Raw genomic sequence first — 72,089 nt, forward strand, 5'->3', positions numbered from 1 at the left:
TTGAGATTAAACCTTAGTCTTGAAATTTGAAAAAAAAATATGATAGTTAAAATGTTAATTGGCATGATGATTTACGAACTTGAATATAAAATTGAGTAAATTTTTGGTGCAAGGATAAACACATAATAAGGTGAGTGTTATTAGTTTTGAAATCTTATTGTGATTATTAATGTGAATAGAGTGCTTTGAGTTGGAAGTTCAACGAAAGGGAAAGACTCAAGTCCCAGAGTGAGTTCTGGATTGATTGAGGCAAGTGGATTTCTAAACCCTTGTTAAGCGTGTGAAATTCGTGTATTTCTTTGTGTGGAGTTGAGAATGACTTTGATACTTGTTGCTTATTTGTTGGTGTTGTAATCCTGGTTGTAAATCGTGCTTTGTTATCAAAATGGTTATCTCCTCATTTTCATTTGAGCATGTCAATTGCATTGTATCTGAGACATGATTGTAGTATAAGGATGTATCATTTCGAGAGTCGTATCGCGCGCCGCGATGGATATTATATTTCGAGGGACGTATCGCGCGCCGCGATGGTTACTATTATCAAGGGTCGTGTCGTGCGCCGCGACAGATGCATGGACAGATATGTCCCCCATGGGTCCCGGACTGAGAGACAGCGGGTGTGTATCGTTAAGAAAGACATGCATCACGATATTTGACATTGCATCTCATGGAATTGCACATTTTATTATTGATGAGCTTGAACATGTGTTTTGCTGATCTTCTGATTGTTTCTATGTGAATCTTGTGACTATTGAATATTGAGTTGTTATTGAAAATGTGTAAACTGATAGAGTGTGGTTATTGAGTGGTGTGTTTGGTAAACTGTTAGGCTGTAGCGTGGAGGTTTAGATAGGGCGTAAGGAGTACCCGTATTTTGTTCGCTTAACTTGTGTTTAGAGGTTTGCTTGTTGGGTACTGCGTGGTTTGGTACTCACCCTTTGATTCTACAAATTTTTTGTAGGTTACGAGCCTGGATTTTTGTGATACCTCCATTCTCTTCGTTTTCGAGGCATCTTGTGGAGGATTGTGAGCTAGCTGCTTGTCATCTCAGCGAACTTTCCTACTCCAGTTTATGACTTTGATTTACTTGAAAGACAACTTCATTTTAGACTTCTATTTTATTTCAATTCTAATATTTACATTAGAGGCTTGTGCACGTGACAACCTGATTTTGGGGATTGGATTAATATAACTTGGTTTCATAATAGGAATTGTTGTTGGATTGTCATTTACTTCCGCACTTTGTTAGATATTGGGTTTTAGGATGACTTGTCTTGGTGGGATAAGACGAGTGCCATCAAACCTATTCTTTTTTGTCGTGACAAAATGGTATCAGAGCCCCATGTTCATAGGTCTCACGTGTATACAAGCCGAGTCTACGTAGAGTCTCAAGGATCAGTACAGAGACGTCTTTACTTATCTCTGAGAGGCTACGAGGATTACTAGGAAACTTCTTTTTGTTCATTCTTTCCCATCGTGCGTAGTCACCTTCTTTAGTACTGAGTTGTTGTATACTATTTTGACAAATGACGAGGACTAGAACTAATGTAACTGGTGGTAGAGGAGAGGCACTTCCCGAGGCAGTTGTTGAGGCCCCAGCTAGAGGTAGAGGTAGATCTCGAGATAGAGGTCGTGCTAGTAGTACGACAGTAGCCAGAGGTCGTGGACGTGGAGCAGCACCAGTGAGAGGTTGTGCTAGAGAGGTCTCTACAGAATCTTAGATTGATGGAAGAGAGGACCAGGTTCCTCCAGATCCTGTAGTCACACCTTTGCTTCAGGATACACTATTGAGGGTGTTAAGTGTGCTAGATGGCTTTTCTCAGGGTGGTGGGGCGACTACCACACCACATGACTCTCATACTAGAGAGGGGTCTCAGACCCAAGAGCAGCAACAAGCTCCAGTTGTTCAGGATGCTGTGGGGCAACTACCAGTAGATCCCACGGTTCAGAATGATGTTGCACCAGCAGTTGGGGGTCAAGTTGCATCGATGGTTGTTCTGACAGAGGATGAGCAGCGTAGGTATGAGAGATTTTGAAAGATGGACCAACCTCAGTTTTACGAGTTGGTCAACGTGTGTGACTTCATGCACAATAAAGTGAGTGAATAACCTTTTTACGTTTAAAAAATATTAAATTAAAAAAGAAATAGTTTTTTAAAAACCAATTAATTAAAAAGTCTTTTCTCCTTCCCTACTACCCCTTCCTTTTTGGCCATTTTCATGCCTGACCCAAACTTTTTTATCTTCACCAAATTTTATTAACACTGAATACCAGCTCTCGCCAGACACCACTGACTGGTTCACCGGACACCACTGAATCGCACTGGTTTGAGAGAGATAAGCCGCGTTGGTGGTGTATGCCCCCACAATTTTGCATTAGAGTGTGAGAGATAAGCAACACTGGCTAGTGGAGAGGAGGATGAGGTGGATGAGGATGCAGTCATGGCGATGAAGAGTTTTTTCAGCCAAATCTGGTGGTGTAGTGGCTTAGGTTCTTGTTTTTGTGAAGTTTGAGGAGGAAAAAAATAGTGATGGTGTGCGGCGGAGATGAAGATGGATTAGGGAGAAAGTATATGTAATCTCACCGGCCAAAATTGCGACGACGATGATGGCTTTCTCCAGTCGAATTTGGTCGTGAAAATAGGGAGAATGGATGTATGGAATTTCACTATAAAAATGCCATAAATAAATTAAAATGTTATTATTTTACATTTTATTAAATAATTTTGGTTAATAATTATAAAAAGTACTTATGATAATTATGATATGACATTAATATATCTGGCGTGAATACAACATGTCACATACATATGGGGGAGTAAAATACACAAATGGTTGGACGCAGGGGCAGATCTAGGTAGACGAGAGGGGGTTCCTCTATTCAAAAATTATTGTAAAAATTGTTATATGTGTGTGTGTGTGTGTGTGTGTACACACTCTAAAATGAACCGCTTCTACATGATTTTGATGCGTAGCTCGGTGGTTAAGGGGGTTCAAAATGACTTCATGTATTTAGCTTCGATTATTGCCAAGTGCGTTTCAATTTAATTTTTTCTATCTTAAGTTTGTCTTTTACCAAAGCCCATCCCACAACTAAAGCATATAGGAAATTGAGTTGAAGTTTGATGAGAATTAACCAAAGTTCATATTCTCTCATTTTTAATTTATGTAACATTTTCTAAATTTTAAGATTCAAACAAATCTTTTTTTGCCTATAAAATTTTCATATATCTTTTAAATATTTTAAATTTTTATTTATTTTGACCTATTGTACTTTTTACGTAGACTATAAACATTTAAATTTCATTTTAAAATTTTGAAAATTCCATGCACATATTTTCAGTCAAACTAAAATTATTTCACTCTCAAGAAATGAAAGTTGTCACATAAATTTTTATAAAGGGAGTATTAATTAATATACAACATTTTATTTTTTTCATAAATAATGTTTATATAAATTATGAAAAAATTTATATGAAGGATATAATATAAAATAATAATAGACTACTAGTAATAAATATATTTAAATAAAAAACAAAATTAAATGCGAGATTGGCCGAATTTATAAAAATTGTTATTATGAGGAGTACTTTTTATCAGAAGTGTTTTCACAAAAAAATTATTTTGTAGATTAACATTATGTGTTTGGCTAATAGATTCAATTTTTTTCTTGTCAATATTAGAGATCAAATTTGTGTTTTGCCAAATTTTCCAAAAGTTGTTTTGCAGAAATTTATATTTCAGCTTTTGAAAAGAAGTTTTGCTAAAACTCAAAAATAACTACTGTATGTTTTTTTTTTCTAAAAGCACAATAGATTCTAAAATGTTCGATGAAGCAAGACATAAGTAGGAAGAAATATTAAATGGAACATGATAAAATGAGATAAAAATTAAGTGAGAAAAGTTACTCTTGTCTTTCTCCGATACGCTCCTTTTAGTCAACCTTTTCACATTTTTACTTCTTTATATTCGAACCCCTGAATAAAAATTCTGCGCCCACCACTGGTTGGAGGGGTTTAAAAGGCTCATTTTGATTGAGTTTAAGGGTCTAGATGACAAGGGGTAAGTAAAAAGGTATTTAAGAATACAAACTGATACAACTACAAGAGTTCACCAAACCATTTCGGCTAGTTTTTTTAGAGGTTTGATTTAAGTAAATTTTGATATGCGAGCCTTCTTGCTCATTAACATTGATTCAATATATTTTTCTTTCACTTTTAATGTTATGAGTTGTGCTTATTTTCAGAAAAATTATCATTAGAAGTATCAGTAATCTATCATGCCTCAATTTGCTCTTAAGTAACAATATGTTTAAAACAAATATTTTATATATCATTGAATTTAGATTAAATCTATTTTAATTTTTGAGAAAGGGTTTAAATTCTTACATATATGATCTTATTAACGAATTTATGTAATAAATAAGGATAAAGGAGAGCATAAATAGTATTTAACTCTTTCTCTATGCTGAAAGAGCAATGATGAAATTTTGAAGACCAGTAAATGTCGAAGCAACATAAAAAACAGTCCTAATTCAAGGATTGTTGTCGCTTGAAAAATAACATAGAAATTATATCCTAAACATATTTTTGTAGTGGACCAATTGTAATTTTGTATGTCACTAACAACAAGGCAGGGGATATTTTAAAGTTTACAGAAAGATCAGAAATTGTGATTGTTTTTTGTCAAAAAAAATAATTGTTGTGAAAACAGCAAGTGATGATTTATGCATGTATTTGACATATTATTAATGTTTAAATCATTTTTGAGTAAAAAATATTGGAACAAACCCTAATTCTCAATACAAATACATAAGCATCATAGTCATTGATTATCAAATTATAATAACACCTTGAATTACAAGGAAAAGTACTGATATATCAAGTAACTAGAGAAACAGATAAGAATGGGGATGAGAAGTTTAGATTCTAGAAAGAAATGTGAGGAAAAATGATATTTTCATAATACACATACCCTCCATAACTATAAACGAAAATAATTTAAACTCTACTCAACCTGGATCCCAATGAAATTTATTATTGGTCTGTTTAATTCTTGGGACTCTTTCTGGTTTATTCCCAGGCCCAACAACTTGTCAAGCCTATGATCTATTTACGTTCACAATAATATTCCCCCTGAATCGAGAATCTTTTCCTCAATGTTCAAGTAGAGAAAAACCAACGAGGGAAATATAACATTCTCATGAAACAATTTCTCAAAATAGTTCAACACCAAATTATATGTTTTGTGTAAGCTCCTGGCTATGTTATAAAGTAAAGAAGGCAGTGGTACCTGCAGGTTCACCACGATAATTTCCGGAGGCATGTTACAAATTAGTAGAACTGATGAACCTGGAATAACAAGCACTTCAGTATTGACTTGAATTGAATAATTGTTAAACAGAACCGATTGAGAGAAAGATCTAAAAGTTCTAAAACCAATCCTAGGAACAACCATTTGCTCAACCAAGCCAAGAACATAATCTTTATGTTTAATATCAAAACTTGTACAAAGGACCAATAGGTCTATATCTCCTGCAATATAAAGACTCTTGGATGCATTACATCTATAATAAACAAAGAACCCAATGGACAAATTTTCTCCACTTTTAATTGTGAAATAAGAACTCAAAGGTTCTGATAGTACCAACGTCAAGTCATACGTTGTTGGATGCAAGCAAAACCACAAATAGTATGCCTGCAGTAATATGTTTCTAATATCCACAACATCAATTTTAGTTTCAACAATTTTACTAACATAGAAGTTCCTAAGTAAACCTTTTCTCTTTTTTCTTTAATTTCTCCAAACAATTGATGTGCCTCTACGTTCTTATAGTTAATAGCATTGATGGTAACTCAACTATCAATTTTTTTCACAGAAAGTCACTCAACTGTCATTTTCAACTCTAAAGTCACTCATCTTTCAATAAAACTCAAAAGTCACTCAACTATGACTTCTTTACACAGAAAGTTACTCAACCTATATAATTTTTTTTATTAAAATTAGGGACAAGAAATCTTAATTATTTACAAAAATTTTAAGAATAAAATATATATCCATTTAAACCATTCGATTCTTAAAAATTTGGTTAATAATTAAAATTCTATGTCACTATATTTTAATGAAAAACATAATTAAATATGTTGAGTGACTTTCTGTGCAAAAAAGCCATAGTTGAGTGAATTTTGAGTTGAAAATAAAAGCTGAGTGACTTTCTGGTGCAAAGAAGAGATAATTGAGTGACTTTTGAGTTGAAAATGAAAGTTGAGTGGCTTTCTGTGAAAAAAATTAGTAGTTGAGTGAACATCAAAGTTATTAACTCTACGTTCTTATTAGAACTTGTTATAACCATGAACTAACTCCACGATCCCATACACCAATGTCTGATGAAATTCATGAACAGGGACGATGAAGGTAATCATGCCAAGATTGATTTGAAATTGAGTTAAGAGACGTTGATCAATGAAAGTATTAGCTATTTTACAAGTCGATGTCTTAAGGATTTCTTGAACTCATCCACAACTATGGTCGAATATCGCTTGCAAAGGCTATAGAATTTTATTTAAAAAGCAATATGTTACACTCACCACTAGATTACTTTCAGCATTTTATTCTTCTCCACAAATTTTATTATACTACACATGTGTCATCATTTCATGCGCAGGAATTTCACTTTCAAAGGTCTTAAGTTTATGAATTTTTGGTTCATTAGAGTAATAATCAATATCAATTGCATTAACTTATCTCTCTAACAGTTCTCCTTTGGATGTACATTGAACAATTCCACTGCGAGACTTGGAATACGTATAGATTCTTCAGTATCCCTTTCAATTGGAGTGTCTGTGGGGCAATTCTTGGTTAACCTTCCGTAAAACACCTTGTGAACATCACTTTTTATTTTGTGTTCATATTTATCTTCATAGTTTTTAAACAAAGGTGAATTGGTTATATTTTGATGTAACATGAGTTTACGGTACTTTTATTGCATTTCACTTAGAAGTTGTATGTGTCGAGGGCATGTTTGTGTTGGTTTTATGTGTTTTTTGATATGATTTAGGGATAGTGTGTGGGATTTGAGAAGACAACTAAAGGAAGGGCAGAAAAAGACATCTACAAAGGAAACCTACGAAACGTAGGTCGAATTATGTCCCATATATGGTCGTAGAAGGGCAGGCTAGGAATTGCTAAAGATAAGGAATTCTTGACTAAGTGTTGAACCACAATGATGACTTATGGACTGTAGAGTGATTTACCGACCATACTGCAGCTCCAAAGAAGTGATCTGAGAGGTGGTTGTAGAACTTGATGCTGAAACAATCTATGCGTGGAGAAACAGAATAGAGTTATGGGCCTTCATCTGACTTACGGTCCATACTGCTAGGCCATAGATGTCGACAAAGATCCAAAAGATTTTGAAGGTTGATAATTTCCTATGTCATGAGATACGGAAGGGACCTACGAATATTAGATTGACTTACCGACCATAGTTCAACCTCATAGAATGAACACGCGTCTGCAGTTTTATTTCCTTAGTTCGTTTCCTTTTTATTTCAAACATAGTTTTCTATAAATAAAGGATAAAAACCTCATTTTTGGGGTTAGACATTATTATTCTTATTTAGTTTATGCTTTGGGAGATTAACATGCAAACTTTTGGCAATTGTTTATTTCTAAAGTACGTTTTGACGATTTTGGCTTTGCAATTCAAGTTGATATTTTGGGTTTATTATTATTGTTACGTAAGTTCATGATATTTTTCTAAAACCTTGAATTGTGTTCTTGCTAATATGGGTAACTAAATCAATAACTACTATTATGGGAACCATGAGCGATCAATAAATTATCAATAGTAATTAAACAATTCATGAATAGTGTTATTGTATGCATTGACAATTTTTCTTGTTTAGAAGTCTTTTTAACGGTGGAAAACGTTAGAACTCTCCTTGTTGCTACTTTCCGGACTAAGGAGGAAGATAATAAGAAAAGAAATATCAGCAAATATTTAGTGTGATACTATCCAATAGTTTATTGTCGATTGGAGCGAGGGTGGAAAAAAAGTCATACATCGATGTGATGTCTAAAATAAGGTAAAAGAGACATTTAGTAGTTGGACAAAGGTGCAGGGTGAAATTATTTAGATGCTGGATCAAGGGCATAAAGATACCTAACTTATCACTTTGCATGCAATACACTAGAAAATGATTGTTATTACTAGGATTACTGCAGAATGAGGTTATGGGGAAAACTTATGCCCTAATTCTAATCTTATCTTGATAACAACTAAAGTTTGAATCATTATCACTAATTAATTACATAATTTTCCAAATTTGTTACACAAATCCTCCCCCTTTAATTACTAATTTCCAGAAATAAATTTGCTACACAAATATAATCATTAGTTAAGTTTAAGTCTAAACCATTTTCCTTGTGGGATTGACCCTAATCTACTAGTTAGTTTCTTTACTTGATAATGATTCCTTATGCTTCTTTGAGGAGGTGTAATTTGAGCGTATCAAATTTTGGCACCGCTGCCGGAGAAATTGGATTTTAGATTTAGTTTAATGACATTATTGAACTTTAGTCAACTATTTCCTAATTTTACTTTTTATTTTTATTTTTTACTCTCTCAGGTTCAAACTCTAATGTATTACAAAGACACGAAGTCAAGGATAACCACTCACTCCGTATGATCCAAAGCTCAAACGAGCACTCCGTAGAATGAATAATTATGGAGTACAAGTTAACTATTGGAGGAGAACTAGAAGATGGTGCTGGGATGCAACCTACGAGTGTGGTTAACAAAAATTATCAGGCTCCACTTGAAAATTTACTGGGAGATGCACTGAGGATGTAGGAGGCACGGGAACCACAACCCCAACATAATTAGAGGGTCAACTATAGCATTGTTGACTCTGATGGATCGCTTGTTTCACCCCCTCTACCACCGGGTCACACCTTTGTGGTAACTAGTATCTTGATGCAGATGCTCATAGAAAAAGGCTTATCTTTAGGGTTGGTGTCAGTTGACCCTCATGATCACATAGGGAAGCTTAGAGTCGTTTGAAAAAGTTGTGTAGGACGACCAGATTGGTACATGAATGTTATCGGGCTCCAACTATTCCCTCCATCGTTGACCACTGATGCAACAATTGGTTTAATTAGCTCCTTACAACACTATCTATACATTAGACCAATTGAGTGAAACATTCTTAACATACTTCTGTCAAGTTTAAGAAGCTGAACAAGAAGGATAAGTTTAATAACTTCTTGGCATTAACTGTAGAGTCTTTGAGTAGTTCTTGGGATCGGTTCACCGCTTTCATTAGAAGTGTTGTGAATCACCACATTGACGATGAGTCTCTGAAGGATTACTTCTACCGATATAAGGATGACAACAATAGGGTGGTTATTGACACTATGGTTAGGGATTCTTATGGATATTGCACGTTTAGGCAAATTATGGAAAAACTGGAGAAGATCTCTCAAAACATCAAAGCTTGGAGCACTAGAAAGTTTGATACTGGCTGAAACACTCGTCCAAGCCATATGCAACCAATCCGCATATGATATACGTGAGAAGATGGCATAGATGAGAACGAAATTGGGGTTGGTATTGAAGCATGTGAGTGGAGGTGATGAGAAGGTAAATGTTGTGAATTATTTGACTAGATTTCCACCACCGACTGAGGAGTTTATTATGAGGAATATGCGTATGCGATGAATAATCAGGCAGGTAGTTTCCAACAAAAATCCCAAGGTTCTAACATAGATAATTGAAATAAAGGTCAAGAAAATCAGGGGTTGAACTATGACAATTACAATCGAGAGGTTCAATATGTTCGAGATGGCAGCTACAATTGCAACAACAACTACAATCGGAACAACTATGGCAACAAAAATGATAGGGTTGGGCCAGATGTTCCTCTCCAAAATTGGGAATCTGGTCATAGAGAAGATGGAGGTAATATGTAATGTAATGAAGATACGATGCAGAAGATGATGTGAGTGCTTAATTCGACTAATGAGAATGTTAAGGAGATGCGAAATCACTTGTCTGGTTTGGTCAAAAAGTTGATGCCCATGTAGTGTCCATAAAGCATCTTGAATAGTAAATGACACTATTGTCAACCACAATTAACCCACGCCAACCTGACACTTTTCCAAGCAACACTATACATAATCTGAAGAACAATTGACATTGTAAAGTAGTAACTACTCACGAGGGGTAAGGAAACTATGGATCCACCAATCCCATCAAAGGTTGAAATTGATAGTAGTAGAGATTATGATGTGGTTGAGAAGTGGGAGATTCAGAGAATGCAATAGAACAAAGATTTTGTGGTAACAAGGAAACTATTTACCATACCTAGACCTCCACCTTATTTTTTACATAGTTTAGCAAAGAAGACCGATGAGGGAAAATACCGCTGGTTCATTAGTATGTTAAAGCAACTTTCCATCAATGTTCTGTTTATAGAAGCTTTAGTGTAAATGCCTAGGTATGCTAAGTTTATGAAAGACATGGTAAAAAAGAATAGATCTGTGAGTTTTTAAGATAATGATAAGTTGCAACATTGCAGCTCTATGGATACATGATAGCTTTAAAGAAGTTCCAATCCCTGACAATTATAATTTTGATTTGGCAGCTGAGAATCCTAATAGATCGTTCATAGAGACACAACGGAAAATATACTGAGATGCAAAAATGATGAATTATAAGGAGAAAATTGCCCAACCATTACAGAAGAGCACATAGTTCTTATACGGAGCCTACATACGGTGCCTGATATCCACCAGTTATTTCAATGACACAAATATGAGTGGATGTCTTATGATCCTCGTACATATAGAGAAGAGATTGTGCGGGAGTTTTATTCTTCATATTAGTATACTCTACGAGGGTGTATTAAGCAGAAGGCTAAGCCCACAACACATGAATCCCTCATCTCCAAAATGGTCCAAGGTGTTGTAGTGAACATCTCTCCTACCACCATTAGTCGATTCTTCTATGGACCTAACCCTCACATCACTAGGGCATGCAACCCGGCTTACTTTGATTATAGGTGGGATATTATGCAAACTGGGCCCTTTGCACGAAATGATGAACAATGGGATAATGTTATACTATGGCTGACAAGGCATATGGTCCTTGATGGCGAGATAGATCTATGGGTTGCCTCAATGCAAATGGACATCAGAAGGCTCCTCTCAGTTTGGTGTCCAAGTTTGTCTGGGTCTTGGTACGGAATAAAATGTCACTGACTAAGGACAATAAACTTGTAACCTGGGATAGAAGAGTCATGGTGGCTGCATTGGTAGAGATTGAGATAGATTTCACCACCTTACTATTGGCGGAGATATATGAAAGGGTGTTAAAGAACCCCCCACCACTTACCCATTCGCTTGTATGGCATTTCCAATTTCAAGGGATTCTGGAGCGCGTATCTAACACTGTGAATAATTGGTGCATGCTTTAAGAACACTGTATATATAAATATATATATATATAAGGCTGATACAGGATAAGGCTACTTTTGCAGCAACACATAAAGGACCTCGAGTCGATGTGCCTTTGGGCAATGATCTTTTTTTATGCGGTCAAGCAGATGAAAGGAGATGGGCATGCAGCCCATATTGAGGATGCACCGGCTTCCTCCTCACAGACATCTATCCTAGCTCTTAGCTCATCTAGAGACACTCATTCTTCCTGAACCACTATGTTACCACTGGGCCGACTCCAGAAATTAGAGTCCTAGATAACAACCCTATTGCACCACATCAAGCTCTAGATGCGGAAATTTATTGTCAAGTCTAAAAGAGAGTTGAGAAGAGGGTAAAGGGGCATAATATACCAAAAGGTCGAAGAGGTTCATAAGACATCCAAGCCTTTTGAGATGAGAGGTTTAGAGAGTCCGTCCCAACCATTGATATATCCTCTTTCCATGTCGAGCTAGCTAGTCTCCGGGTAGATGTTAATTTCATCATTGCTACGCAAAATGTTGAGCCACATAATACACCCTCTGCACTTGGCAATGATCCAGCGTTGGGGATCTATTTAGTGGAAATGATGTGAAGGATTAGACCGAAATCGTACATGCCCTAGGAAAGAGGCACCAATCTAGTCGAAACTCTAAATTCACTAAGGAGGATAGGGATACCAAAAAACAACACATACTACGAAAGAACACAAATAAGAACTCCATTATTGATAAGTAATTGAGGAAGTAGAGGGTTTGCAAGATGATAGTTGGGATATCGAGTTTTATGCCTTTTAATGAGGTTTTGTGTAAGAACACTAAAAGTGGATATGCTAAGTAATGCTTAATGTGTCTAGAATGCCAATGATTAGACCGGGTACACAAGGTATGATGCGCGTAGAACCATACCTCGAAACCCTTGCTACATCCAATCAAACTAACTTGGGGAGTTAGTTGATCTACAAAAGGTTATGTCCAACCATGTAGGGCTCTCGAATATAAAGATTTACTTGATGGAGTCTTTATCGGACTGAAAAAGGGAAAATCTTAGGTTTGGAGGGTCTAGGGGTAAAATGGTCTTTTTACAGGTTAAGGGTAGTATCATAATTATCCTAAATATATAATTAATTATTTAATTAATAAGGTGGAGGGGAATTTTAGGGAGAGAGGGCCGAAATTTGGCTCTTGAAGTGAAGTCTTGCTCCACCCGAGCACGAACCTAGTTTGAAGCAATGAATTACATTGTTTTTAATTTAAGTTGGTAAATTGATGTAATTAATTTATATTTATCATTCATTAGCTGATTGAAAATAAAAGTAACTCAGATTTTTAATAATTAAATAAAACCTTATTTGACTAAGTCCTAAACTAGACTCTTAATCCTAAGAAAACATATCTGTCCCACGCTTATCTCTCTCGCTCACGTCTCTATCACTCTCACACGCGTTTTTCTCTGCAAAATAACATATAAAAACAGTAGATAAACCAAAGTTCTTCACACTTACAACGAAAATTTTAAACAAACAACTAATCAAACCAATTAGGCAAATAGAGGGTTTTTCCGTCAAGTTGGTGTTGAAGCTCTTGGATTTGGGACGTGTGTTTGGAGGGGTTCTTTGGGAAGCAAGTCGAGCTTTGAATGTAAAAAAGGTATCAGTTCTCTTCTCTGTTTGTCCCTTTCCCAAGACACCATTTAAGGTTCAAAATATTCATTCCGAAAACTAGGATGGTTCCCTGTTGCATGTCCCTGTCACTAGCTCCCATTGAATCATAGGTTGGTTATGTTTGCTAGTAGAAAACAAGGGATGAATCATATTTTTGTGATAATTATGTGTTTATATGTATGTTCGGAATTATGTGACTTATGTTGATGTTTTTCTGAAATTATGTGTACGTGTGTGTGCAATGTGAACTGTATCTATGTGCGTCGGATTAAGGCTTTAAAAATGTGATGTTATGGTTTTATTTCATGTACAAATGATTATGCTATTTGTTATGTTCATATGAGTTAAAATGTGGATGATTTGAGTGACAATCTCTTGGATAAACGAATCCATGAAAAATGCACCTAATAACATATGAAATTATCTACAAATTACCATATGAAATTACGTATAAATGTTGAAGAAAGTAGGCTGCTAATGTGATTAAAATATCCAGCATGTTGATGGTTTAATTTCGGCTAATTAACACTATAAGAAAGATATGAATTAAAGAAAAAGAAATGTCAGGCATGGGAATCGAACCCACGACCTCTAGGAAGTGAAGGAGATTAAAGAAAAGGAAAGAAAAGAAATGTGAGGCGTGGGAATCGACCCCATGCCCTTTAGGCATTGAAAGAGAGTTAAGTGAAAGAAAAGAGATGTGAGGCGTGGGAATAAAACCCACGGTCTCGTAGTCAGATTCAAGCAGAATATAAAATTAAATTAAAGAGGGGTTGTGGGGGTTCAAAACGACAACCCCTCGTTCAAAGGAGAGAAATTAAAAGTAATGAAAATAAAAATTAAATGAGGTTGTGGGGGTTTGATCACACATCCTGTTTGTTCTATTAAGAGAAAAAATGAAGAGGGAAATTAAGGGAAAAATAAAATGAAGGTGTTGGGGCTCGAACTTGGATCCCCAAGCCGTATGGATCAAATAAAGTAAATGAAATAAATTGGAAATTTTATCCAAGGGATTTGAAACCGGGTTCCCTTTTTCCCAAATTCCCTATTGATATACAAGTCATACGTTAATTAAGTATTCAAGAATAATGTTGCCTACATAGATCGAATTTGAGATCTTGGCATACATACAAGATGCATAAGTCTTGTACCACATAATCTTAGGAAGATATGAATCACTTAAACTAACTATGATCGAAGCCTCATGGCTTGTATTTATAGACCCATAAGTCTAGCATACGTCTAAAAATAAGTGAATCTAAGATGTACGAAATAAAATGATTAAATTAACAAAAAAAAAGATGAAATGAACAATGAAATAATAAAATGAACAAAGAAATGATGAAATGAACAACGAAATGATGAAACCCTAGAAGGGTTAAGTATGAGTGTGAAACACACTAAATGGCCAAGTGCATTGGCATATGATGAAATGAACAATGAAATGATGAAATTAACAATGAAATAATGAAATGAACAATGAAATGATGAAATCTTACAAGGGTTAAGTAAAAGTGTAAAACACACTAAATGGCCAAGTGAAATGGCATATGATGAAATGAACATTTACGTAAAATGGGGTGAGTAATTATGAAGAGAAAATGTGTTAATTCTAATGAATGTGGTGAAAACATGATATGAGGATAATGTAAAAGATGAGAGCAATCTCAAATGAGTCTAACTAAATGTTACCAAAACGTACTCACCTATGAGAGTGTAATCTTAATAAAGAGATCAGTCTCTATGAACACTCTAATCAAAGTATTGAGATTAACACACTTAATACTAATGATAAGATGATAAATCATCTATTGAGCTATGATTTCCTAATACTACAAGCCAGCTTCCATGATGTATGAGTTGAATGTAATGGAACATTATACTGAGCACCGATAGGCTAGCTATGAGTAGTGATACATTCTTTCAGGAAGGGTTGAGGTTCACGTAGCTCTCATGGGCTGAGACAGTTCGGCATGCCGGGTATGGGTCTCCTTATATCTCCTTGTCTTCGAACCTATACTGTAAATATAGGGATCTAGCGAGGTTCAATTTCCCATGTACACTAGCGTGTTTTGGGTCACTTTGTCCGATGATTCCACCTCTTTTTGGTGTGGGGTTTCATGACCCTGGATTTCATGATGCTCACATGATCTATGTCGGTTAAATTTTATGTTCCCAATGACTGAATGAGGCCAACCTCAAATGATGCACATAATTAAATGAATTATACCAAACGTGTTAGGATAGTATAATCAACAGGTGAATTAGATTCAAGTAATGACATTAAGTCATTCTTTGTCATTTCACAATGAACCCGATTAAAGTCTTAAACTATATCATAGGTATAGCTGGTGTTTACACTGGACCATGAATGAAATAAAATGAAGTACGTATGAAAAATGTAGCAGACTCTGTGTTTGCTACACCAGACTCCCAAGTTAAGGTCCCATATGTTGATCCCTCATTATTGGGAAGTCTTAATGTCAATTCTATTATTCCAAGGTCTCATGGCATACGAATGAATGATATGAGCAACATTATATGTTATATGAATTATAATATGTGCTATGTGTACGATGTTATGTGTTGAGTGCAATATGATAAGTATGATGATGCATGTTACACTCATGGAAATACTTTCCTTGTCCAAATTTGGAAAGCTCACTGACTTTCGCAATCAAAATTTTGAAAGCTCACTCACTTTCTTAATCTCAATTTGGCTAGTCCACTGACTTGACCCTCTACAATCATGTTGTTAGAAAAAAGCAATTCTTACTCATGCATTTCCTTGGTATGTGCTTGCATATACCCATACTTAGTACAAGTGTGTACTATCCCTATAAAACTCTACAATTTAAGATGCAGGCACAAGTGGACACTAGAGCTACAGGTTGACACTGAAACTATCAGGAAGTGGAGCATTCATCCGTACTTGGTAGGCCCTCATGCTTTCGACGATGCCTGGCCATTATATTCTAGCTTATTTATAGGATTGATCTAGTCGAATAGGTGCCACTAGCATTTCTTTCCCGTTTTTATACAGACATGGTATTGGTTCCATTTTGGCAAGTACATCTTTATCGTTATAATAAATTGTTTCTTTCATTTGATGATCTTAATGTTAGATGGTTGATGGTGAACAATTACGTATGTATTGGAATGTTTAGTAAGCATGTTAAGAAAAAAAAATGTCAAAATTTCCGCTAAAACTAACCTACAAAGTAAGAATGACGTATATAGGCTTTTTTGCAGCCTCTGAGAGGTCAACGACGCTGGTCTCGGCTGGAGTCTAGACTACGGTCGTGATAAAGTTGGTATCAGAGCGCTAGGTTAAATTCAAAGGATAATAAGTTTACATCAACCACATCAAGTAGTTTCGAAGTCATGGTAGTGAAATGCACCACTATCCTGGATTAGAGACTGCATGATGCGTAGGAAAATTTACCTTCTTTTAATCATATCGTGTCTTCTTTAATGTCGGATTTCTTGGTGTTAAGAGCGTATCTAACATCAACTCGTGAAGTTTCCAAAAGATGAATACAAGGACAAAAGCAGGCGGGGATATTTGAGGAGCGGCTACTAGGGTAATTCAAGTTTCTCCCCAGGCTCCAGCTACAAGAATAGAGATGCTTGTTAACTCAGCTGGGTTGAAATATGGAGAAGTAAGGACGACTTTGGTATAGATGGACCAAGCTAGCACCTTACAAGATCAGGCTATTGGGTTTGATTAATGTGGAGAAGTCTGAGTTTGCATCCTAACAGCTAAAGGATGTAGCTGAATCCTGGTATAAGGTGTGGCAGGATAGCAGAGCCTTAAGAGAGAGTCCTATAACTTTGGATCTTTTCAAGATGGTTTTTCTAGGGTGGTTCTTTCCCAGATAAATGAAGGAGGCTAAGGTTGAGGAATTCATCAACCTTAAGCAGGGCTCGATGTCAGTCAAGGATTACTCTTGAGGTTCGTAAGACTTTACAGCTCAGGAGAGACCACCTTGTACGAAGTGTGGCATACTGCATGGGGGAGAATGTATGATGGACTCTAACTCTTGTTACAGTTGTGGCAAACCGAGTCACATGATAAAGGGTTGTATGACTAGGAGAAGTCAAGAACAAGGGAAGGAGAGAGTTCAACCTAATGGTCCAAGTGAAGAGGCTTCAAGGAGGCAATGATTCTTCACGCTCAAGTCTTGGGGTGCATGGGAAGGAACCTCTGGTGAAGTCTCGGGTGCGTATCCTTAATTAGTCTTTCACGTATTTGACTGTGTATGGTGTTTATGCACTAGTATAAAGTTAATATGTTTGAGTCATCATGTAGGTAGCTAATTTGTATGAATTACATATCTACTTAAGTTGTATGCTTCGATTTGGTCTTGACTGGAATCTAGACCCCAGCACAGACCGACGTCGTTGACCTCTCATAGGTCGCAAACAAGCCTACTTATGTCATTCTTACTTTACATAGGTTAAATTTAACGGATAATTTGATTTTTTTTCTTGATTCTTTAAACACACTTGCTAAACATTCTTAATATTTCGTAATCATTCATCATCAACCACCTAACATTTAAGAGATAAGCAAACTGAAACGAATAATTCATTAAATATTAACGGTATAACGGACAAAATAACACCAATACAAAGTCTGAACCAAAACAGGAAAGAAACTCTAGTGGAACATGATCCACCAGATCAACTCTAAAACTACGCTAGAATGTAAAATAGTAACATCCTCGAAGGAATGAGGACCTACTAAACTCTGAATGAATGTTGACGTCCGGATAGCAGCAATAACGAATCTGTAGCTTTACCTCCCAGTTGTGCCTGTACCTAAAAATAGATGTTTGTATGCAATTAGTACACACTTGTACTAAGTATGGGTATATGAAAGCACACGCTAGGGACATGCATGAGAAAGAATACCTATTTTCTAACGACATGATTTTTTGTAGTCAAGTCAGTAAACTTGCCAAATTGAGATTGGGAAAGTTATGCCATGAGAGTTACATACATCATTATAGTTATCGTATGGCACACAACACATAATATCTTCATATAGCACAAAACATATAACATATAGCTTCTTTGATATTATTCAGTCATATGCCATGAGACCTTGTTATAATGTACTTGACCTTAAGACATTCCAAAATGAGGGCTCAGCATATGGGACCTCAACTAAGGAGACGTCTCTAGCAAACACAGAGTCTGCTTCATTAATTCATACGTACCTCATTTAAGTTCATTCATAGGCCAGTGTGAACACTAGCTATACCTAGGATGTAGTTTGAAACTTTCATAGTGTTTTCTGTGCAATGATCAAGAATAACCTATTGTAATATTATTCTATCCTAACACCTTCAGTATTATTCATTTCTTTATATGATTCATTTGAGGCTGGCCTCATTTTTTAATTGGGAACTTTAACTTTAACCGACAAAGATCATGGGACGATCATGAAATCAAGTGTCTCCCCACACCAAAAAGAGGTGGAATAACCGGCCAAAGTGACTCAATAACATCCTAGTGTATATGGGAATTTAACCCGCCAGATCCCTATATTGGCAGTATAGGTTCGAAGACTAGGAGATGTATGGAGACTTATCCCCGCCAAGCCGGACAGTCTCATCTCATGAGAGTTATGTGAACCTTTGCCCTTCTCGAAAGAAGGCATCACCACTCATAACTAGCCTATCGGTGCTCAATATCAAGTTCCATTACATTCAACTCATACATCATGGAAGCTAGCTTCTAGTATGAGGACAACATAGCTCATTAGATGATTACTCATCTCATCACTAGTATTAAGTGTTTTAAACTCAATTTTTTTATCAAAGTGTTCTTAGAGATTGGTCTCTTTATTATCTTACACTTTCATTAGTGAGTACGTTTTGGTAACATTTACTTAGGATCATTTGAGATTGATCTCATTATATACATTAGCCTCGAATCATGATTGTCACCACATTCTTCATTATTAGCACCTTTGTTTTTCATAGTTAGTCACCTCTTATTACGTGAATGTTCATTTCTTCATTTCATAGTTTATCCCATAATATGTCAATGCACTTGGCCATTTAGTTTATTTTACACTCGTACTTAACCCTTTGAAGATTTATTATTTCATTACGTATATCTTAGGTTCACTTATTTTTGAACATATGTTAGACTTATCTGCCTATACATACAAGCCATGGGGCTTCGTTCATAGTTCGCTAAGTGATTCTTACTTTCCTAAGTTTATGTATTACAAGACTCATGTATCATGTATATGTGCCAAGATCTTGATGTTATATCTAAGTAGATGACATTACTCTTGGATATTTTACTCACGTATGACTTATATATCAATACGGATGTTTGGGCACGGGAATCCAAATCTTGAATCACTTGGACATCATTTATTATTTTCATTGATTCTAATATTCCTAATATTAGAACTCTAAATTAAATCTCAACATTTACATGAAATGAAAATTTTCTATTCTATTTAGAATTCTAAATTGAATCTCAACATTTACATGAAATGATAAATTTTTTATTTTAACTAGAATTCTAAATTAAATCTCAACATTTACATGAAAGAATTAATTTTCTATTTTAATTAGAATTCTAAATTAAATCTCAACATTTACATGAAAGAATTAATTCTCTATTTTAATTAGAATTCAAAATTAAATCTCAATATTTACATGAAAGAATTAATTTTATATTTTAATTAGAATTTTGAATTAAATCTCAATATTTACATGAAAGAATTAGTTTTCTATTTAATTAGAATTCTAAATTAAATCTCAATATTTACATGAAATAATTAATTTTCTTTTTTAATAAGAATTATAAATTAAATCTCAATATTTACATGAAGGGATTAATTTTCTATTTTAATTTTACTATTAGTTAACCGAAGGGTTGGGAGTTCGAGCCCCCATAACCCCTTTGATTTTTAGAGTTAAATTTGCTACAATAGGGAGGTTGTGGGTTCGAACCCCCACAACCCCATTGTTTTACTTTTAATTTTCTCTGAGGAGGAGGCTGTGAGGTGGTGGGTTCGAACCCCCACAATTCATCCATCTTTATTTTATTTAATTGGGGTGAGTGGCAGTGAGGTTGTGGGATCGAATCCCTATAGCCTCACTTTTTTTTAAAAAAAATTCGCCTAATCTTCCACCTTGAGGTCGTGGGATCGATTCCCATGCCTCACGTTTTTTTTTCTTTATTTCTTTTCCTTCTTCGCGTGTTTCTAGATGTTGTGGTTTCAAATCCCACGCCTCCGTTTTATTTACTTAATTAATTTTTTCCTCCTCCTTCATCCCCCCAGGTCGCGTGTTCCGTCCTCCCCAGCCCAATTTTTGTTTTAAATTTTTGGCGAAATTCGCTGGAGCCCCTGACCCCAATTCGAACCCCGCATAACATACTCCCAATTTTTTATTAAGGCATGCTGTAGTGAGGTCCTGGGTTCGATCCCTGTAGGCCACACTTATTATAATTTTTTAAATTTCTTTGACGTTTAAAAATTTCCAGATTCTTTATAAAGCCTATATCCAGGTTATGGAAATTTATTCCATGATTTTCTGCACCTTTTTCATCAAATTTCACATTAGTTCTTAGGGAAATTTCATGATGCATTTATAACGTTTTAGGTACATTTTCATATATTCGTTTAGCCAAGAATTTCTCCCTCAATCAAGCAACATAATATTTCATACGAACTTCACGCCTTCCCCCAATTTATTCACAAAAAATATACAACCATAATACATTAGTTTTTGCAGCACGACAGAGAAAACCTCATTCACCCTAACATACTTACATGTAACTTCAAAAAAAGTATGGTTGCCTTTCAAACGATTCCAAGTTCAAAAACATAATCATATTCATCATGAAAACATAATATACAGATAAATCTACCTGCAATCATACCTAACCCTTATTCATTAGGAGCTAGTGACAAGGACATATAAAAGGGAACAACCCTAGTTTTCAGAATGAATATCTTGAACCTTAAGGGGTATCTTGGGAAAGGGACCAAGAGATAAGGAACCTATACCTATATTGATTATCAAACGAAGAATCTTTTGCCCAAAACTCTCTCCAAAAATCAGTCCAAGTTACCTCAACTTCCACACCACCGAACGAACAACTTCTCTTCGCCTTAATGTTTATGGTTGCTTCATTTTTCTTAAAAATTCATGCGAGTTTTTCAATTGTGAAGAACTATTGATGTATTCTCTGGCTTTTGTTGTGCTTGGCAGAATTATGTTAGAGAGATGGAGAATGTGAGAGAGAGAGAGAGACAGAGAGAGAGACAGAACTACTAGGATTAGGAGACTAAATTCAAGACTTAGTCAAATAGAATTTAAATTAAATTAATACAAATCTGATTTATTTTAATTAATACGCGAAAGGACCATTATGCCCTTAAAATTTCAGATTTTTAATCAATAATGAAATCACCTTAAGTACCTATTTATTCGATTTATTTTTCTTTTTATTGGATTGTTACAGATGAGACTAGTTTAGGAAAGAGTTCCTTAGTCTATTAATGTAACGCTACTAGTAGGTTTCAAGGATGTGCACCATCATGTTAATATGTGAATCAGATATTAACCAATGGGGAATATTGAATTAACTATGTAGGCATACATTCTATAGATGACTTACTTATTCTTTTTATAGAGTAGTGTCATTCAGGGATGAATGTTCCTAATGTGGGAATAATGTAAAAAACCTAAAAATGGATATGCTAAGTAATACTTAATGTGCCTAGAATGCGAACGATACAACCATGTTCACACGGATCGATGCGCGTAGAACCAGACCTCAAAACCCTTGATACATCAAAGCCAACTAACTTGGGGAGTTAGTTGAGGTAGTAAAGGTTGGGTACAACCATGTAGGTCTCTCGAATACGAAGATTTATTTGAAGGAGTCTTTACCAAACTTAAAAAGGAAAAATCTTAGGTTTGGAGGGTTTAGGGGTAAAATGGTCTTTTTCCAGGCTAACTATAGTATCGTAATTATTCTAAATATATAATTAAATATTTAATTAATAAGGTGGAGGGGCATTTTTTGGGATAGAGGGCAAAAATAGGGCTCTTGAAGTAAAGTCTTGCTCCACCAAGGATCGATCCAAGGTGGAAGCAATGAATTAAATTGTTTTTAATTTATGTTTATAAATTGATGTAACTAATTTATATTTATTATTTATTAGCTTATTTAAAATAAAAGTAAATCAAATTTTAATAATTAAATAAAACCTTTTTGACTAAGTCCTAAACTAGACTGCTAAGTCTAAGAAAACTCTTCTCTCCCATGCTCATCCCTCTCTCTCACATCTCTATCACTTTCACTCACGTTTTTCTGTGCCAAATAACATACAAAAACAGTAGGTAAACAAAAGTTCTTCACAATTGAAGAACATACAATGAAAATTATAAACAAACAACAAATCAAATGCGTTAGGAAAATAGATTGTTTTTCCATCAAGTTGGTGTTGAAGCTCTTGGATTTGGACGTGTGTTTGGAGGGGTTCTTTTGGAAGATGGTCGAGGTTTGAATGTAAAAAAGTTATGGGTTCTCTTCTCTCTTTTTCCCTTTCCCAAGATACCCCTTAAGGTTCAGAATATTCATTCCGAAAACTAGGATTGTTCCCCTTTGCATGTGCCCGTCACTTGCTCCCATTGAATTATAGGTTGGTTATGTTTGCTGGCAAAAAACTAGGAATTAAACATGTTTACGTGATGATTATGTGTTCATATGTATAGTTGGAATTATGTGAATTATGTTCATTTTTTTCTAAAGTTATATGTACGTGTGCGTTTAATGTGAACCGTATCTATGGGCCTCGGGTTAAGGCTTTAAAAATGTGATGTTGTGGTTGTATTTCATGTATAAATGATTATTTAATTCGTGATGTTCATATGTGTTGAAATGTGGCTGATTTGAGTGACAATCTCTTTGATGAACGAATCCACGAAAAAAGCACCTAAGAACGTATTAAATAATCTACGATTTACCCTATGAAATTACGTATAAATGTTGAAGAATGTAGGGTGCAAATGTGATTAAAATTTCCACCATGTTGATGGTATAATTTCGGCTAATGTTGATATTTAGGGGAGTTTGAAAATAATGTTTTAAATATGTGAGGTCGGTTGGGATTGAACCTAAGACCTCACTATAAGAAAGCTATGAATGAAAGAAAAAGAAAAGTTAGGCGTGGGAATCGAACCCACAACCTCTAGGCAGTGAAGGAGAGTACAGAAAATGGAAGAAAGAAATGTGAGGCTTGGTAATCGACCCCGCGACCTTTGGGTAGTGAAGAAGAGTTAAGAAAATGAAAGAAAAGAGATGTGAGGCGTGAGAATTAAACCCACGGTCTTCTTGACAGATTCAAGGAGAAGATTAAAAGAAATTAAAGAGGGGTTGTGGGGGTTTGAACCCACAACCCTCGGCCAAAGAAAAGAAATTAAAAGTAATGAAAATAAAAAAATAAATTAGGTTGAGGGGGTTCTATCACACATCCTCTTAGTTCTATTTAGAGAAAAATGAATAGAGAAATTAAGGGGAAAATAAAATGAAGGAATTAGGGATCGAACTTGGGTCCTCAAGCCATATTGATCAAATAAAGTAAATTAAAAAAATGTAAGTGTTGTCCAAGGTATTTGAAACCGGGTTCCCTTGCCCGAATTCCATATTGATAAATAAGTCTTAAGTTTATTAAATATTCAAGAATAATGCTGCCTACTTAGATCAAAATCGAGATTTTGGGATACATACAAGATGCGTAAGTCTTGTACGACATATTCTTAGAAAGATATGAATCACTTAAACGATCTAAGAACGAAGCCTGATGGCTTGTATTTATAGACCCAGAAGTCTATCATACATCTAAAATAAGTGAACCTAAGAGGTACACAATGAAATGATGAAATTAACAAAGAGATGATGAAATGAACAAAGAAATAATAAAATAAACAATGAAATGATGAAACCCAAGAAGGGTTAAGTAAGAGTGTGAAACAAACTAAATGGCCAAGTGCATTGGCATATGATTAAATGAACAATGAAATGATGAAATGAACAAAGAAATAATTAAATGAACAATGAAATGATGAAACCCTAGAAGGGTTAAGTGTGTGAAACACACTAAATGGCCAAGTGGATTGGCATATGATGAAATGAACATTCATGTTAAATGGGGTGCGAAATTGTGAATGACAATGCTAATGAATGTGGTCACAACATCATATGAGGGTAATGTAAAAGATGAGAGCAATCTCAAATGAGCCTAAGTAAATGTTACCAAAATGTACTCACCTATGAGAGTGTAAACTTAATGAAGAGACCAGTCTCTATGAACACTCTAATGAAAGTATTGAGATTAACACAGTTAATACTAATAATGGGATGAAAAATCCTCTATTTAGCTACGATCTACTCATACTAGAAGCCAACTTTCATGATGTATGAGTTAAATTCGATGAAACTTTATACTGAGACCCGATAGGCTAGATATGAGCGGTGATGCCTTCTTTCGAAAAGGGTGGAGGTTCATGTTACTCTCATGAGATCATACTGTCCGGCATGCCGGGTATGGGTCTCCTTATATTTACTAGTCTTCGAACCTAAACTGCTAATATAGGGATCTCGCGGGGTTTAATCTCCCATGTACGCTAGCATGTTTTGGGTCACATTGGCCAGTGATTCCAACTATTTTTTGTGTGGGGTTTCATGAAACTGGATTTCATGATGCTCACATGATCTATGTTGATTAAAGTTAATGTTCCCAATGAAGTAATGAGACCAGCCTCAATTGATGCACATAATCAAATGAATGATACCAATGGTGTTAGGATCAGATAATCAAGAGGTGGATTAGATTCAAGTAATGACATTAAGTCATTCTTGGTCATTGCACAACAAACCCGATGAAAGTCTTAAACTACATCGTAGGTATAAATGGTGTTTACACTAGCCCATGAATGAGATGAAATGAAGTACGTATGAATCAATGAAGCAGACTCTGTGTTGCTAAAGCAGACTCCCTAATTGAGGTCTCATATGTTGAGCCCTCATTTTTGGGTAGTCTTAATGAAAATTCCATGATTTCAAGGTAACATGGAATATGATTGAATGTTATGAACAACCTTATGTGTTATATGAATTATAATATGTGCTATGTGTAAGATATTATGTGTTGTGTGCAATATGATAAGTATGATGATGCATGTTAGTCTCATGGCATGACTTTCCTAGTCCAATTTTTGAAAGTTCACTGACTTTCCTAATCCAAATTTGGAAAGCTCACTCACTTTCCTAATCTCAATTTGGCAAGTCCACTAACTTTACCTTCTACAATCATGTTGTTATGAAAAAGCTATTCTTACTCATGCATGTCCTTGGTGTGTGCTTGCACATACCCATACTTAGTACAAGTGTGTACTAACCCTATACAACTTTACAATTTTAGTTGCAGGCACAGGTGGATGCTAGAGCTACAGGTTGACACTGAAACTATCAAGACGTGGAGCATTCATCCGGACTTGGTAGGCCCTCATGCTTTTGAGGATGCTTGCCCATTTTATTCTGTATTATTTATAGGACTAAGCTAGTGGAGTATGTTCAACGAGCATTTCTTTCCCGTTTTTGTTCAGGCATTATATTGGTGTCATTTTTGCAAGTAAATCTTTATCGTTATAATAAACTGTTTCTATCATTTGATGACCTTAATGTTAGATAGTTGATGGTGAAAAACTACGTATGTAGTATATATAATGTTTAGTAAGCATGCTAAGAAATAAAAATTTTCAAAGTTTTTACGAAAATTAACCTAGATGAAGTAAGAATGACGTATGTAGACTTGTCTGCGACATCTGAGAGGTCAACGACACCGGACTTGTCTGGGGTGTAGACTCTGGTAATTATATTTTTCCTACTTGGGCGGAGGTTGTACGCACTACGGAGGGTGAGTTGAGACTAGTAGAAAACACTATTGAGGGTGTTTTGATTGTTTATAGGGGCACTACTGAGGGTGGCCCCACTGTTAAAGCGGAGTCCGAAAAACCAAATCCACACGCTTGTCGATGATTCTTTGACGCTAAGCGCCACAAGTTTGCTTCACCCAAATCCATTACTTTTTATCATTTTTGTGTGCATTGGGGAAGATTTCAACTATTTATGTTGAGGATGGGGTAAATTGATTGAGAGTGAAAGTGTGAATTCTGAGTAACCAAACTCCTAGTCCTCTCTTAGGGTTTCATTGGTTGTGTTCTTTATCCCCAGAGACTGCTTAATTTTAAGTTTAACTGATATGTTTTAGGAATTGTATGTGTAGAAGAATGACAAAGAATGAAGAATGAAGGCACAGTCTTGTTGAAAAGTGATACTTGTCCATAATTTTAAAAATATATGCTAAAATTTGTTGGATATGAGCATGACATGATAATGAATTGACTTGATTTCATGACTTAGCTAGAACTTGATCTTGGTAAAATGATAATCTGGTAATGAAACTATGTGCCAAGAGTGTGAGAATTGTTGATGATTCAAGCTATGTTGTGCCAATCTAGAACTTGTGTGAATGAAACAGATTAATATTAATAATAGTGAAGGAAAAGAAGAAAAGAGAATAATAAAGAGCTACAAAGTTTAAAAGTCACATCTATGGTTGGAAAGAATCATAGAGAGAAAAAAGGGTAGGATGTTAAAAAAGGGACAAAGAGAGGTATATAAGCCTAATATAATGTCAAGGAGAGCAAAAAGTCATTAAGAGTACTTAAAAGTTCCACACCAGACCCTCAGACTACTTCCAAGTCAAAAAGTCCTACAGTAATCCTAGAATTTTGTTTGGAGAGTCTAAGCAGTGAAAATAAGGGCAAGCCTATGGTATTGAGCATTAACTCTTATAAGAACTTACTTCTGTGCGTGAGTGTTGAATGAATCCTTGTACTTAAAATCGTTTGTATTGTGTGAAAAGCAAGATTTCATTGAAGTAATAGCACTAGTAACATTATTCGAAAGTTGGTACCTAGGGGATAGTGAAACAATGCATGTTATGTGTTGATTGGTCTATCGTTGTCATGTTTAGATCCAATCATATTAGCTTGTTGAGTCTATGAGAAAACAATCTTCACTCTAAAAGAATATTTGAGATAAGAATTTATGTAATTGTTTGGGCTTGAATTGCTAGCTTCTATAAATTCTCATTTAGAGTCTTAGTGTGTCCCTTGAAGATAAATAACAATTTTATGTTGAGGGTCTTGATGAACCGTGATTTCACGGTACATTAATGCATTTGACATAGAAGTAGTGTGTGTCTTGGGCATGTTTGTGTTGGTTTAATGTGTTATTTTCATGAGTTCAGGAAATAAACTCAGGCTACGGATTTGAGAAGATATTTGAAGGAAGTGCAGAAAAGGGCATCTCTGGAGGCAGCCAACAAACCATAGATCGAATTACGCCCTGTAGATGATCATCATAGAAGGGATAGCTAGGCATTGCTGAAGATAAGGGAATTTTTGACTAAGTGTGGAACCAAAAATAGCCACAATGAATTTTTGAAGGCTATTTTTGGAATGTCACTATCTCTGTATTTGAGTTAATGATAACCCGATCTAAGGTCTATCTTTGAGAAATGGATAGCACCCTGCAGTTGGTCAAACAACTCACCAATCTTGTAAATGGGATACTTATTCTTTATTGTGACCTTATTCAACTGTCTATAGGACATGCACATTCTGAGAGAACCATCTTTCTTCTATATGAACAACAATGGTTCACCCAATGGTGAAATACGGGCTCTGATGAATCCCTTATGTAGAAGGTCTTTCAAATGCTCTTTCAACTCCTTAAGCTTTGTTGTAGCCATTTTGTAAGAAGGAATAGAAATAGGTTGGGTATCTGGTAAGAGATCAATTATAAAGTCAATTTCCCTTTCGGGAGGGTCTGCTAAAAGATCTTCTGGAAACAACTGACTAAAGAGTTGGGGTTTCAGATCTAGAATCCTTAAACCGAACTAAATGATAGAGATAACCCTTAGAGATCATCTGTCTGGCCTCAAGGTAAGAAACAAATCGATCCATAGGCGCTAAACTACTACCCTTCCATTCTAAGATTGGTTCGTCTGGAAACAGAAAGAAAACAATCGTAGTTCTACAATTGATTGAGGCATAAAATGAGTGTAACCAATCCATTCCTATAATGACATCGATGTCTACCATTTCTAAATCCAGTATATTTGTTGAGATGAATTTCTAAGAAACTATGACAGGGCAATTTAGGTATACCCGTCTAGCTATAACTGGGTCACCAACTGAAGAAGCGACTGAGAAAGGTTCTGAGAGAGTTTTTGGACTGACATTGAATTGGACTGCTACATAAGGAGTTACAAAAGAAAGAGTAGTCCCTCGATCTAACAATGTATAACATCAAGGTCAAAGACTTGTAATGTACCAGTGACTATATCAGGAGAACGTTCCTGATCCTGGCAATCCTAAAGAGAATACAACTTATTCTGGCGCTGACCGCAACCTGTATAAGATGAGTTACCCTACTGAGTCAGGAAACTTGCTAGTGCTGCTTAAGTTGTGGAATGAGCTCTACCACCTACCACCTCCCTAATATTGTTTAGAAGGACAATCCTTCAACCTGTGACAAGACAGACCATACCCAAAATACACTCCCTTTTCTGCAATGCACTCACTTGGATGATTCTTACCACAGATAGGGCAGTGGGTTAACTCTTGGTGCCTGAAACACTTCCTTGAGATTTAAAGCCTGGTGCCCTACCTTTCTGGATATACCTGTTTTTTGAGAATGGAACACTAGCTAATAAGGGACTAGAGATGAAAACTTCTATTGAATCTGCAAGCAATTTGCACCACCCAATTTCTAGTGAGAATAGTCACAGTTAGCAATCCTAGCCTTCTTATTCTCCTAAGCATGTTCCTTAAGCTTATCGCCTCAACCTGTTGATCATGACTCATAAGCCTAAATATGCTCATACTCCAAGTAACATAGAATTTCTACATTGAGTTTTCACTAAATCCAACACTCCAGGCAAGATTTTATTCATCTGAGCCCTGAAGTCAGCAACCATGTGAGGAGCATACCAGGAGAGTTGGTTAAACTTCAGCACATAGACTTGGACTGTCATGCTACCCTGCCTCAAGTTCATGGATTCCCGATCCATTGCCTCTCTCAACTCTATTGGGAAAAACCTGTCGAGAAAAGTCTCACTAAAGTAATGCCAAATCATAGGAGCTGCATTTGAACCCCTATTCTCTTTCTAAAGAGTGTACCAAATATTAGCAATATCCTTCAATTGGTATGATGCCAACTCAACCCGATCATTCCTAGTGACTTGAATTACCTTAAAGATATTCTTTATCACATCGAAGAAATTTTGAGGGTCCTCATTATATTGTGATACTAAGAACTTAGGAGGATTCATCCTAACAAATTCACAGACCTTGCTGCTGCTAATCTACCATTTTCATTCACATTAGCATGAACCTGATTAATCTGGTTAGTCATACTCTGAGCCAACATCTGTATGGCATTCCTGAACTCAGCATTGGAGACTTCTTGTTTTGGGACTAGAGGAGCTACGTTTGCATTCTAGGCATTCGTATTCCTAGAGCATTATATCTATGAGAAAGCATGATCTAAAAAGTAGAATGTCAATTTAGAATGGAATAAGATCATATCTTACGCACGATAAGAGTAACAAGAAAGTTAATTTTTCCTAAACACTTTGTAGCCTCACTTTCATTAGATGTGGTGCACTTCACACCCATAAAAAGGACTCTACTTAGTGCGTCTTTTCACACATGCAAGGACACTTAAACCTAGTGCTCTGATACCAAGTTTGTCATGCCATGAGCTACTATCGAGATGCTGTCATGGAACCTACGACCATAAGTGATCCCAAGCAAACCCTGCTGGCCTGATAATGAGCATACTAAAGATATATACTGATGCGGAAGCTAAATCATAATTTATAATGAAAAAGATGGGGAATACCCATATGCTAAAGCTTATATAATATGAAGACTAACGAGTTTAATATAATCAAGTTACTAACTCAACACTAAGCTGAAACTAACTATGTCTGAAATAAGCCTCTAAACTGGACTAGAAATATTAGGACAAGCCCCAACTAAATCTAGCAAAAAGTTAAACTAAACGACTAAAATGAAACTCATGATTGTTGTCCTCGGAGAATGAGGACTCACAACTTAATCTGCTGAACTAGAGATCGAGAAATCGATCTATGCGTGATCTAGATGTTGAGAACCTGAACCTACATTACGAGAATATGTAGCGCACATGTTCGTTAATACCTGAATGGTACTGATCATGTAGGATATAATAAAACATAACTGAACAAGCATAAAACAAGTATAATAATCTGAATATAATATACTAAATTCCTGAGCTAACCTAATGCAATGACCTATTTATAACATGTAGAAACTGAATACTCAATATACTTAGAAAAGGTCAATGCAAGAAAGTCTGCCTGAACTGTGGGAGCTACTAATAGCCGATAATAAAATCACATGATCTAAATGTGGAGTCCGATGTATACGCCCCATCGAGAGGACCTAATATAGCCTGCGAAAGGTATAAAGGCATGCTGGAGTGATCACTAAACTGATGCCCACAGAGGGGACTTACAACCTACTTGGCTAGTAGTTGAGGGACTAATTGGGTACAAGGAACTCTAGTCCAACTCGGTATAAGGCTACTCAAAATGAATTCTGTAAATTAATTAATAATATCTGAATTTTGGTAAATATTGGATACCTCAAAACTAAACATGCAAACTGAGAATGCAACAATTAATCTGGTAATTATGCATTTATTACTGAGACATGTATATCTGAAGTATCTAAAATATATGACCTAGCATGTGTAATTCAAGAACTACAGAAATACAAAGCTAGGGTTCTGAAATTCATGCGATAATTTGAGTAATAACTTTATAATCTGATTTGGATCATATATTCAATAAATTAATGAAGTTCTATCGAAGTTCTAGAAACCCTAGGTTTTATCATGATAAGAGAATCAAGAATCTGAATAAAAACTAGGGACCCAATGCGTGAAAGGAACCCAATAGGGAAATCGCACCGACTTGGTGATGAAATTCACGAAAAAACACTTTGGTTTTAGTGTTGGAATTTATGGAAATATTTTGTGTTCTTGAGCCTTTTCTCCTTTTTTGCTTTTTATTTTCTAACTTATTATTTATGATTTTGACTTTGGTAAGTTCTTGGTATATATCTAGTCTTAAACTGACTAAAATCTCATAATTTAGGGTCAAAATTACGTATCTTAGGGTTTAAACAAACTGGGAAAAGACCAAAAGAACCTTGAGTTAGTTGTTGTCGGACTAAACGATGGCCATGACAGGTGGTCCGTCATTTGATCGACTGTCCGTTGTTAGGTCTGTTTGTTGGCGTGTTCGATAGGTCTTTACAAAAAGTGAAATATTTTACTCGTAGATCGAATTTTAGCAAGGTTGGTGGCTATGGAAAGATAATTCAATTATCTATCTGTGGGAACATCACGGGACACCTAATCCATTTTGTGCTAAGAGTTATTACCATTTGAAGTTTACCTAACTATATTTCACCCTTATATATCTGCTAGTTCCCACCTACGGTCATACCTACGGACTGTGGGTCCATATACGGACTGTGCTGGTCTTTCGTGGCTCTTATCAGAGAGTGCGTGAATGGGGTGTCGATGGACAGTCACGGACTATAGACCGTAGGTTGACGCATGAATTCTGACCCCCATTGACGGATGTGCAAGACAGACCATGGTAAACCTACAGTCCATCGATAGCCCCATTGTTTTCATCTACAGATTTTCCTGAAAAGATGGTTTTTGGCCTATTTTGGATACAAGGTGTTACAGAACCGGACCACACACAAGAAATACAAAGGCAACTAGTGATACTATTCATTAAGGAAAAGCTAGGATCTTTTCAAGTGGCAAAGTGGTGGGGGATCCAGCGAATTGGAATGTTGTGCGATACAATCACAAATTTTTCAACAGGAACACCACACTTCCTATAAATGTGGAGAACATATTACAAACGCTTAATCCAAAATAGGAGTTTTAAATAGTTCCAGGCAATGACAAAGTACAAAAGATGACTTTAAAAAAGTGGGTTACAAAATCTTTTGGCGCAATGTTACTAACTCACGGTACCGACAAATTAGCAAGCCCGGCAAAACGAAAAGTTTTAGACAAAAAAACAAGATGGACAAAACAAAGCAAAAGATGAAGAAGACAAAGAAGTTACTGCTGGGGGAAAATCTTGCAAAGATGATAGTCAGAAAGACGTCATAATTGGTGCCTATGAAAAGAAGGACAAGAATTCACATGGGAACTATTCGGAGATATCTCTCTCTTCAAAACAAAAAGGTTTAGATGATATACAAGAATTAGTAGACAATGGTGAGGCACAAGAAAAAGAAAAACCGAGAATCATTCTTTTACTAATTTAATATTAGAGATCAACCATGACAAACACAATTCCAATGGAGAAAGAAAGTGTGTAGAAGATAATGATAATAAGAAAGCATTTGACTTGAAATCCAAATTCAATACACCAATGCAACACCTTATTCAAAGGTGTAAAGGCAGAAAAATTGAGCATGAACAACACAACAATAGTAAAGCAATAATTCAAACATAAATTATAAAAATACAAGACTTTTTTAGTTTCTATCCTAGTTTATAGTAGCTTGTTAGTGGTAGGTTTCTATTGATAGGTGTATTTATGATTCTAGAATTTGATTTGCAATTGGTAACTTAGTAGGATATTTTATCTTTAACTTTTTAACAATTGTTAAGCAATCATATACGTTGGTTTCTATCTTTCTGCACTTAGTCGTTGTAACTCACTTGTATAAAGTGATTTTGCAACAATACAATAAAGAGGCACTTGCTTGATACGTCTTTTGATTATTCTCTGTCTTTCTACTAAATATATTATAACATTTGGTATCAGAGCTGGAAAAAGAGTTTCTGATATCGATTGTAAGTTGAGAGTTTTTCTTTTTGCAGTACTATTGTAGTAGAAAAAAACTATGGCCTCTGAAAATTTTGTTCAGCCTGCTATTGCAAGCTTTGATGGTCATTACGAACATTAGAGAATGTGTAAGGAGAATCTTCTTAGGTCCAATGAATTTTGGTTAGTTGTCAGTATTGGCGTGCAAGAGCCAGCAGCTGGTACCACCTTGACGGACGTACAAAATACAGAGTTGGACAGTTTAGGTTGAAATATCTTAAGGCAAAGAATTATATTTTCCAAGATATTGATCGCTCATATTGGAGTATATTTTTTGCAAAGATATTTCCAAACAAATATGAAATTCCATGAAGAAGAATCATCAAGGAACAACAAAGGAAAAAAAACATTATTGCAAACACTTCGTGCTGATTTTGAGACATTACAAATGAAGATGGGAGAATCAATTTCAGATTATTTCTCAATGACTATGGCAATAACATTTAAGATGCGGATGCATGGAGAAAACATGAAAGATGTCACACTTATAGAAAATATTATTCGCTCCATGACATCAAAATTCAACTATGTTGTTTGTTCAATCGAGGAATAAAAAGATATTGATGAATTGCATAGCTTACTATTAATTTATGAGTAGAAAATGAATTGACAAAGTAGCTAGGAACAAGCTCTTTAAGTCTCGTCTAACTATCAAACTTCAAAAGGTGGTAGTCACGGAAGAGGAAGAGGGAGAGGAAACAATTCTTGTGTTGGGAGGCACTCGCACCAGAAATTTGAAGAAAAATCTTCAAATTCTCAAGGAAGGAGAAGAAGCTTTGACAACAACAATAATTCAGGTGAACATAAGCCGAAGTCAATTGACAAGTCATTGATTGAACGCTACAGATGTCACATGTGTGGACATTATAAATCAGAATGTTGAACTAACTTGAATAGAGATGGTGGATGGCAGTCTAATTTTGCAGAAAAGAAAGAAGAAATCTCTTTATTAATGTCCTATCAAGAGAAAGCACAAGCGACGAAGGAAATTCAGCATAATATATTGTACTTAGACAAGGGTTGCAACAATCATATGTGCGGAAACAAGTCATCTTTCTCCATAATTGATGAGTCATATCGAGATTTTGTGTAGTTCAGTAATGATGCAAAACTTGCAGTCACAGGAAAAGGATAGCAAACCATTAAAAATTAAAGAGATATTCCTCAAATAATCTCTGATGTACTTTATGTTCCAGAGTTAAGGTTAAATATTTTGAGTCTTGGTTATGTGAAGGAGAAATGATATGAGAATGTCAATATAAATGGATTTTGTCGGATTCCAGATGACAATATGGGCTTAAATGCTCAAGTTAACATGACTCCAACCAGAATATTTCATCTCTATCTCAATAATATACAACAATCATGCTTCTTAACAAAACAAAGATACGATGCTTCATTGTGGAATTTTCGTTTTGGCCATCTTAATTTTGTTGTATTAAAGACTTTGCAACAAAATAATATGGTAATTGATCTTCCTCAAATTTCAGCTCCATCTGAAATTCGTTAAGAGTGTGTTGTTAGCAAGCAGTCTCGCAACACTTCTCCAAAAATGGGGTTCATGGAGAGCAAAGAATTCACTGGAACTTGTGCATTCCGATATTTGCGAACCAATAACACCATCTTCTAATGGAGGTAAAATATATATAATCACTTCATTGATGATTTTACATGGAAAAGTTGGGTATACATTTTGCAGGTGAAATGTGAAGCTCTCAAAGCTTTTAAAAGCTTCAAAGTGCGTGTTAAAAAAAAGATCTATGGCCCAATTAATGTGCTGATATCAAATCGTGGGGGAGAATATAACTTACATTAATTTGCAAGTTTTGTGAGCATCATGGAATCCAAAAGCAACTTACAGTAGCCTACTCGCCCCAACAAAAAATAGTATGTGATAGGAAACACCGCACTATCATGACATGGTGCAGAGTATTTGACAAGCAGCGGTGTTTCCAAAAGCTTTTGGCCTGAAGAAGTCGATTGGACTATTCATATCCTGAACCGATGCCTTACATTTGCAGTTAAATACACGACTCCAGAGGAAGCATGGAGCAAACAACGACAAACCGTAGATCACTTCACAATCATTGGGTGCATAGCATATGCATATATTCCTGATCAAAAGAGAATAGAGCTGGACGACAAAGGAGAAAAATGTATTTTGCTCGGTGTAATTGATCAATCAAAAGCTTACAAGCTTTATAATCCTAACACTAAGAAAAATATTAGTTAGACGAGAAGTCGTCTTTGATGAAAATCAGTTTTGTTCTTGGAACAAAATGCATGGGAGAAAAAATTCTAATATGTCTTGATGAAGAAAATGGTGAAGAAGCAATTCAGCCTCAACAACCACTTCCAGCAGTAGTAGTCCCTGAAAATGCAGAAAATAGAAATCTTGGAAGCTGTGAAACATCTCCTGTTATGAAGGAGCAGAGAAAAACTATTGTTGATTCGCGTGCCTCTCGTGCTCTAAGAAGTCCAGCATGGATGAAAGAGGATCAATGGATCACACATATGGCTTGAATCTTACAAAGGATCTAGTAGGAAAGAGGATCCATGACAATTTTTTCAAACAAATTTTGGGAAGTTTGATGTATTTGACAGAAATAAGGTCGGACATCAGACATGTTGTAAGTCTCATTAGTAGATTCATGGATAATCCAAAATAAATTGCATCTTTCGGCTGCAAAAAGGATTCTTCGATAATTAAAAGGTACTGTCAAATTTGGGTTGTTCTACAAGAAGGATGAAAATACACAATAGATTGACTTTTCTGATAGTGATTATGTTGGATCTAGATGATTGGATGAGTACTACATATTATGTGTTTATGCTGAGTTTAGGTGCAGCCTCATGTTCATAAAAAAAACAGCGAATTGTTACTTTATCAACAACTGAAGCTGAGTTTGGCTACTCATGTGCCTCATAGACCATTTGGATAAGAAATATTCTTACTAATCTGAATTTCAATCAACAAGAAGCAACAACAATTTATTGCTACAACAATTATGCTATAAATTTCTCTGAAAATCCAGTATTTCACAAGAGAATCAAGAAAATTAGTGTAAGGTTTCATTTTTAAGAGATCTCACTGAAGAAAGGGTAGTTGATCTTGTCTATTGCAGAAGTGAAGAATAGGTCGCTGACATTTTCACAAAATCCGTCAAACGTGCATCATTTGTGAAGCTTACGAAATTAGTTGGAGTCTGTACTTATGTATAAGTGACTTCTAGGAATTAAACTGAATGTTCGAGAACATCAGTTTAAGGGAGAAAATATTAAAATACGTGACTTTGTTAGCTTCTATCCTTGTTTATAGGAGCTTGTTGGCACTAAGTTTCTATTCATAGTTGTAGTTCTGATTGTAGAGTTTGATTTGCAGTAGGTAACTTAGTAGAATATATTATCTTTAACAGTTCAGCAATTGTTAAGCTACCAGTAATGTTGGTTCCTATTTTTCTGCACTTAGTCGTTGTAACTCACTTGTATAAAGAGAGCTTGCTACAGTACAATTAAGACACACTTTATCGATACATTTTTTATTATTCTCTGTGTTGTTAGTGAATACTTTATAACACATACATCAGGAGAAAATGAGAATCTCTTGTGATTATGGTGAATACACATTCCCCAAATAGAATTTACATGATATAATTACATAAAAGCTAGGAGATACAAACTTGGAAGACTCGTAGGAGGTTAAGCTGACTGAAAATTTCTATTCTGATTTAAATGAGGGAAATCTGTCACCAAGAGCTATTACAGATACTATGTTTGGAAGGAAAGGAAATAAACAGGGACATTGAGATACAACACAACCAGTAATGGTGCAACCAAAGAGAAAGGTCATATCTTTTTTTGCAATATGATAATGAATGAAATCATTCGGAATATAAGGTCAGAGAGGAAAAAATCTTCCTTTCAAAGAGTGAAAATGTTACATAATCATAACAATTTTGCTTTTGTTGTATTATTGGAGCCTCTTCAAGCAGTTAGACACATTAACAAGCATAGAAAAAGATTAAGAATGCCCTTGAAGTTTCATCATAACAATGGAAAGATATGGTTATATATCAATCATATATTTGATGTTTCAGTGATGAGTAATTCGGATCAGCAACTCACTATTTTGATTTAAAAAACCAATATAGTGGTTTAATTTAGAGTTCTAATGTTATGAATATTAGAAATAAAATCAATGAAAAATATAAATGATATCCAAGTGATTCAAGATTTGGATTCCCGTAACCAAACTTCCGTATTGATACATAAGTCACACGTGAGTAAAATATCCAAAAGTGTTGTCATCTACTTAGATATAACATCAAGATCTTGGAACATATACAAGATATATGAGTCTTATAATACATAATCTTAAGAAAGTAAGAATCCCTTAGCAGACTATGAACGAAGCCCCATGACTTGTATGTATAGACACATAAGTCTAACATACGTTCAAAAATTAAGTGAACCTAAGATGTACGTAATGAAATGATGAATCTTATAAGTACGAGTGTAAGATACACTAAATGGCCAAGTGCATTAACATATGATGGGATAAACTATGAAATGAAGAAATGAACATTCACGTCATAAGAGGTGAGTAACTATGAAAAACAAAGGTGCTAATAATGAAGAATGTGGTGACAATCATGATGTAAGGCTAATGTATATGATAAGAGCAATCTCAAATGAGCCTAAGTAAATGTTACTAATACGTACTCACCAATGAGAGTGCAAGATAATGAAGAGACCAGTATCTATGAACACTCTAATGAAAATATTGAGTTTAAAACACATAATACTAATGATGAGATGAGAAATCATCTAATGAGCTATGTTGTACTCATATTGGAAGCCAGCTTTCATAATGTATGAGTTCAATGTAATGGAGCTTTATACTGAGCAGCAATAGACTAGCTATGAGCGGTGATGCCTTCTTTTGGGAAAAGAGAAAGTTCACGTAACTCTCATGAGTTGAGACTGTCTGGGTTTCTGGGTATGGGTCTCTATACATCTCCTAGTCTTTGCTCTTATACTTTCAATATAGGGATCCGGCGAGGTTAAATTCTTATATACGCTAGCATGTTATTGAGTCACTTTGGCCAATGATTTCACCTATTTTCGATGTGGAGGAGACACTGGATTACATGATGCTCACATCATCTATGTTGGTTAAAGTTAAAGTTCCCAATGAATAAATGAGGTAAGCCTCAAATGAATCATATAAAGAGATGAATGATACAAAAGGTGTTTGGATAGGATAATCAAGAGGTGAGCTAGATTCAGGTAATGACATCATGTTATTCCCGATCATTACACAGAAAACTCGATGAAAGTCTTAAACTACATCCTCGGTATACCAGGTGTTCACACTGGCCTATGAATGAACATAAATGAAGTATGTATGAATGAATGAAGCAGACACTGTTTTTGCTAAAGAAGGCTCCCTAGTTGAGGTCCCCTATGTTGAGCCCTCATTTTGTAAAGTCTTAAGTTCAAGTCCATGATATAAAGGTATTAAGGCATATGAATGAATAATATGAAATATGCTATGTGTTATATGTTATGTGCTACGATATGTGCTAACCGATGATGTTATGTGTTGTGTGCAATACAATAATTATAATGATGCATGTAACTCTCATGACATAACTTTTCCAATCTTAATTTTGCAAGTCCACTGACTTGACTCCCAAAAATCATGTCGTTAGGAAAGAGTTATTCTTTCTCATGCATGTCCCTGGTGTGTGCTTGCATATACCCATACTTAGTACAAGTGTGTACTAATTCCATACAAACATCTACAGGCACAGTGGGCGGTAGAGCTACGGGTTCGTTATGACAGCTATCCGAAAGTCAGCATTCATCCGGAGTTTGGTAGGTCCTCATGCTTTCGAGGATGTTACTGTTTTACATTCTTGCGTAGTTTTAGAATTGAGCTAGTGGATCATGTTCCACTAGCGTTTCTTTCTAGTTTTGGTTCACATTATGTGTTGGTGCTATTTTGGCCATTATACAACTAATACTTAATGAATTATTTTTTTCAGTTGCTTATCTCTTAAATGTTAGCTGGTTGAGGATGAACGAATATGAAATATTATGAATGATTAGCAAGTATGTTTAAAAAATCAAAAAATTTAAATTTTCTGCTAAAATAACCTATGTAAAGTAAGGATGACGTAATTAGGCTTGTTTGCGACCTCTAAGAGGTCAACGACGCGAGTCCCATCTGGTGTCTACAATCCAGTCGTGACAAAGTTGCTATCAGATCACTGGGTCAAAATTTCGAGAATAATGAGTTAACATCAACCACATTGAGTAGTTTCTAAGTCATGGTAGTGAAGTACACCACTATCCTGCATTAGAGACTTCATGATGCATAGGAAAAAATTTCCCTTCTTCTGATCTTATCGTTTTTTCCTAATGTCTAAATTTTTGGTGTTATGAACGCGTCTATCATCGATCCTTATTTCTTGAGAATTAACACTTGGATAACTAAGGGTTTGAAGAGAGGACGAGCAGCATCTAGAGGAAATCTGAATCCACCCTTAGGTTCCAGCTGAAGAAGTGGCCATTCCAGTTAACCCAGCTGGGTTTACTGATGCTCAGGCTATGACTGCCCAATTAAACCGGGAGGATGTTCAGAGGGAGAACCCACCGGTTTGCAGTATGGCTGACAAACTGTGAGATTTCACGAGGATGAATCCTCTTATATTCACAGGGCTAACCCTTTTAATGGGGTAAACTCCATATACTAACACATATGGTTATCTTTCTATTAGTAGTACCTCCCATAATTCAGTCATTTCAGATCATTATATGAGCAAAAATATTAACATTGTTCATGGTATTTCAATGCATCATGTATCTTTCATCCAACAAGTTCGATATTTATGTTTATCCTACAAATTTAGAATATTCAACATATTGAGTGTTTAATAACACTTCACTTCCCACTAAATTATCATCTTTTAAGGTAAAATCAAAAGATACTATAGATAAAATCATACGCAAAAAGATAATTATATACATATCAATATGTTTCTCTTTTAAATTTCAAGCATCAATAATCATTATATCACCATCTTTATCACACATTTCGTTCAGATCCATGTCACTAAGATCATTATTACCGTCACCAACATCACTCAAGGATGATGCTGTTGATTCTAGAACGACATTGTTATCTTGAAATTCTCTACAACCAATTTCACCATTCAAAGTAACTTCCAGGTCCTTTCCAATTCCATCTTTATCTCCTTTCGACAATTAATGCAGATAGAGTGGACAAGTATTACTCTGATTCAACCAAGGGACAATAAAATCATTATGAAAAAAGTGATTACAAGGTTATTGACTCGCAATAGTATCAATTCCAAATACCTCCATACAAATAGAACCATTTTTCGATGATTCATCGATTTTCACATTCGGAAGTGAGTCGAAAAATGATTTATTAGTAGGAGAATGGACATGAGTTGAGTTAAGCAATTCATATTGAGTTGAGTAAAACAACTCATGACAGATCATAGAAATCAGTCTCATCGATTTCTGTTTAAGAATCGGAATAATAAAAAGTAACAAAATTGGTGGTGGAAAGGGTAAAATCATCAAAAGGTAAATGTTGAGAAATCGGCGTATGATTGCCAATAGTGTAATTAGGGGGGAAGTGGCAGTGAGAGCAACGAGGGCAACAAAAGGAGGAGCTCACGCAAACAGTGGGGGTTATATGAAAGGCATTTTTGAAGTTGTAGCATCAGTAAGAACGAAGGTTACCGGCCGTGGATAGGGTTGCCTCTATCGACATGATAGACTTTTGGTGTCCTCTTGCTCGGTTTTCTCGAGGTAGTACTAACTTTTTCTTAATTTATTCTTGAAATGATTTTAAAAATTGTCTATTTAAATTTTTTTACTTCACGAACAGATAGAAAAATGATCATTATTATAATTTTCTATAAAAAAATTATGTCATAAATATTAGAGCTAAGGTCAAAAATATATTACCTGATCTAGATCGAGACCCAACCTGAGACTTGACCCGAACCGATATCCAACCGTGATAGAGGCCTAAGATCAAACCCTAACCTGAAACCTAACCTCAACCCGAGACCCAACACCTAACTCGAGAATATTCCTAAGACCATACCTTAAGCTCTACCTTGAGACCCGACCCTCTACCGTAATAGTAATTTGAGACTTGACCTTATCATGACACTTGACCTCAAGACTCGATCTTGACGCTCAATACAAAATTCAAATACTAATTGTAACTCGAGACCTGACCTTACTTAATCTAAAACATAGTAGCTAGGTCTCAAATTAAGATTATGAATCGGGTCTTTAATTAATAATAAGAAGTCTGAACTAGTATTGGTATTGGAAATCGTACCCGAGACTTAATTTAGGACATAAAGTAGAGGTGTGAGGTTCAAAATGATTTTGAAAATTGTATTCCTTACTTTTTTAAAGGAAGTCATTTTTCTTAATTTTTGAGAAAAAATAGTCGATTTGGAAAGCATTTTCAAAATACTTAAGTCAACCAAAGAGGAAAAAATTGAAAAACATTTTCCTTAATACAAAACACACCTTACATGTTTGTCTATAAATTCTTGTAGGAGCGTTTTTTTATCTAATATTCGTCCACCTAACATATGTTACGATTATATAATGGCATATTAATTTTTAAAATATGTTTTTTACTTTAATATTTTTTTAGTCTTGAACTCTCTCGTTTCCATTAGATTAATATCACTAGCTAAAACCATTTCTCATTGACTTTATTACCACATGTATCATCACACATTTAAGAAAATCCCAAGGAACAAACATAACTTCTAAATGCTACATTAAGCTCATGAGCTTAGGAAGTCCATCCATGACCTACTCAAGGCAAAAAACGATCTCCTAAATCCAATGAAACTAGAGAAATTCGATTCGAGCATCCGAACCTGAAATGCTGACCAAAGTCAACCCTCAAGCTAAAAATTTACAAATTTCCACTTACGACCTCAATTACGCGAAAAGACTCCAAATTTTAAATAGACAACCCTCCTAGACCAATTTACACATTAAGGAACTAATGAAATTGACAAAATTCCATTTTGAGACTGATGAGTCCACAATTTGGAATTGTTCAGGGTTATATTTTGACGGGTTTAGTGTATTCAAATGCATTTCTTCTCGAAAACTGATAGAATAACTTGAGTTTCAGGTTTTTAGATTTGCAGACAAACGCATGGGAAAATCCAAAAAAAGGTACAAAGACTGTTGAAAGAATGAAAAAGTGAAGGATTGAGGATCGCTAAACCCGTTCGGCATGTCGTCGAAAGGTGTCAACCTCACCTGTTGTTCCAGTGAGCTGAGACCTGAAGGAAGTTATCAAATTGATGGTGAAGATAAACATCCAGCGTGTCACCGAGTAGTTTGACGAAGTAGTATTATGTCGCCCAATTATCCAAAACCCAAAGATGTTGTAGGCTAACACAAGACGGCCATAAATATACCAAAGATAGGATCACTAAGTTGATTAGTGATCCCGAATAACTATTCCGAGTTGTCCTTTGTAGCATAATTTTTTGAAAACTATAAATACATGTTAATATTTTTAGCTTGGCATCAATTTCATAGTTTTAAACAATAATTTTTAAAATTAACTTCCAATTTGAGTTCTGGGGAGCTCTTGGGAAACTAGTCTGTTGAACCTTGGAGATTTTAAGATTCTCGTCTTGAAGAAATCAAAAGTGGATATTGTAAAATTCTTCATCCTAGACCCAATTCAAGTGAAAACAAATCATTCCCAGTTGATGTTACTTCGATTCAATACAATTTTCTTCCCTTTTTCTATGTCTAGCTAAAACCCCACTTCTTGGGATGTGATTTTGTGAATATAAGTTAAATCTATTGTTCGGTGTTGCTTATTGTTAGTATAGTCCTTGTTTAAATTTGATTTCAGCTTGTAGTTGTGTTTAAACTAAATGAGGTTGTAGTTGCAAATAAGATTTCACCTAAATATTTTTGGATTGATCGAGAGAGATGTTTTAAAACCAATACTACTAAGTTGAGAGCCGGTGGCTATTGGTTCGTCATGGCTTAAGTTCTAGAGAGTGAATCCTAGTTCCTTTCCCACACTTTCAGATCTAGAGAGTTTTTGGGATATGGCAGAGCCTATGCTTAAAGGTTGCAACTCCTTGTTTGAGAGAAACCTAATTGATTCGGGATAAGTTATTTGAGAGAGAATTAACCTAGGCCTTTTGGTCTCTGCATTTGGTTAAGCAGAATACCATTCATTAAAGCTTTCCACGAGTTACCATGTACTTCGACTAGGTACTGCAAACAAGAAGCATTTGGTAGTAATAGGTCAGGTCTAAAAAGGTACATCCAACAACAATAACCATTCAGTATTTGTTTCTTGTAACCTCTTTTTCCAAAGTTTGCAATCCTTAGAAATTGTACTTATCATTTTTTTCCCGTATTTTACGTATAAACCTATATTTTCCAAAGACTCTCCTCTTAAAACTAGCTTCATGGCAAGTTTCAAAGATTACCAAATAAAGATTTCCATAAAGAAATTTACAGTAGATTCTATTGCCATAGAAGGGTTCAATGTGGGTGTATGTACATATAAAAATGCTCCAGTAAACTGCCACCAAAAAGATTCAATTTTCATAACAAACATAAATCTCATTCTACAATGCATCAAAAAAAAACTCCACCTATGAACTTGTAATAAAATACGAACATCAACTAAATTTTGATCCTATAACATAACATATGCATCCTATTTTTCAGCATAACAGAGTACAACTAAATAACACTTTATTTACCACTAAAATTTTGATCTTTTCTCGAAATCAGCAGATAGATAGAGATGAAGATAAACTATGCTGTGCTACTGTGAGAAAAAATTTAGAAACTGTCTCAAAAATCGAACGAAGAGAATGATTATAGCAAAACAAATTTTGGGCGAAGAAAAGCCCACCATGATAGCCGGTAACTGTTTTAAGCGAACGACGTCGTTTGATTTGCTTAATTTGGACAAAATCTGTGGGTCCGGTCTTTTGGGTCGCTATTTTATTTTCTTCTCTTTTCTTTTTTTGATTGCTTGCGTGAGGAGAGAAGCATCCAGCGTCCAGCACGCTATAAATTTTTGTTTATTTAGAAAAAAGTTTTTAAAAAAATACTTTTCTATAACATATTTATAATCCTAAGATTATATCATATTCTGATATATTTTTTATTTTATATTGTATTTTTTAGATGATGTTTTGCATTTCAAAGTTTAAAGTATATATTTTAATATTGAGATATGTTTAAGGTATGCATATATACAATCTTGGGAAAAGGGTCTGATATATCCCTGAACTTTGTCATTCAGAGCTGATATACCCCTCGTTATAAAAACGGCACATATATGCCCTTACTGTTATACAAACGGCTCACATATACCCCTGCCGTTACAAAATGGCTCACATACACTCTTCATTTAACGGAAGTTAAAAATTAGTTTTAAATTTATATTTATTACTTCTAATTTTTTTTTAAAAATTATTTAGCGGTATATATGATTTTTCTATCAAAGTTCAATGTATATTTTAATTTTTTTTCATACATAAATTATTTTTTGACTTCTTTTATTATAATTATTTGAATTTCTTATTCTTATTTTATTTTTTTCATTCATTTCTTAGTTTAAAGAATAAAAAATTAAACTATTTTTTTTGTGTGTATTGTAATTTAATTTCGTATTCAAAGAAAAAATTTGGTCATCTATAATAAGCTTTACAAGAATATTAGTGAAACATAAATAAATTTGATTATCAAAATAATAATTATAAATTATTCATTGAAACAAAAAAAATTCAAAAAAAAATATGTTTGACGAGGATTAAATTTACTCATATGAGATTATATTTTTTAGAAAAAGATAATAATAATTTAGATTAAAATTATTTTTTTTTCATTTCCGTTAGAAGAAAAGGGTATATGTGAGCCATTTGTTTACAAGTAGAGGTATATATGAGCCACATAACAAGGGGTATATCAGCTCTAAATGATAAAGTTGAGGGTTATATCAGACCCTTTTCCCTACAATCTTTTCTAGATATAACTGAATCAGGTTACACATTATAGATAAAATCATACCCAAGATAATTATATACATGGCTATATATTTCTCTTTTGAACTTCAAGTTAGGATATACTATTAACCATGCGTTTTGATATAGTATTAATATTAAACAATTGTTTATTCATTTATTCAATCCAATAAAGTGTTACATTAAATAGATCAATTGTCATATATGTGTCCTTAACTTATATAGTATATGATTTGGTGTATAGAGTTTAAGCTTATACACAGAAGATTAAATCATCAGTTCTTATAAGTTGAAATTTATAGTTCACAATCATAGATGGAAATTTGGACAAAATCATCAAAAAGATTGTAGCACGAGATTAAATGTAATTTATCTTTATTATGAGAATGACACAGTTCTAACTTCTCGTGCTAGTGCATTTGGTGTGTACTGAACGGGACCAAGCTAAGATAGTTATTTTAGACTGAATGATAAAAACATATTCTCTAAACTATTAAATGTACTTATATTCTTAATCTTGATATAGCGATTATGATCTGTATATATTAATTATCATTTTGATTTATTAAAAGGTGAGATTCTGAGATGGGTCAATATGCCTGGTAGATTGGATGATAATAATATATATTGGTGAAATAATTAGTTAGTTGATGGAATCTATGTCTCACTATAGAGATTGATGATACACCTTTTATGAGAAGCTTGTAAGTTTTCATGTGTAAACCCGACCGGTAGATTTATGAATCAGGCACATGAAATAAGTTAAGTATTGCTCTAAAAGAAGTTAATCATTGAATTAAATTCATCTGTAATTTAATTTATTGATAAGTATCGATAATCTTTACATGGGGAATCAAATAAGTGTTTAGTGGTGAATTTCAAAATAAATAGAGGAGTTCAATTACGAATTTTTAGTAGAATGATTTGTAATTTATTATGGTAAAAATAATTCAAATTTATTATTTAGAATTATTTCCATAATAGGAAGCCTCAGTAATAAATTCTTTGGTCCCTCTAGTGCCCAATTTAACTAGAACTCAGAATCCTATTTTCTAGTAGAAGATGAAAAAGTAGTGTGTCTTTTTTTTAAGGAACAAACTTGTGTTTTGAAGTTTTCTTGAAAAAAAAGGATATGCTTTTCTTCTCGTCTTTGGACTTGGAAGATATCTCTATAAATAGGGATTCTTCTAACCTAGATTGGATTGAGTATTCTATACAATACTTGTCCACCCAAGTATTGAGAGAGTTCAATTGTTGATTGGGATCAGTGTAGAAGACTATAGAGTTGGAGTTGGATTTACTTCAAGATATCTGCACACGCTTCAGAGGTAATCCTGAGTTAATTTTCAACATACTTTGTATGTGATGACTATTTGTGATTGTTGTTTATATTCATGCAAAATGTATGATTCTGGAATGCTTCCGCTGTGTATGCTATTTTCTAACAATTGGCATCAAGAGCCATACTTGCATCTTTATACATAACCTAAAATATGCATATGTGAAATTATATGTATGATTCGTGATTGTGAATTTTATTTTATAACGAAAAGGACAAAAAGGATAAAAACTTGATTTGATTTATTTTTGTAAAATGCATATGGTAATGGTTACTTATGAAAATTGATCTGTAATATTTGATAATATTTTATTATTGTCATGCACGGTGTTCCTTGGATGGATAATTTTAAATGAAATTTTATAGCTGCACCTGTCGTTATTTTGTCTTTTTTTTTATTATGGAGGCTGATTGTTTTCTGGTATATTAAGAGAAAAACAAATAAATAATTCAAAATTGAATTACTGAATTTTTTTTATTAACCCATGAATTGTATAAAAAATAAGAAGTGTTGGGTGTAATATTTTTTTTTGGCCTCACGTGATTGGATATAAATTTTCAGAAAAACTTTCAATTGTTTTTATCGTGACATCTGTTGGTTTGCTTTGTAATCACATGTTTTGGGTGTAATTTTTTTTCCTTCGTAAAAAGAGTGACCACTTGTGAATTTTTTTTAAATTTTTTTTGACTCATTAATATGTAATTAATGATTCATGTTTCTTGGAAGAGTTTGAACCACACTTTAAAAAAAATTGCAACAGTAACGTGTAAGAAAAAGGACATTTACCGTAACAGTTTTGAAAATGTGATATGCTTAAATTTTTGTTGTTGCATAGTTTCATTCTAGAAATTTCCTGGTATAAAATTTACCAAGAAAATAAAATAGTGATGAGTAATTTTTTAAATTACCAATATTAAATAGTAATGAAATATTAAGTTTATGTGTTGGCTTAGACCTCCCCCCCCCCCCCCCCCCATTGGATGAATTTAATACAAGTCATTACGTATTTAATCGTTAGTTTGATAATTTATATTAACTCTCCTAAACTGAGTAATATATGATTGGATCAATGCAACTAGAGAATTTTTAATTGACATAAACTAACAGTAGACTCTCCAACTAAGTTAGGTCTGTATAAGTGTATGGAGTGAATAATCGGTCATTATATATGTATATTGTATGAATAGTTCTCCAATGCCAACAATTGGCTATTTAAGATGCATGAATGTATATGTATATCATTGTTTTGGATGTAAATATTCAATGTTATATGACTATGTTATTGATCTATTGTAACTATTTCTTAAATTTCAGATTCAACATGTCTCTTTTTAATCCCATTAATACTATTTTGGGTCAAAACAAACTAGAGGGTTCTAACTATGTTGACTGGAGGATAAATCTTTACATTGTGTTAACTGTTGAAGAATATAAGTTTGTGCTTCATGAGGAATGTCCATTGAAACCAAATGATCAGTCTAGTGATGAGGATAAGTTAGCTTATTAGAAATGGCGCAAAGCTGATGAGATGGCGCGATGTTACATTATGGCTTCAATGTGAAATGTTTTGCAAGATCAACATCAAGCTATGTTGTCTGCTTTTGAAATTCTGGAGAATCTCAAACAAATGTTTGGAGACCAGGGTCGATCAGCTAAGCAGACTGCCATGAGAACTCTCATGAACACTAAGATGGTTGAAGGCACCCCTGTAAGAGACCATGTTCTGAAGATGATAATGCAGTGTCTGCCTGATAGTTTTCAGCAATTTTGCCTAAATTATTATATGAATAAGACGAGTCTATCTTTGGCACAATTGTTGAGTGAGCTACAAGCGGCACAGACCCTTGTCAAAAAACATGCACCATCAATGGCACTTAATGTTGAGAAAGGTTCTACTTCTAAAACGCAAAGTGGACAAAAGAAGAAAAAGGCTCACAAAGCTAAGGCAATTGCACCTCCAACTGGGGGAGTGAAAAAGTCTAAGGGTAAGTGTTTTCATTGCAAGATGTGAGGTCATTGGAAGGCACATTGTCCAGATTTCTTAGTCAAGAAGAAAAACAAACCAGGTAACTCACTTTCACTTGTTGTTGAAACATTTTTAGCGGTTGTTTCTACTACTTTATGGTGTGTAGATTCAGGAGCCACTGATCATATCTGCACTACTATGCAGGGGTTTCAAGAAACGCGCAAGCTGATTAGAGGTGAAGTTAGCGTTTTTCAAGCAGATGGCTCTGCAGCTCCAATTTTAGCATTAGGATATATTACTTTTTCGTTTGATAGTGGTAGAGTTTTAATTTTAAAAGATGTTCTATATGCACCTACTATTAGAAGAAATTTGATTTCAGTTTCGAAAGTTCTGAGAGATGGTTATGATGTTAGTTTTTTTTATAACGGTTGTGTTAATGGTTATAATAAACATCTTGTCTCTGCTAGTACATTGACTGATGGTCTTTTTATTATTAATGTCTCTCCAAAACTGCAACAAATAGTAGAATTGAATAATGTTAATCTTTCAAGTAAAAGAAAACGTTCTTCTGATTTTAATGAGACTTATCTATGGCACTTGCGTCTATGTCATATAAATCTAGATAGGATTTCAAGGTTGGTTCGAGATGGAACTTTAGGTTCATTAAAAGTGGAGGCACTACCAACATGTGAATCTTGTTTAGAAGGAAAATGACTAAGAGACCTTTTCCCTCAAAAGGAAATAGAGTCAATGATAAACTAGAGTTAATTCATTCTGATTTATGTGGCCCAATGAACGTTCAATCAAGAGGTGGGTATAAGTACTTCCTGACCTTCATTGATGACTACTCAAAATATGTATATATATATTTGGTGCGCCGTAAGTCTGAATGCTTTGAGAAATTCAAAGAGTTTAAGGCTGAAACAAAGAAACATCATGGAATATATATCAAGTCATTGCGATCTGATCGTGGTGGTGAATATCTCTCTAATGATTTTATTAGTTACTTATCAGAACAAGGAATTACATCTCAAATGTCTGCACCTAGAACGCCACAACAAAATGGTGTAGCAGAAAGAAAAAATAGAACTCTTTTAGAAATGGTTAGATCAATGATGAGTTAATCTGATTTGCCGCATTCGTTTTGGGGATTTGCCATAGAAATTGGAAATTACATTCTAAACTTAGTTCCTTCTAAATATTTTCCTTTGACACCCATTGAACTGTGGACTGGGCACAAATCTAGTTTGAGACATATTCGGGTTTGGGGATGTCCAACACATGTATTAAACGGGTAGGCAGAAAAATTGGAACATAAAACTGAAGTATGTGTTTTTTATTGGATACCCTAAAGGAACGAAAGGTGGTATGTTTTATAATCCTAAATAAAAGAAGGTCATTGTGACTACCAATGCCAAGTTTCTGAAAACAAATTTTTTAACACACCATATTCCTAGAAGTAAACTAGTTTTACAGGAATTGAGCAAAGAGAAAACACATCAATCTACTTAAAATAATGTAAACCAAATTAAGACCCCAAATGTTAGAGTTAACATACCATTGCATTATAATAGTGGGAGAGATGTTAACAAACATAAAATTTTGCAAGTACAAGATCATGAAAATTCATTGCATCAAGGTAGTTGGAGTAATAGTGAGCAGATTGTATTAGAGGAAGAAGTTGTTGATATCTCTGCACCGCAAGAAAATGATGATAACATGTAAACACAAGATCCTAAAAATGATGTGGTTCAACCACAAGATCATAATAATGCAAATCTCTCTGAACCTACCCTGGAACTGTAGTGTCTCGTCGTAGTGGGAGAGTGATAATAAAACCACTTCGGTATGCACTCTTGGGAGAGTCTTTTGACAGAATCCCTGAAAAGTCGAATACCGAACCTGTGAATTACGACGAAGCACTACAAGATAAAGATGCAGAAAAATAGATTGTTACGATGAAATCAGAAATGGAGTCTATGTACTCTAACAAAGTCTAGGATCTTGTAGAACCACCTGTAGATGGAGTCAAACCCATTGGATGCAAGTTGATATATAAGAAAAAGAGAGGAGTAGATGGACAAGTGCAAACTTACAAAGCTAGACTCGTTGCAAAAGGGTTTACTCAGAAAGAAGGGATCGACTATGAGGAAACTTTTTCGCCAGTAGTCATGCTTAAGTCTATTAGAATTCTCTTATCCATTGCTGCTCATTATGATTATGAAATTTGGCAAATGGATGTCAAGACAACTTTCCTTAATGGAAGTCTTGATCATAGCATATTTATGTGACAACCAGATGGTTTCATAGAAAAAGGAAAAGAACACATGTTGTGCAAGCTTAAAAGATCTATTTATGGATTAAAGCAAGCTTCTAGGGCATGGAACACTTGCTTCAACAATGCAGTCAAGTCTTTTGATTTTGAGCAATGTCTTGATGAGTCTTGTGTGTACAAAAAATGGAATGGGGATAAAATGATGTTTTTGGTATTATATGTAGATGATATTTTGCTCATAGGAAATAATGTGGGCTTGATGAATTTAGTTAAGAAATGGTTGTCTACAAACTTTGATATGAAGGATTTGGGAGAAGCTACTCACATCCTTGGGATAAAGGTTAAACATGATCGCAAGAAAAGGATGTTAGGTTTATCTCAAACTCTTTATATGGATACAATTCTTATCAGGTTAAGAATGCACAATTCCAAGAAAGGTTTTCTTCCTTTTAGACATGGAATTTCTTTATCTAAGGATCAATGTCCTAAGACAGATGAGGAAACAGAAAGCATGAAGACAATTCCTTATGCATCAGAGGTAGGAAGTCTCATGTATGCCATGTTATGCACTAGACCTGACATTTGTTTTGCCGTAGTCATGGTTAGCAGATAATAGTCTAATCCTGGATGAGAACATTGGACAGCAGTTAAGCATATAATCAAGTACCTGAAAAGGACTAGGGATTACATTCTAGTCTATCATTCGGATGAGTTGGTGCCCATAGGGTACACGACTCAGATTTCCAGTCTGATATAGACTCTAGAAAGTCAACCTCTAGAAATGTGTTTACTTTGGGAGGTGGAGCCATTGTTTGGAGAAGCATCAAGCAAACCTGTGTTGCTGATTCTACCATGGAAGCCGAATATGTAGCATCTTCTGAAGCAGCTAAGGAGGCAGTGTGTCTCAAAAAAATTCTGAAAGACTTGGCGGTTGTTCCTGCAATAGAAATGCCACTTATAATGTTTTGTGATAATAATGGAGCGGTTGGAAATTCAAAGGAAACACAAAGTCATAAGAAGGCAAAACACATTGAGAAAAAATAACATTTGATTCGACACATAGTACAGAGAGGGGATGTGATGGTGGCGAAGATTGCATCAGAGAACAACCTTGCAGACCCTTTCACAAAAGCATTACCGCAAAAGTGTTTTGATAGACATGTTGAAGGAATGGGTGTTAGATTTGTAGGTGCATGGTTATGATTCTAAGTGGGAGATTGTTAGGATATACTATTAACCATGCGTTTTGATATAGTATTAATATTGAACAATTGTTTATTCATTTATTCAATTCAATAAAGTGTTACATTAAATAGATCAATTGTCATATATATGTCCTTAACTTATATAGCAGATAATTTGGTGTATAGAGTTTAAGCTTATACACAGAAGATTAAATCATCAGTTCTTATAAGTTAAAATTTATAGTTCACAATCATAGATGGAAATTTGGACAAAATCATCAAAAAGATTGTAACACGAGATTAAATGTAATTTATCTTGATTATGAGAATGACATAGTTTTAACTTCTCGTGCTAGTGCATTTGGTATGTATTAAACGGGACCAAGCAGAGATAGTTGTTTTAGACTGACTGATAAAACATATTCTCTAAACTATTAAATGTACTTATATTCTTAATCTTGATATAACGATTATGATCTGTATATATTAATTATCATTTTGATTTATTAAAAGGTGAGATTCTGAGATGGGTCAATATGCCTGGTAGATTGGATGATAATAATATATATTGGTGAAATAATTAGTTAGTTGATGGAATCTATGTCTCACTATAGAGATTGATGATACACCTTTTATGAGAAGCTTGTAAGTTTTCATGTGTAAACCCGGCCGGTAGATTTATGAATCAGGCACATGAAATAAGTTAAGTATTGCTCTAAAAGAAGTTAATCATTGAATTAAATTTGTCATTTATTTAATTTATTATTTAGTATCGGTAATCTTAACATGGGGAATCAAATAAGTGTTTAGTGGTGAATTTCAAAATAAATAGAGGAGTTCAATTACAAATTTTTAGTGGAATGATTTGTAATTTATTACGGTAAGAATAATTCAAATTTATTATTTAGAATTATTTCCATTATAGGAAGCCTCAGTAATAAATTTTGTGATCCCTCCAGTGCCCAATTTAACTAGAACTTAGAATCCTATTTTCTAGTAGAAGATGGAAAAGTAGCGTGTCTTTTTTTTAAGGAAGAAACGTGTGTTTTGAAGTTGTCTTAAAAAAACGATTTGGTTTTCTTCTCCTCTTTGGACTATGAAGACATCTCTATAAATGGGGATTCTAACCTGGATTGGATTGAGTATTCTGTACAATACTTGCTCACCCATGTATTGAGAGAGTTCAATTGTTGATTGGGATTACTGTATAAGACTATAGAGCTGGAGTTGGATTTACTTCAAGATATCTGCACACGCTTTAAGAGGTAATCCTGAGTTAATTTTCAACATACTTTGTATGTGATGACTATTTGTGATTGTTATTAATATTCATGCAAGATGTATGATTCTTGAATGCTTCCGCTGTGTATGCTATTTTCTAACACTTCAAACATCAACCATTATTATATCACCGTCTTCAGCACGCATTGCATCCAAATCCCTTTCTCTATGATCATCATCCTCACCAACTTCAGTAAAGGTTTATGTTGTTGATACTGTGAAATTTTCTCGAAATTCCCTACCACCAATTTCACAATCCAAATTCACTTCTAGTTCATCTTCATCTTCTTGCGACAATTTACACTGACAGAGTGAACAAGTATTAATCCGATTAAACCGAGGGATAATACAATCATTATAAAAAAATGCTTACAATGGAATTGACTAGCTCCCGTATCAATTACAAATTCCTCAATACAAATCGAATAATTTTTCGATGATTAATTGATTTTCACACTTGGAAGTGAGTTCATAAACGATTTAAGAGTCGGTGAACGAAATTGTGGTGAGTTAAACTACTCAAAAGAAAGATCATCGAAATCACTCTCATCGGATTATGTATGGAATCTAGATAATTAAAAGTAACAGAATCACTGGTGGAAAGGATATAATTGGTAAGATTTAAATGTTTAGGAAAAGGTACAAAACTGGCAATGGTGTAATTAGAGAGGAGGTGGCGATAAAAGCAGCGAGGGCAACGAAAAGAGAAGCTAACACCAGCGGTGGTGGTTATGTGAAAGGCATCGTTCCAGTTGTAGCACCGGTAAGAACGGCGGTTACAGGCGGTACAAAGGGTGGCCTTCGTCGTTGACATGAAGGACTTTCCGTGTCCTCTTGCTCGGATTTCTCGAGGCATACACTATATTCTTAATTTTTTTTTTTTGGAGAAGAGTTAAGAATAGTGTCTATTTAAATTGTTTTATGCATGAACCCGTGGAATTATAGCATCATTATTATATTTTTACATCAACTTTTATTTTGGTTTGTGATATAAATATTAAAGATAAGGCCTAAAATGTATTTATATCTAAATTATTCCATCTTTAGATATAAATTAATAAAGTTAAAGGCCAAAACAATTTAGTGAAACACATCTAGATGTTGACTAAATTAAATTGTTGTCTTGATATGCTTCTCGGTATGTATGTCCATAAAATATTCGTCCACCTACCATATGTTCTAGCAATTTATTGACGGATTAGTTTATTTATTATATTATTAGGGAAAAATAAAAAATATCCTTAAAATATGTTAAAGGCGATAGAATGTCCTACATTTATACTTTGGCTAAGAAATGTCTTATCGTTAATACTTTGGCTAGAAAAAGTCATTGCAGTCAAAACTTTGGTCCAAAAATATTCTTATAGTTATAAAATGGGGTAAAATGTCTTTTTTCGAATAAATATTTTTTTAAACACATCTTTTTCATCTCTCTCTCTCTCTCTCTATGTGTGTGTGTGTGTGTGTGTGTGTGTGTGTGTGTGTGTGTGTGTGTGTGTGTTTGTGTGTCTGTCTCTGTGTCTGTGTGTGCGTGTTTGCGTGTGTGCGTGTGTGCATGCGTGTGTATGTGCGTGTGTGTGTGTGTGTCTGTGTCTGTGTCTGTGTGTGTGTGTGTGTGTGTGTGTGTGTTTGTGTGTCTGTGTCCGTGCTTGTGTCTGTGTCTGTGCGTGCGTGCGTGTGTGTGTGTGTGTGTGTATAAATTCTGTCTATACCTAACTTAAAACACCAAATGTAGTATATCCTCTATATTTAACATTGTATTATATTTATTTGTGTGTATTATACTATAATATTTTAAGACAGACACATTTTCACATAGAAGGGTTATGTCATTTTCGAAGAGTTATAACTTATCAGATGAATTGTGAGCTTTAAAAGGGGTTGTGACTTTTCTATAGGGTTGCGACTTTGAAGAGTCGTAACTTTTCCGAAGGGTTGTGAAATTTCCGAAGAGTTTTGACTTTTCTTATGAATTGTGACTTTTCCTATTAGTTTTGAGTTTTCTAATGGGTTGTGACGTTTTTTTTCATAAGGCGCGGTATGTAGTTTTTACACACTTCCCTTTGTTGTCTGTAAAAAGAGGGGTTTTCTCAATTTTTTAACTACATTTTTTAAAAAAAATATTGTTCTTGTTCTTCTTCTTCTTAAAAGATCCTATTTAGTACATCCTCAGTATCTTTATCATGGAACAATATGCATATACTATTACTGTAATTTTTAACTATAAATGATGGGGTTTGCTCACATTTTAAACAACATTTTAAAAATGTTTTTAGTTCTTCTTTTCTTAAAACCTCACGATTGATTTATAGACCTGGACAATATCAAAGGTTAGTGAAATTAGTATATTCTCTAACATGACTGTTAAGTTAATGTAATATTCCAACTAAAAATATCAAATTTAGTACATCGTCTATATTTTACAATAATATTTATATTATATTATATTATTTTAAAAGTAAGAACACCAACAATAAAATAATGACATAGTACCACACTAAAGAGAACGGAGGAGAAAGTATATTGAATAAGTGTAATTATGAGTTATTAAGAGTGACAATTTTTTTATTCTAATAATGTTTACTTTAAATTTAAAAATAGTGTGCTACCTGGTTTGACATTCACGTGCAATGCACATGCGTCAAAACTAGTAATTATCAATGAACACTATTCTTGTTTTCTTTCTTCTAAAATAACTTTAATAAATAAAAACAAAGAAAATATTTTTTTTATTCTTAGAGTGTGTTTGGTATGAAGACAAATGTTATCCATGGAAAATATTTACCTTCAAAATTGTAACGACCCGTTTAGTCGTTTTGAGCAACAGACTTCAATTCTGGAAAAACTAGCAGAAGCGACGGACCCCACGACGGAACGTCCCAAAACACTTAGAAAATCTGAAATTGGGTACTGAAAATCAACTCTCTGAACTTTGTGACGGAATGGCAGGACGGATCGTCACAGGTGTGACGGACCGTCATGATCCAACGTTCCAAAACACTTAGAAAACCTGAAATTGGGTACTGAAAATCAACTCTCTGAACTTTGTGACGGAATGGCAGGACGGACCGTCACAGGTGTGACGGACCGTCACAGACCCTTGGTGGAAATTTGGGTCTCTGAACTCTGCGACGACCTGCAGGACGGACCGTCGCAGACACGACGGCCCGTCACAGGTTGCGCAAATCCCAGGCAGAGTCGGATTTCTGGTGAAGTTTTAAGGGACGTTTTTGGAATATTCTTTCCTTAAATATAGATTTCGTGGGTTTATATTAATAACTCAAATTCTTGGGGGTTAAAAGAGGAAACCCTAAGTTAATTAGTGGGGTATTATTGCCATCTTTTATTCTTAATTACATATTAATTAGGGTAAAAGAAAAAGGGTTTGAATAAGAAAAAGAAAAGAACAGAAAGAGAGGGAGAAACGAACGAGAAAGAGAAGAAACGAGAAGAAGAACAAAGCTTTGGGAACTTGCTTGCTTGATTTCTAATCTTCGGTGGAGGTAGGTTATGGTTATTTCATGCTTTCATAGTAAACTCTTAATAGAGAATGATATGTATTGGTAGTATTGTAAACCCTACTATATGCTTAATTGTATGTTTGCATGAATATGATATGTGATTGTGATAAGATAAGCATGATGAAAATATTGAATCCCAAATCTTGAAAAGAAACTTTAATATACATTATTATTGATGATGCCTTGATATAGAAGAAGGCTTGATGAATTAAAGTAATGGGATTGAGGATGCCTTGGTATAGAGAAGGCTTGATGATTTACAGAATGATATTAGTGGATCGGAGTGTCACGTTCCGACACATAGATTTAGTGGATCAGAGTGTCACGTTCCGACACATAGATTTAGTGGATCAGAGTGTCACGTACCGACACATAGTATTAGTGGATCAGAGTGTCACGTACCGATACATGTAGGGGATCGGAGTGTCACGTTCCGACACATGTAGGGGATCGGAGTGTCACGTACCGACACATGTAGGGGATCGGAGTGTCACGTTCCGACACATGTAGGGGATCGGAGTGTCACGTACCGACACATGTAGGGGATCGGAGTGTCACGTTCCGACACATGTAGCGGATCGGAGTGTCACGTTTCGACACATAGAATTAGGGGATCAGAGTGTCACGTACCGACACATAGTGGTAGGGGATCGGAGTGTCACGTATCGACACAAGAAGAGGAAAGATAACGAATCTTGAAAGATGATAATATACTCAACTTAATAAACTTAATTTCCAAATGAGTATGGTGTTGAGGCTTGAGCCCTCATGGATGAACTTGATGGTGCTTATTGATGATTATAGTACTTGTTGTTGTTGCATGTTGAGTTTTATAGTTGATTTACGATAATATTTGATATATACTGTTCCCTATTTTGAGTTGGCCGATGATATCTACTCAGTACCCGTGGTTTGTACTGACCCCTACTTTTATGTTTTTCTTCTTGTTATTTGTGGAGTGCAGCAAACGTGCCGTCATCTTCGACTCAACAGTAATTCAAGCACGTCTTCGTCACACCGGATCTTCAGGGTGAGCTAACGCTTCTAGCTTGGACTGGATCTCCTCCGTCATGTCTTGATGCCTTGAACCTCCGGCAAGGACTAGCTTCTTATGTATTTTTAGCTTTTAGAATACTCTTAGTTTAGTCATTTGATTGTAGATGTTCTTGTGGTGATGACTTCCAGATTCTGGGGATAATGATAAGTTTTTGAGTTATAGAAGTTGATTATTGATTTTACTTATGAGCTTAAGTCTTCCGCATTACTTTCTGTTATTATTACATTGAAATTTTAAGGTTAGATTGGTTGGTTCGCTCACATAGGAGGGTAAGTGTGGGTGCCAGTCGCAACCCGGTTTGGGTCGTGACAAACTTGGTATCAGAGCATTAGGTTCATTGGTCTCATCACACAAGAACAGGTCTAGTAGGGTCTTAAGGAACGGTAGGGGGACGCCTTTACTTTTCCTTGAGAGGCTATAAGACTCTAAGAAAATTTCACTCTTTCATTCCTTCTTTCGTGCTACTACTTGAGTCCAATTGGTATCTAGGTGATACAAATTGGTATCATACCATCTTCACTCTCTTTCGCAAATGGTTAGAACTAGAGCAACGACTACGCCAACACCAACACTGGCCAGACAAGAAACAACTGAGCCAGGCACTGGGGCTGTGGCTCGAGGAAGAACAACGGCAAGAGGCCGTGGTAGAGGTCGTGGGAGGACGACCTCTAGGGGAAGAGGACGAGCACCTAGCCCATCTGATACTAGGGCAGTGACTCCTCCACCGACTGAGGAGGTGATAAGAGAAGGGGAGGATGGGGAAACTGAACAAGTGCAAAATGAGGAATTGCCACCCCAACCTACCCCAGAGATGATCAATCAGGTTTTGGCTTATCTTAGCGGGTTATCTGATCAGGGCCAGACACCCCCAGTGTTCTCTGCACCAGCACCTCAGGCTCCGGAGGTACAACATGCGTCTACTATGGCTCCCTGCATGGATGTTCCATTGGAAATAGGCACGTTTCCACGTCTGACTACTGGGCCTATAATGACAAGTGATCAGCATGAACTTTTCAGTAAGTTCTTGAAATTGAAACCTCCAGTCTTCAAGGGTGCAGAATCTGAGGATGCTTACGATTTTCTGGTTTACTGTCATGAGCTACTACACAAGATGGGTATAGTCGAACCGTTTGGTGTTTAGTTCGTGAGTTATCAGTTTCAAGGGAACGCCAAAATGTGGTGGCGGTCACATATTGAGTGTCAACCAATAGAGGCACCACCTATGACTTGGGCCTCGTTCTCTAGCTTGTTTATGGAGAAGTATATCCCCCGAACTTTGAGGGATAGGAAAAGGGATGAGTTCCTGAGCCTAGAGCAAGGTAGGATGTCGGTTAATGCTTATGAGGCTAAGTTCCGTTTACTATCCAGATATGCCACTCAACTCTGTTTCAGTCCTCAAGAGCGGATTCGCCGGTTTGTGAAGGGATTGAGGTCAGAATTGCGGATTTCGGCCTTACAGGTAGCGGCAACGGCTAAATCCTTCCAAGAAGTGGTAGACTTTGTGATAGAAGTGGAAGGAGTGAAGCCAGACGACTTCACCACGACATCGACATTAAAGAGGTTTCGAAAGGGAGGTGAGTTTAAGGGTTCTTACTCTAGAGGACAAGGTTCCGGAGGTTACTCAGTTCGACCCATTCAGTCTTCACTACAGACTGTAGTTGGGGGTCCACCTCAGACCGGTCAACACTTCTCCGAGGGGCCTATGAGTGACTCCAGAGAATGCTATGGATGTGGGGAGATTGTACATATTAGGAGAAATTGTCCCGGACCAAGTTATAGACCCCCAATAGCTAGAGGTAGAGGTGGTCATGGTAGAGGCCGTTATTCTGGAGGACGTGGTGGTCGAGGTAATGGTGGTCACCAAAACGGCAGAGGTAATGGGCAAACTGAGGCCACTACATCACAACATGGTAGGGGCAACGGACAGACAAACGATAGGGCCCATTGTTACGCTTTCCCTGGGCGGTCTGAAGCGGAGGCATCTGATGCTGTCATCACAGGTAATCTTCTGGTTTGTGATTGCATGGCTTCCGTATTGTTTGATCCTGGATCCACGTTTTCTTATGTATCTTCCTCATTTGCTAATGGTCTAAATTTACATTGTGAATTTCTTGATATGCCTATTAGTGTTTCTACTCCGGTGGGTGAGTCTGTGGTAGTTGAAAAGGTGTATAGGTCTTGTCTGGTGAACTTTGTGGGGAGCAACACCTATGTAGATTTGGTTATCTTAGAAATGGACGATTTTGATGTGATTCTGGGTATGACTTGGCTTTCTCCGCAATTTGCAATCTTGGATTGTAATGCTAAAACGGTGACGTTAGCCAAGCCTGTGACAGACCCGTTAGTGTGGGAGGGTGACTACACTTCCAATCCGGTCTGCATCGTCTCCTTTCTTCGTGCTAAGAAAATGATTAGTAAAGGGTGTTTAGCTTTCTTGGCACATCTCAAGGATGACACTACCCAAGTACCTTCGATTGAGTCAGTTTCGGTAGTTCTTGAGTTTCTAGATGTGTTCCCTGCAGATCTTCCTGGTATGCCACCGGATAGGGATATTGACTTCTGTATTGATCTTGAACCCGGTACTCGCCCCATTTCTATACCCCCTTATAGAATGGCTCCCGCGGAGTTAAGAGAGTCAAAAGCACAACTTCAAGAGTTATTGAACAAAGGCTTCATTAGACCAAGTGCATCTCCTTGGGGTGCTCCGGTTTTGTTTGTAATAAAGAAGGATGGGAGTTTTCGGATGTGCATAGACTACCGGCAGTTGAACAAGGTAACCATAAAGAACAAGTACCCTCTTCCCCACATTGATGACTTGTTCGATCAGTTACAAGGTGCTTGTGTCTTCTCTAAGATTGATTTGAGATCCGGTTATCATCAATTGAAAATACGGGCAACGGATGTGCCAAAGACTGCTTTTCGAACGAGGTATGGGCATTACGAATTTGTAGTGATGTCTTTTGGTCTAACGAATGCCCCTGCTGCGTTCATGAGCTTGATGAACAGGATTTTTAAGCAATATTTAGACCTCTTCGTGATCGTATTTATTGATGATATATTAGTATACTCAAAGAGTAAGAAGGAACATGAAGAACATTTGAGAATGGTATTGGAAATGTTGAGGTAGAAAAAGCTTTATGCCAAGTTCTCTAACTGTGAGTTTTGGCTAGATGCAGTGTCCTTCTTGGGACACGTGGTTTCTAAGGATGGGGTGATGGTGGATCCTTCTAGGATTGAGACAGTGAAGAATTGGGTAAGACCTACTAATGTGTCAGAAATAAGGAGCTTTGTTGGGTTAGCTAGCTACTACCGCCGATTTGTCAAGGGATTCTCTTCTATTGCTTCCCAATTGACGAACTTGACTAAGCAGAATGTTCCATTTGTATGGTCGGACGAATGTGAGGAAAGCTTTCAGAAGCTCAAGACTTTGTTGACTACCGCACCTATCCTTACCTTGCCAGTAGAGGGTAAGAACTTCATTGTTTATTGTGATGCATCCTATTCAGGCTTGGGTGCAGTACTAATGCAAGAGAAGAGTGTGATTGCTTATGCTTCGAGGCAATTAAAAGTGCATGAACGTAACTATCCAACCCACGATTTGGAATTGGCTGCGGTAGTGTTTGCATTAAAGCAATGGAGACACTATTTATATGGGGTTAAGTGTGAGGTCTACATGGATCATCGTAGCCTTCAGTATGTCTTTACTCAGAAAGATTTGAACTTAAGACAGAGGAGATGGATGGAACTACTGAAGGACTACGACATCACTATTTTGGTTGTTGAGTAAAAGTTATTTTCTGGAAAAGATTTTTAGTGTTTGGTTATGAATGAAAAATATTTTTGAGAAATATCTTTTATTTTGCTAGAGTAAAAAATAATTTTTGAAATTAAAAATATTTTTTAAAAAATAAACGTAAATTATTTCGGGATTGGGGGGAGGGGGATCGAGGGTAGGGTGAGAAATTAAATTTTGAAGTGGAAAATACTTTTAAAAAATAAGCTTAAAATTACTTTTCGGGTGTGGGAGGTCGACGATAGGGGTGAAAAAATATTTGAACTTGAAAATATATTTTAAAAACAATCTTAATTTTTTTGGGGGAGGGGAGGAGGGGCGGAGGTTGAGGGTAGGGGTTGCCTCTCTCGTCAACATGACAGACTTTTAGTGCCCTCTTGCTCGGTTTTCTTGAGGAACATACTATAGCCTAATTTTTCTTTATTTTATTTTTGGAGAAAATGAGAAAAAATGCCTATGTAAATTGTTTTGTTCATGAAGTGGTGGAATGTATCATCATTATTACATTTTGTCATTAAGTTTTGCATAATTTACATAAATCCCACAATAAAGAGAGTAAATTATATTTTATCCCTATTTATTTTCAAATTACAACAATTCCTTAAATTTTGTACCTTTTAAATACATTATAGAGTAACTCGTAAACATTATAACATAAATCGGATATAACATGTGTAGCTCAGATACATTAAAAACTACTTCAGATACATATAACATAAACAAAATACCTAATATATAGCTCGGATGCATTAAATATTATCTAGGATACAATAATATGTAGCTCGAATCCATTAAATATATTAGGAGATAAATAAGAGATTATAATAAAAGGGGATATTGGAAATAAAGAAAACGTAAGACGTGTATTTCAGTAATTTTATCTTGAATGTTATGATATAAAAAATATATTTGCATCAAAATTATTCAATTTTTTTAGGATATAAATTACTGAGTTAAGGCTAAAATATATTTTATATTTAATTTATCTCACTGACCAGTGAAACACATCTAGATGTTGATTAGATCAAATCGATGTCTCAATATGCTTCTAGGCGTATGTCCATAAAATTTACGTTCACCTACCCTAGGTTCTATTTGATGATACATTACTTTTTCATATATTTTAAAGTATTTTTTTATATTCTAAACGCTCCCCTTTTATTTCGGAGAAAATCGAAGTCAAAACTAAGATGAGATCACGACTAAGAAGGTGGAGAAGAAGATGATGAATGTCATGATGGATAACTATATTTATATAGTGATAGTTTTAACCTTGAAACTTCATTTTTAACATAGTATGAAATTATTTAGATTTGTGATGATAAAATTAGTTTTCTACATGGACTGTCACGTTATAGAATATTTAAACAAAACAGAGTGCACATATCGTCATCAAAAATAAGTTAAGGAATGTTTAGCTAACTACTGAGTGATAATCAAAATATCAAAATTATACTCTTAATAGTTCATATATGAAACTCAAAAAGTTAAGATAGTTTAATTTTGGCCCTTTTAACTCTAAATATTATTATTATTACTATTATTGTTATGTAATAGATATATATTTTTGTATATTTGCTTTGGAAAAAAATAATGACTCTGAAAATGTTAGTAATCCTTATTTTGAGGAAAAGGAAGTTTTCCTTATAAATGAAGAATTTTCTTGGTAATAAATCACGAAGAAAAATAATAAAGTCTTCTCTTTTTCTCTATTATATTTGTGTATTATTATTTTATAATTTAATAACACATCAAATGTCTAACTTTTTATTGGTGTTTAATGTATATCATTATCATTTAAAAAAATTAAAGTCCGATGATGTCATTCACAACTAACTAGAAATCAAGTGAGAAAGAAACAATAGAACTTCGATCCTTTGTGGAGGAGAATAGTTTAATTGTATATAATTAAGATATGTTTTGTAACTTTTATGGCTTGTTTGAAAAGACATCATGGTAATTGAATTTGATATAATGGTGTAGTTATATTGTCTTTCTTGTTTAGTTTGACATATAACTACTTGATTAGCAGGTAATTGGTGTAATTGGTTAGAGGTAATTATACTCTACAATTCACAGGTGAATTGCTGGTAATTACATGGCGTGATTACGAGATGATTACTTTTTTTTCTAATTCTTTGAACTTGTGTTATTTTAAGTTCTTTTTTTTTAATTATTCTAAAAGTTTATTTTTTATATTATATTATTTATTTCATTTTCTTCTTATTCTCAACATTATTTTAAGTCATTCTATGCAATTTTTTCGTATCACCTATTTCTTTATGTCATGCTTATTTTCTCATTAGCACAATTTTTTTAGTATTCTAACTTTCAAATTAAAATATAATTTATTGTTAAGTTACATTAGATATTACAATTTGTTTTTTTTTGAAAAAAAAATCATGTTTATGTATGCTATGCGGAAATATGCTATAAGAATATTATGCTAAATTTTAGTTTTTGAATTTATAACTTATGTTATATTTACAGTTTCATTTGTTTTAGTAATATTGAATTCACATAGAACTTAATTTTTTAATTAAACTTGATTAATATCTTTTGATCAAACATTTAATAATTTCTGACATTTTATTTGTATAAATATCTTTTTATCAAACATGCATTTTTCAATGTTCGTAGAAACTTCATACTTTTTATATTTACGATCAATTTAATTGAAATATATTAAATCGAAAAGATATAAATCAATTAGTGTTTATAATATTAGTTAAATAATGAATGTTTATTAATTGATATATTTTTTTAAAAAGAATATATAGCTTAAATATTTAATTCAATATCATTTTTAAAGTTTCTTATTTGTGTAGTATAAATTTTAAATAACTAATTTTATTTTTAAAATATAATATAATTTTATGATTGCATTAGTGCATCCAAATAGAATTGTTGTAATTACATTGTCACATTAAACAAGATATGCGTAGTTATAGTGTAATATCATTGTAACAATCAAACATGTGAAAGTAGTTAATAGACAAAATTATTAGGTTGATAATTACTACCCTGATAATTATCCAATTTCAATAATCATGTGACTTTTCAAACAATCTCTTAATGATGTTTGGTTTAAGAAAATTTTGCTACGCGAGCCTTTTGCTCATCAATATTGATTTAATTTTTTTTTGCTTTACTAGCAAGGTTATGTGTTGCATTTATGTTATGATTATAACTCAGGTGCTTATTTTCAAAAAAAGAATCATTAGAACTGTCAGTAATATATATTTTCTCAATTTGCTAGATATCTTTTCAAAAAATATTTTATATATTATTGAATTTAAACTAAATCTACTTCTTCTTTTTGAGAAAGGGTTTAAAATATCCATTTAAATTGTTTTATCTGTAATGTGGAATATGTAATGATTTTTGTTCCATTAAACTTATCTTATATCTATATATAATAAATAATATTATAGAAGTATGAAGGTTTTAGAAATGTTGATTACATTTTTGTCCTTCTGTGAAAGATTATATGATTGATAGAATTGTCATTTATTATTTCATTTTATAATTAATTAATTAATTTTATAATATTTTTAATTAAGGAGTCCTAAAATTTATATATAATATACAGGAGAAACATAGATAAGATAATGTGGCACCTCTCTATGATCTTCATTCATGTAAATCTTTTCACTCCTTTTCTTTGAGAATTTTTTCTTAGTTCTTTTTATAGAATATATTCTTTAAGAAATCCAATAATATTTATTATTCTAGTTATATCTAATGAGTTGCGAAATATTTTTGGATTTTACCCTGATTTTCTTATCTCATTGGAAATTTATTTTTTCCTTAAAGAAAAATCAAAATATTACCACTTGCTTGAACTTTTATTGAAAGGAAATATAACTTTCTTCCACATTGGGCCATTCCTTTGCTGGATGAAAAAAATTGGAGATCTATAAATTGAAGATCCTTATTCTCAACAACAGAACAAAAGAATATCCACAATGTAGGCAATAAAGAGTCGTTGTTTATGGGGAGTTTTTTTTTTTTTTTACAAATTCTATGTTATTTTTAATTAATTTTTAATTATTTAGGTCTATTGGTATTATCATATAATAATATTGTGTTTTTTAATATAACTTATTTGTCATCTAATTTATCGCATTATGTTTTGCAAATTATAAGTTTCTACATGACGTCCTAATCATTTTCGAACCCAATAAGTAGTATCATAACACATGATTTAAATGATCCTGTAGTTGAATAGGATTGAAGACAAACTCAAGCTGTTTCAAATCAATTTACAATCAATGTGATGATAATGAAGATTTTTGTGCTACTACATGTGGAGAAAAAAAATCAAATATATTTTCAACAATAGCCTGTAGCTTCATACTTTAAAACAAAATAAATTTTCAACGCATACTTACTTTAATGCATAGACTCCTAGTTTTAACCCTTGCAAACATTTAATGCTAGACCTCAACTTTTAACTCATGCATCTTACTTTCAACGTATAAGGTCCACCTTTAGCTCATGCATCTTATTTTTAACGTGTGAGCTCCACTTTCAAATCATGCATATTACTTTTAATGCATGAGTTCTACTTTCAATCCTGTTCAAATCTTTAAACACAAGACTCCAATTTTTAACCCATATCATTTTTAAATCATGGTACACAAAGTGATACATGAAAGTTATGTGAAGAAAGATGATCAAAATAATTTTTCCATAAAACTCAAGTCAAAAGGAGAGATTTATTAAGGTTTTTCCCTAATTTTCTTACCTTATATGAAATTTATTTTTTCTTAACGGTAAATCAAAGTAGTACCATAAATGCTTTAACTTTAACCAAAAGGAAAGTATAATTTTCTTCCATATTTGGGTTATTCCATTCTTGGAAGAAAAATTTAACGAACTCTAAATTGAAGATTCTTATTCTCATAGCACACATAAGAACATCCACAATGTATTCAGTAAAAAGTTTTTGTTTATGGGAAGATTTTCTCTTGACAAATAATATTAGGTGTCTTAATAAAATTTTATTTGTCATCTAATTTATCGTATTATGATTTGGAAACTATAAACTTCCACATGACATTCTTATCACTTCAGATGCCAACAAAACCTCAATCTCTTTATATTTTCTACTTAAATAACATGTCTCTTAAATTCCTTTCTAATTTTTCATATGGATTATCGAATTTATAAACGACAATCATCCATGGAAATGTTGAATATTCATTTTTCATTCTTTCTTTCTATTATCATAGTTTTTTTTTATTCTTCATCTTTTCCATAAGAAATTATAGAAAAGATAGTGACATAATATGTCCTTCACTTTGATGAAGATCAAAGATATATTTTTCAAAGATTCGTTAAAAAAATATTAGCATTAGTTTAGTACAAGTTCATCAAAATGAAGAAGAAAGCTTAATTATGTTAACAAATTCATAAAGAGAGATGATCATATTGGTATAAAATTTGAATGTTTCCAGTATTTTAAAATTGATCATTAATATAACCGATTGTTTTGATTTCAATATTCTAAAATTATGTCATGATCTAGAGATATATTCATATATGGTACATTTCTCTTAGCTATTAGATTTTGTTTTCCTTATAATCTACATGTTAGAAAAGTTAAGGTTCACCTCTCTTTTTCCAATAATTCTATTTATCTTTTCTTCAAAATTACTTTTGACTATTTTTCATATTTTTCTACTTACTTATTATTACAACAAAAATAAGTATTTTGGTTATTTATATAAGTAGTCCTTAATGTATGTAAAATGAGTATCATTTTTGTCATAAGCCCTAAATTTAATTTTTTTCACGGTTTAAACCTAAAGTCCCCCCTCCCAAGGTCCCCCTTCTCTGGTTCTTTTCTCAATAAGAGGAATTGAGGATACTAATCCACCCCATAAATTGTACATTTCTCATAACTTTATTCAAACTCACCCATAACTTTATTTTTCTTTCTTTTAAATAATTTCTACTGGGGGTCAACTGAAAATTTATTGGATTCGGTGGAAGGACAAAAAAAAATCACACCTATTGATTAAAATTTTCATGTTTCATCGAATTAACCCATTAGCTCATCCAATCAAATATCATCTCTTTTATTCTAATGAGATTACAAAATAAGCAATAATAAAATAATAGAGAATTTTTTTTGTATATATGTCATCCAAAGTATGGATATGCTACTTCTTGTATCATTATATTACAAGTTTGAATTAACTTTTTGATTCCGTCATAGCTTAAAGTCAAGTCATTCAGACCATTAATGAAAAAATGGAACAAGCTGCTCAAATTATAATGAGTATTGTATTTTTTTAAAAGAAGATGGAGTTGACATATGAGAAAAGTAGCGAAAGAACTTGTAGGAATGCTAAGGCTCGTAGAAGAACTGTTTTATTATTCATGTTCACTATGCAAATTGTTGGTCATCAGATATTTAATAGGAGTCAAATTTTAAGCATTTCGATAGGAATGAACTTTTACATACATGTGAAAACTATAAATTTTTATTTATTTTTGGATTAACAAACACAACACAGAAGATAGTTAAAAAATCAAATGAGGAGATTTTAAAATCTATTTTGAGAAGATGCTGCAATTTTAGAGAGAAGCAGGAAGACAGAACAACCAAGGAGAAGAGAGAAATGTGTTGGGGAATGGGACGTTAGTTTTCAACTGTGAGAAAATTAAATTTTTTGGTTTAGGACAAAAATGATACCCATTAAACATATATTAAAGAGTATTTCTATCAAGTTATATGTATTAAGGATCAAAATAAATCAACCCCTTTACGTGAAGGGCCATTTTGATCATTAAAACTTTGACAAATGAAGTCAATTTGGGAGATTCCATCCAAATCAAGGATATATGTGTTAAGTTTGTACACGGCGAGGACATTAATAATTTTACTACGATGATAAGGGTAAACTGAAACAAATGAAAGTTGAAGGATATTTTTTAAAATATATAGAATTTATTTTTGTATAATTGATATTGTTATTTTTTTTTCTTGAAAAACTACTCGATTAAACATATATCCATATGCCATACATACTAATTCTACCTATATTATAAAATAATTACATATATTTTCATTTATTTAGAGTTTTATACCATATTTTAAGTTATATAAATTGATATATACCATTCTTTGAAATTAGCCTATAATAGAATCCTTAATTAACTATTCAATTATTTTTGAAAATTTATGCATTAACTCCAAATCAACACACTATCTCCAAAATTTCCTCCCACATTTTATTCATCACTCTCCTTCCCTCACCTCCATTATTGCACTTTCAACATGAAGAAATAAACAAACTCTTTGTTGGATAGTCCTACTTCAAAGGTTTGTTGTTTATTAAAAAATGATATAAAAAATTTGCATCACTGACAATTTTCTATAAAGGATCGATTGTCAAGGCAGAAAATATTCTAAAGTTTGTAGAAAGGGGAACAATTATGATGTTTATTGGTAAAACACAATTGTTGTGAAGACAATACGTGGATATTAATGCATATATCTGATACAATATTGAGATACGTTACACATTTTTGAGTTATAATTATATGTATCTAATTTTATTAGTATTTATGATTAATTGTATATGTATGTATAAAAATATACAAATTTATCTGGGTAAGAGTTCACGAAGCTGATAAAGGATACACATTTCTGAGTTAAGACATAATGTATTTTATTTTCATCAATGTATATGACCAAGTGAACATGTCCCAGACAAATTATATATACTTGTATCTAAGTAGAGTTCTTGTATATGACAATATATGTTGCTAGCATGTATTTGAGACATTATTTAACTTTTATCATTGTATCTTATTATGTATATGTGTGTATATATATTTGAAAAAATATACATATTTTTCTGAATAAGATTTCATGAATTTGATAGTGTGTATATGTTTTTTACTTAAGAAGCCTAAATTTTTTCGAATCACCAAATAATATAGAAGAATTTTCATTGATTTGATTTATTTAGGAATTTTGATATGCCATATCCTTTAAAATTGTTAGAAACACATTTTTCTCCTTTATTAATGACTTTTATTTATATCTCTTAATTACATACACTCCTTAGTTAATGATTCTCAGTTATATCTCTCAATTAGACACACTATTTGATATGTATCCATCTTTCATTATTGAAACTGTAAGTTTTTTTATGTGAATGATATATTGTGGTTTCACGGTGTTGTTAATTCTTTTCCCTTAAGTTTAGTGTGTGTCCAAAAGTTTTTTTATATTGATTTTTATGTAAGTTTCTCTTTATTTGTAGGAAATCTATCCAAAGACGAACATGAAGTTTTTGAGCGAGAAATGCAGAAGAGACACCTTATGGAGCTTATGACGGTCCATCGAACTTGTGAAGGTCCGTAGGTGGCATTATATTGAAGCTACTGAAGGAAGATGGGGAAGTCTGACCTATGTGTGGGATTACGGAAGTCCACGATGGTCCGTCCTGATGGTTTGTCATGATGATCAGAGAATAGTCCAGTACCCAAATTCCAAGAAGATTATGTATTATGGAACGGAGACCCTCGACGGACCATCATGCTTGGAATGGTCCGTCATACCTGCTGTCGAGGGTAATGAAGAGAACAGCAGAAGAAATTGTGAAGTATGGGACGACGGAGGCCATGACGGCCTGTCATAACCACGGCGGTCCATCACGAGGTCCGTCGACCTAGCCGCGTTTTGACAGATTTTCAGTAATTAGAGTCCTTCTTTTATTAGGTTTTTATTTTTTTATAAATAGTTAAAAAAACCTCATTTTTGGGGTTAGACTCTTTGTTAGTAGACTTTTTTATATTAAACTTTTTGATTGTTACACTTTTTCTTAAATTTATTGTTGGTTATTTTGTTGATTAATCAAGTGAATTTCTGAATTTTATTCTTTCTAATCAAACTAAGTGCATGAATTCTTATATTAAACATAATAATATTGTGATTATGAGTACGGGTAACTAAACTCCATAACTAGGGTTGTGGGAATCATGCGTGAATAATGAGGTAAAATCTAACAAAAATAACAATTCCAGAATAGTGTCTTGCATGTATTGATAATTCATTCGTTTAGAAATTTTTTTTAATGGATGGCCAATGTTAGAACTTGCCTTAATGCTACTTTCTGGACCAAAGAGGTAGATAATAGGAAAAGAATTGTCAACATAAATTTAGTGTATACTATCTAATAGGCTAGTGTCGATTGGTACGAGGTAATAACTTAGTCAAATATCGAATACAATGCTTAATATGAGGTAAAGGTAAGGGTTAGTATAGCAACACACGTAGCTGGACCAAGGTGCGGAGTGAAATTTTCTAGATGCCGGACCAAGGATTTAGAAATACATAACTTATCACTTTGCATGCAAGATACTAGAAAAGAATTATTATAGTTAGAACTATCAAGTTAGGAACCTGTGGGGAACACTTAAACCCTAGTTACTTTTATTAATTGATTAAACTCCAAGATTTGAATCTGTTAGTTGTTCACTTTAATTTAGTTAGTTATTTTCATTAATTTAGAAATAAACCCCCCCCCCCTTTATTGTCTTTTGTTTTCTAAGGAAATAATTGACTAAATAATAGTAATAATAGATTAAAGTTAAGTCTGAAATATTTTCCTCGTGGGAACGATCCCAACCTCATTAGTTGGGTTCTTTACTTTTTACGACCGCTTTACTTCTTATTTGAGAAGTAAGTTAGAGTGTATCAATCTTTTCCGACGCTGCCGGGAAAAGTAGCTTTTAGATTAACTTAAATTTATTACTAAAGTTTAGTTGATATTTTCTTAATTTTTTTATTGGTTTTGATTCTTGCAGAACTATCTTCCATGTATGCCAAATACACGGAGAAGAAGAGAACCCTTGTTTCCCTACGATCACGAACTATAGCATACACTACGCAATATGAATCGAAACTTGGGTATTAATGATGATGTTTCAAACTAGAACATCCCAGCTCCTGTTGATGTTCATAGTCAGTTATTACCCGAAGATCCGAGTGAAAATCAACAAAGAAGACAAAACCCTGCTCCACGCCCTCAAGAATACTACAGAGGTTATGATAATATTGCAGACTCTGATGGGACACTTCTCTTGCCCCCTCTACCACAAGGCCACTTCTTTGTGGTAACTAGTAGTCTAATGCAAATGCTTACTGCTAGAGGTTTTTTTTTCAGGGCTACCTTTTGAGTACCCACATGGCCATATATCTAATGTAAGGGAAGTGTGTAAAAGTTGGGTAGGGAGGCCTTACATGGATTTTGATGTAATAGGGCTAAGAGTATTTCCTCTCTCACTGACGGGAGAGGATGCTATTTGGTTCACTGAGCTC

This window comes from Solanum lycopersicum, chromosome 1 (assembly GCF_036512215.1).
Source record: "Solanum lycopersicum chromosome 1, SLM_r2.1".
Lineage (NCBI taxonomy): Eukaryota > Viridiplantae > Streptophyta > Magnoliopsida > Solanales > Solanaceae > Solanum > Solanum lycopersicum.